The 72,089-nt window shown below is 37.8% G+C and overlaps 1 pseudogene; it reads right to left on the bottom strand.

Annotated features, from left to right (window-relative positions):
- Window positions 1-32,220: 32,220 nt before the first annotated feature.
- Window positions 32,221-48,335, bottom strand: LOC112302390 (Golgi apparatus membrane protein TVP23 homolog B pseudogene; annotated as a pseudogene).
- Window positions 48,336-72,089: the final 23,754 nt, after the last annotated feature.

The following is a 72,089-nucleotide window of genomic DNA, read 5'->3' as shown; positions in this document are numbered from 1 at the left end:
TATTTATGATTTCAGTGGATAAAAATGTTCTGAAGCTTATTCTTGTATGTGAAATACTAATTGAGGAAAATAAATCTAGGGGAGATAGTTTGCATGAGGTAAAATATTTCAAACTGTTCTCTCTATTGGTAAGCTCTTCATCATAAAAACTGTTGCATATTTGACATTTTGAAATGTCAATAGTCTTAAAGTTGATAAGAATCCCAATTAACTAATGGCTACAAAGTAAGGAAAATTTAATTCGCATCTGCTAAAAGGAAGTAAAGATGCCTCCTTCTTATGGTTTCATATAACCCTTTTGTAGATATACTTTCCTAGAAATTACACTTGCAAGTTCTGTAATTACATTTTCAGATGACTCAAAATGAAAAGGGGTAACATGACAGGCTTAAATAGAAAACAATTCAATATATTGTTATGACTCCCATGTGAAAATTACCCAGAATTCCACTGTTATTGACTAGAGAAACTCCATGCCATTGTCAAGGAAACAGTCATTTAAAATTGATTTTCACAGTTTCTTACTATTTTTAATAAAAAGCTCGCCTTATTCTTTGCTTTGTTCAGTATAATATAAATACTTAAAAAATATTAAGCCATTCATTACAATATATTGAAAACTGAGAACTAACAACTTCATTAATGTATTGAATATTTTATTAAAATAAAATACAAAAAATGATTATAATACAGGTGTTACCATTACATATAAATTCCTATATTATAAAATATGTTTACATGCTATTTTCACTAATTTTAATATTTTTAATTTTAAAAATTAATTAAATTTATGGAGATGACATGGGTTAAAAAAATTAGATAGGTTTGACGTGTACAATTCTATGATACATTATCTGTATAATGCATTATATGCCCACCACCCAAAGTCAAATCTTCCATCACCAAACTATTATTCAAAGAGCATAAAAAAGCAATGGAGAAAAAATTTTAAGTTAAACAGATATTTTTTCCTAAAAAAAGATTAATGGACTATATAACATTATTTGGTTCATATGGAATTTCTCTACCTAGGCAATTATTTTTAGGGTTTTCCAAGAAAAAAGTTCTATACAAAAAGATCTAATACAAATCAGCAGTTTATTAGTATTTAAAATTATCTGATGGAACTTTCAGATTTAGGTAAACTTCATGTGACAGTACCATAATATGACATAACATGACATTGAGCTTTTATCGGAGTGTAATTATGATTCAGAGTCCACTTACACCAAGGTTATTTACTACATATTTCTTAAATATTTGTATTAATCTTATTAGTTATGTGTACCAGGATATTGCATTTTTATTTTAACCAACACCTATTACTTATCATTAAATGCAAAGGTAAAAGACCATAGCTAGACAAATATTTCCATAGTTTTTACTATCAATCGGTAATAAAATTAAATTACAGTTATTTAGTCAGTTTTCTGTTTTAGATGAATTCATACATCGAGTAAAGTCTGTCTGAAATATCAGCAATACACAAGGTCTGTCCGGAAAAGGTCCAGCCATTGATAATATAATGAGAACAGTTTGTGCACCATCTGTGTGACCTGGCAGCCAGGGAGAGTGGACTGGACTGTGCATGCGTGAACAATGACAACTGCACTGTACTAGTCAGTGGGGGCAGTAGACATCCGTTGAGTGAGCATGTGTCCTGTGTAGTTGTCACATTCAAAATGACTGAGTGAGTAGAGTGATGAATCTGCATCAAATTTTGTGTTAAGCTTGAACATTCTTCCACAGAAACTATTTGGATGATTCAGAAGGCCGCAGCTATGGGCAACTGTGGATTGGTAGCTTCATCATGACAACGTGCCCACTCATGATTTATGTCTCGTGTGGAGTTTTTTGGCAAAACATCGAATCACCCAGGTGAGTTAGATCCCCATACTCCCTGGATTTGGCACCATGCAACTTATGGTTTTTCCCCAAAACTCAAGTCATCTCTGAAAGGGAAGAGATTTCAGACCATCAATGAGATTCAAGAAAATAGGATGGGGCTGCTGATGGTGATTAGGAGAACTATGTGAGGTGTCTTTTAAGGGGACTGAGTTGTCATTGTCCTATGCACAATGTTTCTTGTATCTTCTATCTTCTTCAATAAATGTCTCTAGTTTTTCATATTATATGGCTGGATACCTTCTGGACATACCTCGTATATCAATTACAAAGAAATATAGTTTTCTTTCATGTTACTGAAATTCTGAAATAGTTGAATATACAATACTGCCTGTTTTTAAAATTAAGATAATAACAAAGAGGGCTATCATGTCAAACATATACGATCACTTTTGCTTCAAGCCCAAACAGTTGGTGGAGAGAAAAAAGTCACAGAACAACTCTCATGTTTAACATAATTCATGGTTCTTCATCTAAAGAGCTTTCCCTCTGGCACAAAGTGGGGTTTTGTGCTATATCCCTGGTGCTCCTGAAATGCCAATAGGCCCCTGTCATTTCTTTTCCAGTTAGTGCATTTTTCCCAAGATGTCACTTTTGGGTCTGACACTAATGATGACTGCTGATCTGGTACACAGCTGACAACACCGATTCCATCAACTCTAATCATTTACAGAGAGCTGGGCCACAGAGTAATCTGAGACAATTGTTCCTTTGCTCTAATCCTGGCCATTGTCTAAATAACTTGATTCTTCCTGTGCACTAATGAATGTCTTCCTCATCAATTACAAACAGTGATTTAAGAGCAGCCCGTGGGTCTTAGAAGTTTTACTTATCATTGCTCCTTTGAGGGTCCTCAGTCCTTTGTTTGAATAGTTCCCAGGTTATCTTGACTGCTATGGACTGAATTGAGTACTGATGTGGACACTGGCCCGCAGTGTCCACAGCGCTGTGGCTGAGATGAGACAAATTCATATGGACTACCAAGTCCGGGGGAGGAAAAGGAACAGCGCGGCCACTCTCTCAAGGGGAGAGTGCCCGACCCTTGCCTTGACAGGCTCTTATTGCTTTTCTGGGCACATTACACTGAGGATGGTCCTCACTTACTATGCACAGGTTCGCTTTAGGTGGTTACATTTTACAGAAAACAAAGGAGAGGATGTTGCTAATTACATCAAAAAGGAAGGATATTTGCAAATGTAAAGGGAAAAGTGTTTGAACTGGTTACACTCCTCCTTGGAAGGTGTAGCAGAGATTTCAGGAAGTTACTTTAAAGATATGCAGTAAATGTTTGCTGCCTCAATTCAGGGTGGGGGAGTTTTAGCAAAAAGCAAGTCTCAAAGAGGCCTAGGTACAATGCAGGCCTGATTCCACACGGGAGAACCTATCTGTGGGCATGGGTCCTGTATGCTGGACCTTGCTTTCCACTGGCCTTTCCGAGTGGGAGTTGGGCCCATACCACGCAGAACCGTCTCCTATAGAGTACAGACCCCCAAATTCATATATTGAAGCCCTAACTCCCAATGTGACTATATGAGGAGACAGAATATACGGAGATACTATAATTAATGTTAAGTGACATCATAAGGGTAAGGCCTTAATCTATTAGGGCTGTTGCTCTTATGAAAAGAGGAAGAGACAAGAGAGTTCTCTCTCTCTTCGCCTGTGAGGACACAGTGAGAAGGTAGTCAAGAAGACAGCCCTTGGTCCCTCACCAAGGACCAGAACAACCAGAACCTTGATCTTGGATTTTCCAGGCTCAAAAATTATGAAAAGATACATTTCTGTTGTTTAAGCCATTGACAGTCTATGGTATTTTGTTATAGCAGACCAAGGAGACTAAAACTTTGACCAATACCTCAGTGGGAAAGTATTATGTGTTTTATTTATCTTTGCTTATGTGGCCCAAGCTCTAATATATATATATATTCCTAAGCTTTAATATATGTATTAGATATATATTTATATATATAAATTTATATATAAATATATATCTAATATATATTAGGTACATATATAAATATATATCTAATACATATAGATATATCTAATATATTAGATATATATTTATATGTGCATATAAATATATATATATATGTATATAAATTGGTTAGGTAGGAAATAAGTCAGGTCATGTAAAATACCTTTAACTTTGCCAATTATTTTCTCATCAATCCAATGCCATGGGTAAAATCAGGCTTATTTAACTGAAAAGATTTCTACCTTTTATATCTCCCTTCAGCAGCTCTTCACTCCTGAGTATCCTATGAACTACTGCTTGATTAAGTGTTCCTAAAATATGATTTTAATTAAGCCTTCATTACATTACCAATTGTGAATTGTTCAGCCTAGACTGGATCACATCCAGGTTTTTCATTCTGGCACCCAAACCTGGCCTCCAAATGGCCCTCCATAAATAGCTAGCCTTCTTATGTTTCTTTCCTACACATATCTTTGATAAGGCTGACATCCTCATCTAAAAATAATATTTATTCTCATAATATTATTTTGAAAATCAAATAAGATATTATATGTTGAACATTCATTATTGGTGTCTGGGATATATTAAGTATTCAGCTAACAGTTACTATAACTATCCATACTGACTTCTATACATGTATTATTGTTTTCTAATTATAACAGACACTTCTTAAAAATTCAATATGTACTAAAATTTAGTGTCAACTTTAATCCTGTCAAAAGGTATGTATTAGTTATGTTTTTCTTACCATTTTATACATTAGCAAAACTGTGCTAAAGAAAGGCTATGTCATCAGATGGGTACTAGATTCACCAGGGTGATCAGTGAATAAGTTATATAATAAGTATATAAGTGGTGTTATATATGTACATTTTATTTATTTTACTCTGTTTTTTTAGTTTTATTTTTATTGTTTATGCTGTTACAGTTGTTCCCGTTTTTTCTCCTATTCCCCACCTCTACCCAAACCTACTGTCTCCCACCCAGGCCAATACCCATATGTTTGTCCATGTCCATGGGTTGCACATGAGTGTTTCATGGTTAATCCCTTCATCACCTATCATTTTACCCACCCCCTCCTTTCTAGCAGCTGTCAGTCTGTTTTATGTATCTAAGCATCTGTTACTATTTAGTTCATTGGTTTATTGTGTTCGTTAGATTCCACATATGAATCAGATCATGTGATATTTTTCTTTCACTGACTGGCTTAATTCACTTAGTATAATTTTCTCCAGGTACATCCAGGCTTTTGCAAAACATACGATTTCCATTTTATTTTATCGCTGCATAGTATTCTACTGTGTAAATGTACCACAGCTATTTTATTCACTCATCTCCTGATGGGCATGTAGGCTATTTCTAAATATTAGTTATTGTAAATAGTGCTGCTATGAACATAGGGGTGTATGTATTTTTTTGTATTGGTATTTTGGTATCCTTGGGGTATATTCCCAGAAGTGGAGTTCCATTTTTAATTTTTTAAGGAGACTCCAAATTGTCTTCCCCAGTGGCTGCACCAGTCTGCATTCCCACCAACAGTGCACTAGGGTCCCCTTTCCTCCACAACCTCGCCAGCACCTCTTGTTTGTTGACTATTGATGATAGCCATTCTGACAGGTGTAAAGTAATATCTCACTGAGGGTTTAATTTGCATTTCTTTGACGATTAGTACTGTTGAACACTTTTGCACATGTCTATAGGTACTTTGTATATCCTCTTTAGAGAAGTTTCTATTTAGGTCTTTCACCCATTTCTTAATCAGATTGTTTGTCTTTCTGGTGTTGAGCTGTATTAGTTATTTGTATATATTGTACATTAAACCCTTATCAGATGTATCATTGGTGAAAATGTTCCCCCATAGAGTGGGTTCCCTATTTGTCTTGCTGATGGCTTCTTTAGCTATACAGAAGCTTTTTAATTTGATGTATTCCCATTTATTTCTGCTTTATTTCCAGTACCATAGGAGATATACATCAGCAAAAATATTTCTACACTGAATATCTGAGATTTTGCTCCCTATGTATATTTTACTTAAAATAGTTCAAAATTAGTATAAAATAAAATTCAGCTAAAGAAGATATAAAATAAATCCTATAACTCCAGAATAGCATATGATACAAAAGAAACTGAGTTAGTAAAGAAGAAAGCAAACTTCCCTAGCTGGTGTGGCTCAGTGGATTGAACACCAGCCTGCAAAACAAAGGGTCACTGATTTGATTCCTTTTCAGGGCATATGCCTGGGTTGTAGAACAGGTCCCTAAGTTTGGGGTGTGCGAGAGGCAACCTCACATTGATGTTTGTCTCCTTATCTTTATCCTTCCCTTCTCCTTGCTCTAAAAATAAATAAATAAAATCTAAAAGAAAAGAAGAAAGTAAACTGTAAATAATTCTTATAAATATATATTTACCTGTAAGAAGAAATATATTGACTCTTATCAAAATAGAACATTTTGAGGTTAAAAATAAAACTTTAGGCTTCTGGCCTAGATGGAGACAGGTAGATACACTTTGCTTCCTTGCATAACCAAGAAAAGGACAACAACAAATTTAAAAACAAAAAACAACCAGAACTGCCAGAATATTGAACTGTATGGATGCCCAACAACCAAGGAGTTAAAGAGGAAACATTCATTCAGACTGGTAGTAGGGGCAGATACAGAAAGCCAAGGTGGAGAGGATGTGAAGCAAGGTGACAGACCAGGCAGGCAAGGTGGTAGCTGTAAGACAAGGCGGTCCTGTATTTGCATGTAGATAAATCGAGACAAACAACTGGGGAGAAAGACAGACTGTGCAACCCAGGGTTCTGGTGCAGGGAAATAAGTCCTCAAAACCTTTTCTGTAAAACTCTGTGGGGGTTGTGGCAGTGGGAGAAACTCTTAGACTCACAGGAGAGTCCATTGAAGAGACCCACGGGATCCTAGAATGTACACAAATCCTCCCACCCTGGTATTAGCACCAGAAGGGCCAATTTGCTTGTGAGTATTGGGGAAAGTGACTGAAAAGGGGGTGAGAGCCAAGCAAGCAGCATTGTTCTCTCTCTTAACCTGCCCCACATACAATGTCACAATGTAGCCAAGAGGGTTGCGCCACCCTGGTGAACACCTAAGTCTCCACCCCTTACAACATAGCGAGTACACCAAGACAAAGATATATGGTCCAAATGAAAGAAGAGAGCAAAACTCCAGAAAAAGAGCTAAGTGGCAAAGAGATAGACAACCTATCAGATGCAGAGTTCAAAACACTGGTAATCAGGGTGCTCACAGAAATGATTGAGTATGGTCGCAAAATAGAAGAAGTGAAAGCTATGAAAAGTGAAATAAAGAAAAATATGCATGGAACCAACAGTGAAAGGAAGGAAACTGGGACTCAAATGACTGGTTTGGGGCAGAAGGAACTAAAAAACATTCAACCAGAACAGAATGAAGAAACAAGAATTCAAAAAAAAAAAAATGAGGAGAGGCTTAGAAACTTCTTGGGCAACTTTAAATGTTCCAACATCTGAATCATAGGGGTGCCAGAAGGAGAAGAGGAAGAGCAAGAAATCAAAAATTTATTTGAACAAATAATGAAGGAGAATTTCCCTAATCTGCCAAAGGAAATATACCTCCAGGAAGTCCAGGGCATCCCAAAGAAACTGGACCCAAGGAGGAACCCACCAAGATACATCATAATTACATTACCCAAAATTAAAAATAAGGAGAAAATCTTAAAAGCAGCAAGAGAAAAGGAGAGAGTTACCTACAAAGGAGTTCCCATAAACTATCAGCTGATTTCTCAAAAGAAACCTTACAGGAAAGAAGTATTCGAAGTCATGAAAGGCAAGGACCTGCATCCAAGATTACTCTATCCAGAAAGCTATCATTTAAAATGGAAGGGCAGATAAAGTGCTTCTCACATAAGGTGAAGGTAAAGGAGTTCATCATCACCGAGCCCTTATTACATGAAATGTTAAAGGGACTTATCTAAGGAAAAAAAGCTCAAAACTATGAACAGTCAAATGACAACAAACTCAGCAGTATCAACAACTGAACCTAAAGAACAAAAACAAAAATAAACTAAGCAAACAACTAGAACAGGAACAGAATCAAAGAAATGGAGATCACATGGAGGGTTATCAGTGTAGAGGGGGAGTGGGGAGAGAGAGGGGAAAGGTGCAGGGAATAAGAAGTATAATTGGTAGGTACAAAATAGACAGAGAGAGGCTAAGAATAGTATAGGAAGTGGAAAAGCCAAAGAACTTGTATATACGACCCATGGACATGAACTAAGGGGGGAGGGAAATGCTGGTGGGAGGGGGGCTGAGGGTGGAAGTGGATTAAGGGGAGAAAAAAATGGGGCAACTCTAATCAATAATTCATATATACATATATATATAAATTTAATTATAATTTGGGACTCAAGTACTGAAGTGTATTAACCAAGACTTGAAAATTAGTTTGTTATAAGGGAGACATTAAAAATATTCTACTTGCAAAATTCATCACCCTGCATATTACATGAGTGTGTGTGAGAGATGCTGTGTAAATGGCTACTTACTTGTTTAACTGATTTGTATTGTACATTTGTATTGTATTGTATTTGTATATATTGTATTTGTATTATATATTGTATATGTATACATATTATAACAAACTATAGAAATGATCTCTGAAAGTACAGACTTTGTTTAACTGATTATTATAAATGAAAGGATGGTTCTGAGAAACATGAGGAATATTACAGCAAAAATGACAAATTTGCATATCCATAATGATTATTAGGGATAATAAACAATAACTCCAAACACTGCTCATATTAAAATAGAAAATTAAAAAGATTTTTTAAAAAGTACCTTGAGAGGGAAAAAATAGTGTGGGACAGTGGGTAGAGGAGAGAGTAGGAGAACTTAAAAAAAAAAAAGCCATCATTACCTATAACAGAAAGCAACCCAAAGCAAAATATAAAAGAACATCGGGCAGACAACGGCAAGTATGTCTGTTAAGGGAGTGAGTGCTGTATCTGAGGGTGAACTACATAAAAGAAAGATACTCAGATATAATTAAAAATAAAACTACCTAATGTAATACTCTACTGACCAGACCCACAGAAACAGTGTAACAGAATGGTAAATCTTTCACCTAAATAAATGAAAACAAAGTTGGGATGGTTAGATCATTTCATACAAATTACACTGAGAAGAAATCTAAAAGGAACTTACGTGAGAGAATACAACAGTTACACAGACATGCCAGAAGAAGGTGGAGCAGTTGTGAACTTTGAGCACAAAGCGATACACTATCAGTAAGTTTATGGGGAAATAACTGGGAGAAATCAGCTCAAGAAAAGGAGTCAGTGAAGGAGTATTAACATTTCTGTTAGCCCTTTGATAACAAATGAGCAAGTAAATATTATTTGAATAGTATCATTAAAAAAGTTAAATGAATAGACATGCAGCAAGGGATATTCAAAAGCATAGGATTATCAAGCATCTAAAGATATCAAAGTGCAACCAAACTTTTCCTCTTCTGCCAAAAGGCAAAGTGCCTAGAGACCTTAGAGGTAAGTTTCTACAAACCTGTAGGGCGCCCAATCTTATTCAAAATTCCCTTATTATTTAGAAGAAAAACACAAAAAATATAAACAAATCTTATACATGTTTGAATATTAAATAATATAATTGAAAAACAGTTCATCATTAACTGTTTTATCAGTTTTACTGTAGAAGTCTCCTAAAGTAATACATCAACAGAAATAAAATCCAATATTCTTTTGTCATAAAAGTTACTAAGTTGGGAAAAGTTAACTGGATAAAATCTACTTATAACCAACATAAGCAATCATCATCCTCAATGGTAAAAGTTTAGTCACATTTTTAGTGAAACTAAAGAATAAGAAAAATGTGTCAAAATCACTTCTATTCAACATTTTATTATGTCCTGTAGCTAGTGAAATAAAACAAAACTGAGGTATAAATCTCCAATATTTGTAGATAATATAGCTCTCCACATAAAAAATAATGCAAATGAATTTAGTCATTTAAATAACTGTAAAGATCATCATGAATACCACTACATACAAAAATGTTATAAAGTATCTGTAGCTTTCTTCACACCAGTTAGAACTATTTAAAAATGTAAGAGTCCACAAAGATGATGTAGATGTACTTTCTCTGCTAAGGACAACTGTTCCTCCCACTCGATGTAGACAAAGCCCTGAAAAATTAGACATCCATTCATGATAAAACCTCCCAGAATAATAGGAATAATGGGCAATCTCTTCAAATTGTAAAGAAACATAGACAATTCTTCCCGGGTGTACTTAGTCATGTACCCCACCACCGAGTGAATTTAAAAAATATAATTCCCTTGCTGAGGGAGGCGGGAGGTTAGGGGGTGGAGGGATGGAGCAAAAAGGAAAAAGGACTCACGCACGTGGACAATAGTGTGGTGATGGCTGAGGGGAGAAGGGAGTATAAGGGGGCTAAATGGTAATGGGGAAAAGATACAATAAGGATTAAATTAAAAAAAAAAAACCTCTCTTAAGAATTTCTCTTTGACCTAAGGTTTATTTAAAAGTCTATTGTGTAATTTCCAAGTGCTTTGAGATTTTTATGTTATCTTTCTATTACTGATGACTAATTTGATTCCTTTATGGTTACAGAACATATCATGTGCGCACAATCCCTCACTAACATACGCAGTTATACGAATACAGTACTTGTACACGCTGTATCAGTTGCACAGATATAGTTGTCTGGACTGTGCTGTTACCAGAGACTGGCATACGGTGAACGGGACAAAATAGAGAACCCAGGAAGGTACCACCACCCCAGATATGCCAAATTGACTTTTACAAAAGTGAAGAGGTAATTCTTTGTAAGAAATACCTTTCCAGTAAGTAGTCCGGGAACAATTAGACATCCATAAGAAAAACCACTGAACCTCTATTAACTTAGAACTTCTATAAAAACTAATTCAAAGTAGACCATGTATGCACATGTAAAATAGAAACGATTAAACGTTTATAAAAGAAAAACACAGGAGAAAAATCATAATTTTGAGAGATACCTTGTGCTATTACACTATATAAAGTTCAAAAGCATGCAAACTATTTTTCAAAAATTACTATATTTAGTTTACATAAATATACATATAGACAGCATTTATAGAAGTGTACATGGGTCTAATACATTTCAAACAAGGTAGTGGTCACGTTTACAGAAAAAAAGGAGGGAGGTGAGTGGAACTAGGGAGGTATACACAGTGGACTTCAAATATTTAATACTTTAAAAACAACTAAAATATGTAAAACAAATTTGAAAAGAATTTAATAAGCATAAAATTAGTTGGTATGTACATGTACATTTATTACATTATTTTTTACACCTTTCCATGCTTTGCCATTACCAGAATAAAAAAGTTAAAATGCTTAATAACCAATGTGATAAAACACTGAAAATATTAAAAAGAAATACTATAAATTGTATTTTTAAAAAGGCAATTCTTAAAAATACCTAATGTTTTATGCTTCTCCAAAACCATTATTAAACTGAAAAAATTGAAAACAAGATTGACTGTGGAATCATTTACATGTGTTCTCTACACATGGCAAAGCAAAATCATAAGACAATTCAACATAATATAATCACACATTTTAATTTAAAATGTTTATATATATAAAGAAGACCGTCCACTCTGTGGTGGGGTGGACGACTGAGTACAGCCTGGCAAAACTGCCTATACTTTGTCTGCATGGAACAGGAGGCATTGACAAAAGAAATAATCACAACCAAACACTTTAGAATAGCTCAATTATGTTAGATTTTCCTGATTTAATTTAATGTTTGCTTTCCATTTCTTTCTGACTAGAAAAATAATGTTTACAACATATTTTCAGATAGTGGTTGCTTTAAAAACAAGATAATTTAATTATGCTAAATGTTTATCTTTTTAAAAGTAATACTCAATATATATACAGAATGGTTTCAGATAAAAGCTTATTTTTATAACCATTTAATATCTTAACATGATGCCTGCCGATAAATATTGATTTTAATAAATATGAACAATAGAAGCTTAATAAATACTTCATAAAAATCGAAGTAGATTCTTTTTTTATACTTTAGTTTTTCTAGTGCAGTGACATATCATTGTGGCGTGATTTGCAGTTTCTGGAGAGCGAATGGTACCAAAGTCTTTTTGTGCGCTTACCTCCTCATCTACCATCCACGTCTTCTTTTTGGTAAAATGGGTTTTGCTTTATCTTAAAATTAGGCTTTTTTATTTTACCGTTGAATTTTGAAAGTTCTTTATAATATTCTACTACAAGACCATTGATTCCCAAAGTGGCTCCTGTACATGGAGGGTGAAGAGAGACCAAAAAAGAAGCGGATGACTCCAGATCGGCAGGTGGCAGGTTTAATGAGGGAGGGAACTTACATACAAATCCTGTTTGGGGCAACCACAAGATGAGTAGATCTTCGAACATGCCTACCAGGATGTTAAAATTTCATATGGAGCCTTAACTTGGCTCAGTCATGAATGCCATACAGATGGTCTCAGCGACACATGGCTCTCTCAAGGCTGCATGTTTGAAGCGGCTCCCCAGTCAAAACACTGGGCAGAGCGTACATTCTAAGGACAGGGCTGGGGGTGAGGAGCCTCCAATCGCCCCGTGCAGCTTGCAGGTCAACTAGTGGCCGTGTCCTCTTCATGACCTCCTCCTACAAAGACCTTTTGGAGCAAACATTTCCTCCCAGTGTGTAGCTTGTCTTTTCATCTTGTTAATAGGGTCTTTCAAATATTAAGTTTTTAATGTCAGTGAGGTCTAATTTTATTCTTTATGGCTTATGCTTTTAGTGTTATATCTAAGAACTCTTTGCTTCTATAGATCCTCAGAATTTTCTTCTGTTTTTCCCTAGAATTTTATATTTTACACTTAAGTTTGTGATCCATTTTGAGTGAAGTTTTCAGAAGATGTGAGGTTTAGATCAATTAAAATTTTTTTTGGCTATGCATATCCAATTATTCCATCACCATCCATTGAAAATGCTGTACTTTCTTCCATTAGATTGCTACCAAATCACCAAAATAATGATCTCCACATTGATCACTTCAATGGAAATGTTTTGGTTACCATCTTACTTTTCAAATGCATTTAACAAAATTGATCTTATCCTTTTTGAAATACTCTGTTCCTCTTTCTTTCATTACTGCTATCATCCTCTGTAGATTTTACTCCAACTTTTCTGGTTATTATTTCAACCTCTGTTTTCAGTTTATTTTCCTTTATTTGTCCTTTAAATGACTGAGTCTCTCCTCTGCATGATGAAACTAGTGACTTCAGTTTATATATACACAGGGTCTAGCACAAATAATGCCCCTTTTTATTACAAAATCATAAACATGTGATTCTGTAACATAACAAGATCAAACTCAAGCACAGCATATGGCATTTTAGGTGAAATGTTCAAATTAAAACTAGAAATGATTACACCCACATTATTACCCTACCAACCACACGCAAGCAGGCCATACTTCTGCCAGACTCTGTATATACACACACAATTTTCCTTCTGGAAAATTCTACTTCTTACAATCCTGCCTGGCTACTTATTGTCTGTTCACACTGTCTTCTTGCAAGCTCATTCTTGCCTCTCTGCCTTTGCCCTTGTTGTTCTACCTGCCTTACTTCTTTCAGATATTCTCTAAAACATTACCTTCTCACAGAGGCCTTGCTGGTCCAGCAACTTTATAATAGCACCCCCAAAAGCAACCTTAACCTTGTTGTTCTGTTTCTTTTTTATTTCTTTACAGTAGTTTACAACTCACATTTTATAGATACTTGCTTATTTGTCTGTCTAGAATGGAAAGCCCATAATGGGAGGAGGACTAGTGCTCCCATTGCCTGACACAGAAGAGGTGCTCAGTGAGTACATGGTGAATAAATGCTGTGGCGTGGTGGAAAATATGTACATTGGCATCTGTAGACAGGTCCTGAATCTGTTTCTTCATGCCTCTGTTGACTTGGATCCCACTATGGTATCTGTTTTCACACTTCACATTTGCAACAGTTACTACGAGTAATAAATGAAATGACTCTTGAAAAAGTGCCAAGCTGAGTGCCTAGTACCCAGCAGGCACCTAATAATCTTTATTCTTTCCTTTTCCTTGAGTAAATATTCTTTCCTCCCTTCTATTAATAGCAGTTCCAAGAAAGATGAGAAGGTTATGGCTTGCTTTCTCACTGGAAACATCTTAGCTTTAATAATCTAGTATGGCTCTGTCAACTACACATTTTTACTTAATATTCTTCATCAGCCTATTAATGCTGTCGGTCTGTGCGACCATAAGGGTATATATAGAGGTTTCCCTGTCTTAACCCAATTTCCTAATTGTCCTACTCCTTCCTTTTAAAGGCTTTTGTACAGTACCCTAGGTATTGATTCTGATATTATCTATGTCTTTAAAAGTTTATAAGATTAAATAGTTTTTACCCTTCATTTTCTAAGACTAAAGCTCTCTGATCCATTTGGCCTCTTTCACTCATATATTTGTCCTTTTCTAGAAATCACCTTTGTTCCACTTTGATATATCTTTCTGGTGTTGTGTCCAGAGCCGCACAAAACTTTTCCGGCATAGAGGTATTTTCTTTTATGTCATTCTTGAATGAAGGTGAGAGAAAATAAGAGTATAGCAGAAATAGCAGCAAAAAGTTAAAAATTTTAAAAATTTCTATAAATATGATCTTCTACATACCCACCCTGACTCCATTTTCTTTAAGAATACTTGTTTTTGGAAAAAAGAATGCCTTTTAAAAAAATATTGCTGCTGGGTTATTTCCACGTCCCTATCTGACAAAGATTTGCGGGTAGCCTGTGGGCCCAAGCAGCAATGGGGACTTTCAAGTCACTTCCCCCAGATGGCAATGGGGACCTCAGGACTTTTATCAGACACATATGGTTTGGATTATGTTCCTCGTTGTAAATTTATCTGCTATTTTTCACTTCCTTTGACATTTTCACGTAGAAACACAGCTCTCCACACTTTGTCACTAGTATTTCATCAAGTAACTTTTAATATAGCCTATTAAAAATAATTTATAGACTAGGTCATATCATGAGTATTTCCAATCCTCCCTGTTAGGATAAAATCAACAAAAATATTAACATCCTAATTTTTCATTCTGGAGGCCTCTCATTTTTGTAGTATGAAAGTTTTTCATAGAAATTGAAAGCTATTTTAAGAAAAGTAGAGAGGAAGACTCTCTACTCTTTAAACTCTTTAAAACAGGGGTCCCCAACCTCCAGGCTAGGGACCGGTACCAGTCCAGGCCTGTTGGGAACTGGGCCGCACAGCAGGAGGTGAGCTTGAATGTAAAGCACTTGAATCGTCACAAAAGCACCCCCACCCCCAACCTCGGTCCGCAGAAAAATTGTCTTCGCGGAATGGTCCCTGGTGTCAAAAAGGTTGGGGATCACAGCTTTAAAATGTTCAGAGAGAATATTAAGAGAAAAATAACCCAACAGAAATGTTTTTGCTATTGTTAATAAAAAGTAAAACATTTAATGAGAAGGTAGAATTTCCTAATGACAGAGGCACTCTAGTATAAAAACTTACCTTAAATTTAGAGCACAATATAGTGTCTAAAGCACTTTTACAACTATTATGTCATTTAATTCTCTACCCTAGAAAGCAGGTAGGAAAATCACTGTTCTCATTTTGCAGCTGAAGCACTTGGGATTATGAAATGCTTAATTACTTTTTAAATGTCACATAGTCACTTAGTGCTAAGTCACACTTTGGTAGAAAGACATATTTATAGATACCTACCAAACATTAAAAACATTACCTGAAATCCTCCCAGCTGACTGAGACTTCTTCACCCTCTTTCCTTTGGTGTAACATTGAGTAACTCTCTTGCTCTGGCTGGCTACCCAATGAGTCCTGTGTTAGAGGGAACCTCCAAGGATTTGTAGACTCTCCCAACCCCAGGAATTGTTAGGGTAGTCATTCCCAGGTGAATGAGGATGGTCACTCTCTGGTAACATCATTCAAAGAGCAGCTATAGATTCTTGCAACCCAAGCCCTAGGTCTACAGACTTGTCATTCAGACAGGGTCATTCCTTCAGGAGACAGCCATGGGATTCTGTTCTCTTTCCTGCTGATAATATACAGTAATATACTCAGTGAATTATTTGTTGAACGAAAAATCTAAGAGCTTTTAATCACCTCAAAGTTTAGGTTAGGAAATTATATACACATATATATATATATGTATGTATGTATGTATATGTATATGTATAGGTGTGTGTATATATACATATATACATACATATATGTGTGTATATATATTCATCTCATATCAATTTCTTTAGGAGTCTCAGAAATTAGTCCCAGCCCTGCCACCAACAGTTCTGAGCTTCATTTTTTCCTGTCTAAAACAAGGAATTTGACCCTTCCAATAATTATGGAACGTTGCTGTTTCAAAATGGTTTTAAAACATTATATCATGGGTTATCCATAATAATTATATGAGGTAGATGAATTGTATTATAAATTGCACTTGCCAGAAGAGCAAAATTAAACTTAGAGAGGTTTTGCTACAAGACAAGTTCATATAACTGATAAATTGAGACCCAAAGCCAAATCTGAGATCTCTAATGTACAGGATGAGGCAAAAGTAGGTGTACAGTTGTTCATAAGGATAGTAATGCAATGATTAATGAACTATAATACAAAAATAAACTCTGTGTTTCATACACTCACGACTGTGAATGTATGTTTTAGAGTTTCTAACTCTAAAATCTCAGATCTACCCAGGTCTGCAATTTTCATCAATGCAATTATATAAAATACGGCCCTTTCTTCTATCTCTTTAAAAATGTTAGCTAATAAAAAGGCAGCAAACTACAGTACAGTTTCTTACATGAACAACTTAAAGTATTGAACCAAAGATTTTTTCAGTTTTTCTCACATGGTGTCTTTGGAACATGGTTTTAATTACATATGCAATTGTCCTGACTGGTACGCTCCCCAAGAATTGGTCAAAACACTCCAATGTTAAAAATAATAATTGTGTGCAATTCTGAGCCTTGATGAATTTGAGATAAAAACTCAAAACATGTTTTTGCAGCTCTCCCCAATAATGCTCATCTCAAAAAGTAATTACTTGCCTTCCAAGGAATGAGCCTACATAGAAAAAAAAAAAAACCCTCTGGGTCAAGAACCTCTCTTGTAAAACTTGTTTAAACAATTCCACAAATAAGTATTATTTGTTCAGTGTCACATAATTCTCTCCTGACGTTAGTCTTCATGATGAGTAGGAGGCCAGGACTGGTTAATGGGCTGCTTGTAAGATGGCTGGCAAACCTTACAGCTGAGGTCGGGTGTCAAAATATGTTCTGACTTAAGTCAGTGGGATTCTGAATATATAACAGAGCAGAGCTTTTCTCCTGCTACACATTCTGGCAAAATGCTGCAGCTAATTTTTTTGTGTGTTTGAAGGACAGTGTCCATACCTGATAAGTATACCTTTCTGGCAATCAGGAATAAAAGTCTAAAGATTATATGAATGTAGAAACTCAGAAATCACTAAAAGAGGTCCCCTATGAATTCAGGTAGAGACACCTCAGTAGGGGGAATTATTGGAGGCTTAGCCACAGCTATGCATGCTGGGTTTGTGTTATGAAAAAAAGAACTTCAACCTTCAATACATCGATTTAATGTCAGCCACAATCACCCTACTCAGCTTGTGAAAAGCAGGATTTTGATTCAAGAGACATGAAAAGCTTTTTAAGAAGTTTAATGTAGTTGTGGTTCCCTATTAGGGTGCCAAGTTCAATTTTAAACTGAGAGGAAAGGAGAGAAAGCAAAGTTGTATTGCGGATTGATAATCTCCTTCATTTAATTTACTCATAAAAGAAGTAATGACAGGACCCTTTGTCACCCACATATAAAATGTACTCACTCCCAGAATCAGAGGTGCAGAGAATGCTGTGATGAACATGTCTGACCATTTTAAATTCAATGCAAAGCTATGCATACATAGAAGATAAAGACATTCAACAATGTTTTTTTCTTGAAAATTGCTTAGAATAAATGTCTGCATGACCTAAAAATGGTGTCCTTTAAAAATGCCAAATTTTAAATTTCCATAACACATCAGAAGAAATGTTTAGTTTTTCTGAATTTATGAGGCTACTGACATGAATATGAAGGCACGGTCTAAGAGGATGATCTCTTTAAAAAGGGCAGACATTTGTAATGTGTTGCTTTGCAAGAATCCTTGGGCTAAAGCTCAATGAAATTTGCCCCTCTTCTTCCTTCCTTTAGAAGCAGGCAGGAAAGCCAGGCTTCAATGCTACACCTCTCGCCAGCTTGGTTTCCAACTCCAGAAATAATCATTAAAACCACACCCAGATTACTTGTTTGGTCACGTAAAGAAGAACTTGAAAAGAGAAGAGGAAATACTGGCTCCTATACTATGCTTAAATGACCCAGAGAGTGAATTTGCAAATTCCCACTTGAGTAGTATATCATGTTCCTATCAATTCAACTGTCCCAGGTCAGGTGAGGCAAACTTCCTCAAAACTGGATTTGCTGTTCTGACCCTTCCTTCCCAACAACAAAACAGGTAAAATGGGTTTTTGTTTGTTTCTTTGTTTTGTTTTGTTTTTCTGCAGTAATGCCAAGAAAATTCAGGTAGAGTAAGGGTGGCAATTTAGATCATGACTCCTCTGAGGAATTCAGCCAGCTACCTAGATGCTTTCTAATCATATCACTGTTCTGCACACCTTCATGCTTAAGGAACATGGTATTGAATTTTTGGAAAGGAATTTAAATCCTTAACCATACAGTGGCTTTAACTGAACCTTTCTCATCCTTATAAAATTCAAGTTCTGATATTCTGGATTCACCTTTGGGAGAGCTGGGGAAACAAAAGGCACTTTCTCCCTTCACACCTTATCTCATCTGAGGGATGGATATCATAGTAAATTTTCGTCTGCTGGTGTCTCAGATCAGGTAGATGTTTGAATAAGTAATAAAAGAAAAAAGGCATCGTATTGGAGGGCAGCAAAGCTGACAATGTGATGGTAAAAAAAAAAGCCAAACGGAGGAGTGCATGTTGTTAAAACGTGTCAGTGAAGCTTATTATTAGCTCTGCGGCTTTCAGTTACTAAACTCTTAAGCCTCAATTTCTTCATCTAAAGGATGGAATTAATGCATTTGCCTCGCCATGTGATTGTGAGAACTAGGCATTATATGTGCCGATTACCTAATATAGTGCCAGATCCAGAACAGACACTCAGTAAATTGTAATTGCTTTCTACTTTAGTCTCAGATTACTCATAAAAATATACTCACAGATTATTTATAACAATAGCTAACCTTTAGTGACATCTTCATATAGGAAGGTCAATGTATACAGTATAGGTTTGGTGTCACTTAATTCGTACCACACTGCCTGAATATTTGATATTGTCATTCTACTTTTCCATATGCAATAATTAGAACTTGCTGGAGGCAAGCAATTTGCCCAAGGTCAAATAGCTGAGAATGCATGAATGGGAATTTAAACTCAAGTTTAACTTCAAATCCCATGCTATGTATCAGTAATAATTTTATATGGGTGTTGTAGTTAAGTGCAACCCAAGAGATTTGCTAAACTAACTAACCGCATGAACAAGTAGAGTAGAACAAAGCATCCAGAGTGTATGCGTTGATGGTGATTGTTGATAATGTTAAAATGAGGATTTACTGTGGCAAAACACATGGAGGTGAGAAATGACAGAGTGAGTAAGTGTTATCAGAGCCCTTATGCTACCTTGGAGAACTTTGTTCTGCCTGATGTCCTTCTCCGGACCCCGCTTCCCCAGAGACGCCAGGTTTTCTATTACATTTCCCTTTGATATAATCTAGTGTTTTCTCTCAATTTCATTTTATGCCTGGGAAGCCATCCTTATTGATTCTCATAAGACTTGGTTTCAGTATAGTCTAGTCCCATATAATCACCAATGTCCATCACCTAGCCCAGTGATTTTCAACCCTTTTTATCTCGTAGCACACATAAACTAATTACTGAAATTCTGCAGGACACCAAAAAATATATTTTTGCCCATCTGATAAAAGAAATAGGTATAATTTTGATTCATTCACAGCAGATGGCTACTGTTGTGTTGGCTGTTGTCATTTTTTTTTATCTGACACTGTGAGGGAAAAGAGGTCAGTGACCTTGACTACATCGTCAGGTATTGCATGTTTTAAAAATTCTTGTGGCACACCAGTTGAGAATTGCTGACCCAGCAAGGTAGTCCAAGTTTCTGAGCCAGCTCCACCTGCATGGCACGCAGCGAGCATGGCAGGCAGGTATTGGCCTTAGAGGCATCACTCTGTAGGATCAGGATGGCCACTCAAGCGTTGGCATCCCACCTGCCTCGTACGCCTTGAGGAAAGAAGATTCAACTAAAATTTAGTCTTTTCAAAAACGTACAGAATCTTCCAAGTCCTTGTCATGTGTCCGCTCTCATCATTTTTCTGTCTCCATTTAGGCACTGCCCTGAATACTAAAGCAACATTTCTCAAGGTGTGATTATGCCCTTGTTACAATGTAATGAAGAACCTCCACATAATCAGAACTTATGGGGAGGACACTTAGGAATCTAAACTTAAGCAGACTCACCCAGGTAATTCATATATACATACATATATTCTGGTTTGAAATAACTACCTTTGCCCCACAATTCTATCATCTGCCTCCACTGAACTTTGTCTTTTCCTGGAGTCTCCCTCTGCGGGGGTCCACCAGCAGTGATCCATTGGATTCTGGATCTGGACACTCAGCAGAATCAATCCCAAAGCAGCTGCACAGCTCTGAGTAACCTTTCACTCCCCTTCCACTCACTGGCCTTCCTGGGCCAGCCCCACCTGCCTCCTTCTCCCCATCTGTTCGAGCTCTTAGAGCCTCTGCAGGCCCAAATTGGAACTCCCACCTAACTCTTGATGCTCTTTTCCTTAACCCAGCCTTTTTTTTTCCCTCTTTTTTTAATTTTCCTCCTCTCTTGCCATTCCTAAGCCTGCAGTCCCTCTGTCCTTTGAATCTGTGCTTTAGCTACCAGCGCTCCGGCTCCCCAGGTTTTGCTCTGCCATTCCCAAAGGGGCACATGGCAGCACTTTCACCTTTCCACAGGGAAATTCACGACCAAGTCAGAGGTGCAACCAAGAAGATCATGATGGAGAATTTTCTTCATTCTCTATCATTCATTAATCACATGTAGGAGAAGATATCAGATTGAGTGTGGTGAAGTGTAAGGTAACCTGGATCTTTATGTTATTTATCCTATTTTTTGGACTATGAGACACACAGGTTTTAGAGGAGGAAAATAGGAAAAAAATTTTGAAGGAAAAATTTGGTAAAATATTTAATAACATAAATACCTCCCCCCACAGCGAGCCAGGTAAGCTACATTTGGACTATAAGATGCACCCCCATTTTCCTTCCAAATTTGGTGGGTGGGGGGAAGTACATCTTATAGTCTGAAAAATATGGTAACTTTTCACAGTACAAACCAGTTAATTTTTCAAAATGCAGGTTGCAGAAACAATTTATGTTTCTCTTTCAGAACTTAAAAAGAGAATAGACAAGAACAGTGTGGGAAATGGAGAAGCCAAAGAACTTATATGTATGACCAGTGAACATGAACTAAGGTGGGGCAATGCTGGTGGGAGGGCGGGTGCAGGGCAGAGGACAATAGAGGGGAGGAAACAATGGGACAACTGTAATAGTATAATCAATAAAATACATGAAAAAAATAAATAAAAAAGATATTGAAAAGGAAAAAATAGAATAGACAAGAAATATCAGATTTATTACATGTAGTAAATAAGTATTATAGAATGAGAATATTTTCATGAATATCTGTGTATACTTGTGAATATTTGGGCATGATGGAAAGTATATTAATTTTTAGTTGTGATCCATGGTTATTTTTAAAATATCAAAGCTGTTTCTCTCAATTTCAGAGGATTAGAATGGTCTTATGCATACTGGGAGCTCAGTGGCTGTTTATGTGAAAGTTGTCTATCCAGGGAACCAGCCTTCTCTATTTTCTTCCCCAAATTAAACATGTATTGTCTTTAGTCTCCACAAGTCAATCAGAGTTCAAACTTTCCATTCTGATGGTATGTCATCTACCTTAATAGAAATATAAAATGTTGACGTATACCACACTTAATATACTACTTACTTAACTGTCTTAGTCTCAATTTTGTCACAATTAGCTCTGTAAAAACAGCTGATAAAAACTGGGTTTTTATAAAGATTCAGTAAGATAATGCACATAAAATATGAAGAATAAATGTTTAGCACATAGGAAGCCACGAATAAATGCCGGCCATCGTTATTATTGTTGTACTCAATGAGGTAAACCAGATATAATTTTTAGCTCAGATCAGTGCAGATAGTATAAGAGAAAGCATTCAGTACCCAGATCTTGGAGTCTGAAATTGCTATAATTTGTTCAAAGATTTTTTGGGAAAGCCTGGGTGTTATGAAGCCACAGAGGGAATTTCAAGGAAAGAAGATCTCTGTTTATGCCCTTAGCAAATTATTTAAGACTAATTAGCTCTTGCATGCCAGCCAAAACAAATCTGGATTACCTCAAGATGTCAAAACATACTACCCTATAAGTTGAATATTTGAGGTTATCTTTCTTCTCACAAACATGGAACAGAAAGACAGAGAGAGGGACGGAGGGAAGGAGGAAGGGAGGGAGAGAGAGAGAGAGAATGAATCAGAAGGCAGCAACCTTTTAAAACTTATTTTACTTCATTAATCCATTGTTATTTATCTGTACACATTTCTTCTCCTTCCAGCCTGTGCGGTCTCCATGTACAAGCACAAGCCAATGTGTCTTCAGCTACCACTGTCCATGCCTGTTTGCAGTAAATGCACCTTTGTATTCAATGTGCTACGAATCACCATCAGTTCCATTGAGTGTATAGTAGTGGGTACAAACTTAAAGAGCCATCCCTCCTCTACTACCCTTGTGTTTTTTGCTGTGTTTCCTGGGTGTGTTGAAGCCTAGGAAAGTCTGATATTACTCACACAGCCTGGCCTTTGGGAGACAGCATTATTCTTCTAAAAAGGTAATTCAAATCAGGTAATGTTCAGAAAATTTAAGAGAAGTAGAAGAATACAAAAACCAAGCTGACGGACAGCTTTTGATTGCCCGTTGGTAAGGCTTGTTAAACAATTTATCCCATTGCGTTCTCAATAAGGCCATCAAACTGCCCAGGCTCGCCCTAGTCAGTTGGGGATCTCCCTCAAAGTCGTCTGCTGACTGGACCATCCAAGTATATAAAAAGGAAAGTGATGATTGTTTTACAATCACTTGGGCTCAGTTTAATTAAATATTGGATGTGGTGCTATGGTAAGGGGAGAAGGCAGAGTTGTAAGAAAGAAGGAGCTGAGAAAAATGCATTTACTCATGAAGTGGCAGAAAATAGCTCAATTATATTAACTTAAACCAGTTCTAATGGTGCTGTTAATAAGTTTATGTGGAACTCTGGGAAGCATAGCAGAGAGACACAGACAGACGCAGACGTATAAACAAAGGGAAATATCGAAGATGTGAGTAGATAATGTAAGTCGTAAAAGAGCACATGGGGACAAGATCATTGGTTCTAATAGAATAATTAGGGCAAAAGTATAAATATGGTTGTTTTAGAAATAGTACTTTAAATGAATAGGTAACTTTTGATGGATACTTGATACCAGAAAGCCAATTACAAAATTGTGTTTTTATATATATTTTTTAAATGGCACAGTAGGCTTATTTCACTTAGCATAATGCTCTCCAGTTTCATCCATGCTGTTGCAAAGGGTATAAACTCCTTCTTTCTCTCTGCTGTGTAGAATTCCATTGTGTAAATATACCATAGTTTTTGGATCCACTCGTTTGCTGATGGGCACTTCGGTTGCTTCCAGTACTTGGCTATTGTAAATTGTGCTGCTATGGGAGGGATGGGGAGAAAAGGCATACAACTGTAATTGAATAACAATAAAAAAAAATGGCACAGTAGGCTAAGAGTTGTGTTTCTGAATTTCTAAAAAGTACCTGAGTGACCCAAGACTGACCAGCTATAAATTACTAATAGTGCCACCTGGTGTTTGGATGTTCACACTGCAGCTAAGTGTGGCTGAGATTCTTAGATGTTAGTCAATGTGTATTCTATAACTGTTCTAAGAACTATAAACTCTATCTGAAATTGCCTTAACAAAGACATATGTTTTTGGGCTGTACCTAAAACAAAAAGTGGAAAACATGACTGTGGGTCATAAGGCAATTTAATCTCAATGCAAAATAATCAAAACAGTCAAAGGCTTAAAAATATCTCAGCTGGTGAAAAGATTGTTATCTTGAGTAAGTAAGCATCTGGTATGAACAACTTAGGACTAGTGAGTTACTCATTACAAAATATGAGCACTGTAGAAATGAAGAACAGGGAAACACAGGCCATTTGAGTACAAGATTCAAGAGTAATTTCACCCTTTTCCTGGTCACATTACTTTTTCCTGTAAAATAGTTACTAAATTTATGAGATGTACAGAGCTGGAAATTTCCAATTTTTCTACTCATGAAGAGGACTAGACTACAACATACACTGCCCCTCACAGACAGACCATGTGTTGCTGTTTAAATTCATTCCTCTTATGCACTGTATTCACCTTCCCATCCTCGGTCATGGGCACAGCTTGCTTTTATGTCTGAAGGTACCAGCTTGCTTTATCTTTTCTGGGAGGATGAAAGAAGAGGGAATAGTAGGAATGATGACTGTGCAGCCGGAGGGACGTATGAACAGTGTCTCCTCTGTTGTGGAGAATGAAGACGAGAACCTCAGGACGAGTGCACACAGCTAGAGGGCAGTGGCAAAGAGTGATCTCAGCGATGGGCAGGGGCAGGCAGAGCAGCAGACGTACATGTAAAGACTGAGAAGGGTAGGCAGGCTGAGAATAGAAAGCCTCTTGCCTGCAGGAGCATCCATGGAGAGAGCAGCAAGCCAGGAAGAAGCCAGAAGAGCTCGAGAATGAAGGAGTGTGGAGGGAGGTGCCTAGGAGAACAGACTCAGGAAGGTCTCAAAGAAGGAAAGTTATAACGATTTGCAGAGGGAGTAACAAAGCCTTAATAGAAATTATAATTATTTGACACTGAGGCATGGGAAGAGTCTACTGTTCCTTGCTGAATCCTTAAAAAGGATGATACTGAGGAATGATAGTAAATGATTGAAAGGTAGAGACATCTAATTATCCACAGGTAGAAACTTAGTGAGCTCAGGGATTTCTGGTTTAAACTGAGTTCATGTGAATTTGGTGTGTTTTAAATGTATTGTAACTTTTAATATAATGTTTATTATAATAATTATAAACATACATCAGATATTTTTAATTATTGAGATTTTTTTACTTAAAAGATCTTACCATATGCACCTAAAAGATAGTTACTTTCAAGCAAATATGTTCTCTCATAAACTTCTGGGGAAGACTTCAGGGATTGAAAACTCAAATGCCTCAGAGACTCAGTGGGCTATACCAATGCAAAGAGTGGATGACGGTAAAATGTTGGGAATGGAGAAAAGGTGGAAAATGGAGAAGCCAAAGAACTTATGTGTATGATCCATGGACATGAACTAAGGTGAGGGAATGCGGGGGGCTGGAGGGGATGCAGGGCAGAAGGAAATAAAGGGGAGAAAAAAAATGGGACAACCGTAATAGCATAATCAAAAGAGTGTATTTTTAAAAAAAGAGAAAAAAGAATATTAAACTGAGGAGTCCATTTCCTTCTTAAGGTACTCATAGTAACTGAAAACACTAGGTTTCTACAACTGAATCAGCAGCAACAATACAAACTCACTGTGCTGGCCAAACACAAAGCAACAGCCTGCTTGGCCCAGTGAACCCCTAGTTCTGTGGGCCCAGCTCTGATCTTACTACCGGGTGTTGAAGCCTAATTTTATCTGTTTGCTGAATACTGACCTAGTTGATCAGTAACCCGAACCACCTTGTCGAGCAGGGTTCAGATAAATAGGTGACTTGAGCAGGAAGAAATAAAGTCAGAGCGTGTGTCATGTTTCCAGGCAGTCCCATTGAAACAGCAGCTGAAATTAGGAGCACATTTAGGAGAATTTGTGTTTAACACGTTCAAATGCAGAGTCGAGACATCTCTTCTTCAGTAGCCCATCAAGAAATTCAAAAAACGTGAACATGGTGTCTCCAATTCCATTAAGCATACCCTAGCTGTAACCTTTTCTTTCTCATTTTATCCCACTACCATTTCGCAGTTCAATTGTAGCAGAAATAGCCATAAAACCTAAATGACCTCTCATTGTAATAGAGCACAATTTTTTCCATGTAACATATTACTTGGGAAAAAGAAAGATATAAATAAAATCTAAGTTACGAAATATGACTTGAAAATTAACCTCTGATCAAATGGAGTGCACATTATGCATCAAAGAGCAAAAGAAGGTCAAGTCTAAAGAAGAAAGTTCCAGAAAGCATGGCAAGAGAAGCAGCAGCAGCATCGATGATATCCTTTAATTTGATTTATGCCCTTTGACTCCCTAAATAAGGGCCTGTGACAGCTAATATCTCATGATTCTATTCAGGCCTCATGTGGCTGTTTAAGATTAGTTTAGAGCAATGTCCCTAACACTTTAAGATGAACCATTTTTAATGAAATTCTACAAAGATGATTGCACTTTTTTTTTTAACCCACATTGCAATACACAGCAGGGATTGCTTTTGGGTTTCACCATAATTTTCATGGGAAAACTTGTATGGCATACCGCATACTCTTGAATTCTAGTGGGTATATACATCTTCGGAGTGCACACATGTAGCAGTATTTTCTTGACTACGGTATTGGCACTGAAGCCTTAATTAATAAACATTATACAATTTCAATGTAGCAAACAGTACCTCTCTCCTCAACTGTTTCAAATCAGAAACATTGCCTCATTTGCCATAGTTTTACAGACATCATTAATCACTGAGCTTCACTAGACCAATGCCAACAGAATTTTCTGTTATCATAGAAATGTTTTAAATCTGCACTAACGCAGTAGCCCTTAGCCTCGTGACACTACCAGCACTCAAATCTGGCTAGCCAGACTGAGCAATGGAATTTTTTATTTTATTTAATTTTAACTCAACGTAAAGAGCCACAGGGGGTGGACCAGTGGCTTTTCCCATTTGGGAAAGCACAGCACTAGACTAAAAGCAATGTGAGGGATAATCCCTTGTTTATCCTGTTTATTTGTTGCACAAGTGCCTGATTATATTATAGTAATAAATTATGAAAAAACTGTCATTCATCCTCATTGTTCTCAAAATTATTGATCTCTCCATTGTATCACTCAACATCTGGAATGAATATTATACCAATTTTCTGGTACCAAAGTTGTATCAAACAGAATTGATTTCACAGATCCTGATCACTTATGAAAATTTCACATTGGGAGAGTTACTGGAACTTCCACAATCTTGCTTGGCTCATCTGTAAATTGGAAAAAGTAGTTTGGCTATTGCGGTGCCATTGCAATTGCCTAAAGAGATCGCTTGTAGAGACTTTCCACCTTTCCGGTGCTCACCAAGTTTAGCTGTTGTTGCTCCTGAAACAGAGCACTCTATTCTGCACACAAATGAACCTACAACAGAAATGAATTCATTATGAATTAAAAGCCAAGTAAATGGAAATCACAGTAAAAGTTTCATGCAGATTTACAAAAACTAGAAAAATTGTAAGGAGCCTTCTGACGTTTGGGGATTTACTTAGGGCCAGTGAAGTCATTTAAATGTTCAAAGGTTTAGCACTCAGAGCAAAAAGAAAAAAAAATAAAAGCTATCTTTAAAATCACTTGCAATTTGTTTTGAGAGCTGTGTAAACAGTTCTTGAAACCACCACAGCATAATTCACTCCTAAGAGCCAGCCTACATTTTCTGACACATAAAGCATGTTCAAATGCTTGGGAGAAGTCAAAAGGGGAAACTAGAATTTTTGCAGATAACCTGTTTTCTGCACCTGAATGTCTGTGGACAGAAAGTGAAGTGATTGATATCCATCCATATTATAGGCATTTAGCCCCAGCTTTCCCGTCCTCTGCTACCTGCAGCCATACCACAACAGAGAGGAGCATTATAGAATGGACAATGATAACAAAGAGACCAGACCTCCAAAGAATTTCAGTGCATTAAAGTGCTGAGAGCTAGTCAGCTGAAAGGACTGTCTGTGACCACTGACCACCAACCTCCACCCTCCACGGAGAATCAGTTGTGCAGGGGCAGGGTGGTGGTGCTCTGACATGATCTGCAGCTGTCCACTGGGTGTGCAAGCTCTGGGGTTTCCCAGGTGGTGCAGGCCAAGGTCAGCCCCAACCTGTGTTTTACCTGAGGCCACCCTGCCTGAGCTATAAAGCAATCTGAGATGGCTTCTACGTGTACTGGGCTTGGAGATATCCAGGTGAAGCCAAACTGTGAATCTAAGCTAGATGCTGCTAATGCCAGGCATAGGGCAATTTAGCAAAAAGTAGAGGGGGTGGGGGCTCACTGAGGTCAATAAGTTGTGTGGGTCGGAGTCTCTGGGGATCTCCAGGGTGGGGCAGACAGTGTTAGCCAGGTTTCTGAAGTCTCAGTTATGGCACTCATCCGACAGCTTAGTGGCTCTGTGGAGGGAGGATTCAGAAAAGGGACAATGGCCTTTGCCCACCTTGTGTCTAGGAGAAGGCTGTCCCTCAGCTCTTGCCTTGATGCCAGACACTTCAGTTTCTCCCTGTATGCCACTGGTGCCTTTCAAGCTGCTACCCCAGTGCTGGAGCTCCAAGGAAGTGAGTCTGTTTAAGTCCATGTGTAGGTTCTTTAAGAGGAACTACTTGGAACTCCAGAAGTTCCTTCCACTGACTCAATCCCTGCTGGATTTGCAGTAAAAAGTTATGGGGACTTATCTTCTTGGCACTGGAACCCTGGTCTGGGGCACCTGGTGTGAGGCTGGGTCTCCTCAATCCCAAGATATCCTCCCGAATTTTTATCCATCCCACATGAACATGGGACCAGCTCATGCTGCATCTCCTCCCCTCTTACCAGTCTGGATGGATATGGTTTCTTTAATTCTATAGCTGTCTGACTACCATTCAACTCTTTTTCTGATAGTGATGGTTGTTCTATATATTAATTATAATTTTGATGTTGTCTTGCAAGGAAACAAGTCGTGTTTACCTATGCCACTATCATCCAGAATTTTGACCTGCCAATAGCAATCAAGTCTCAACTACAAGTAGAGATTGTACTCAGCCCACACAAAGGGTGCACCTCAAGTACCCAGCTCAGGTGATAGGGGAGGCTGTGCCACTGGACCCTTCAGGACACCTACTATATTAAGCCACAGTACCAAGCCAGGGAATCATAGTAGCTCTACCTAATACATAGAAATTAACACAGGAAGACTACAAAAATGAGTAGATAAAGAAACATGGCTCAAATGAAAGAATAGATCAAAGCACCAGAAAAAGAACTAAACAAAATGGAGATGAGCAATCTGTCAGATGCAGAGTTCAAAACACTGGTTATCAGGATGCTCAAGGAACTTAGTGAGGACCTCAACAGTGCAAAAAAGATCTAGTCAGAAACAAAAGATACATTAATTAAAATTAAGAAAAACTTACAGGGAAACAACAGTAGAGTGAGTGAAGCCAAGAATCAAATCAATGATTTGGAACAAAAGGAAGCAAAAAAGAACCATGAAGAACAACAAGGAGAAAAAAGAATCCAAAAAATGAAAATAATGTAAGGAGACTGTGGGACAACTTCAAGAGGTCCAACAGTCTCGTCATAGGGGTGCCAGAAAGAGAAGAGCAAGAAATTGAAAACTTAATTGAAAAAATAATGAAAGAAAACTTCCCTAATTTGGTGAAAGAAATAGACATGCAAGTCCAGGAAGCACAGAGAGTCCCAAACAAGATGGATGCAAAGAGGCACACTCCAAAACACATCATAATTAAAATGCTAAAGGTTAAAGATAAAGAGAGATTCTTAAAAGCAGCAAGAGAAAATCAGTTAATTACCTACAGGAGCGTTCCCACAAGACTGTCAGCTGATTTCTCAAAAGAAACTTTGCAGGCTAGAAGGGAGTGGCAAGAAATATTCAAAGTGATGAAAAGCAGAGCCCTACAACCAAGATTGTTCTACCCAGCAAAGCTATCATTTAGAATCAAAGGGTAGATAAAGAGCTGCCCAGACAAGAGAAGACTAAAGGAGTTCATCATCACCAAACCATTATTATATGAAATGTTAAAGTGACTTATTTAAGAAAAAGATCAAAACAATGAACAATAAAATGGCGATCAATACATACCTATCAACAATGTAATCTAAAAAACAAACCAATCAAACAAGAACAGAGACAGAATCATGGATACAGAGAGTGTTTTGATGGTTGCCAGGGGGGAGGGGCATGTGGGAGAAAGGGTGAAGAGGTGAGGGATTAAGAAGTACTAATAGGTAGTTACAGAATAGCCACAGGAATGTAAAATACAGTATAGGAAAAGGAGTAGCCAAAGAACCTATGCATGACCCAAGAACGTGAACAATGGTGAGGGGATTGCCTAAGGGAGTGTGGGGTGCTGGATGGAGGAGGGGCAAGAGGGAAAATTGGTACAACTGTAATAGCATAATCAAAATATAATTTTAATAAAAGAATGCTGGGAGCATATAGTGTACTGAAAAGAAGTGGCAGTATAACATCTATACTCCTCAAGTCTCATTTATGTATGTACTACTTATGAATGTGCTTTTATCATTTTTTATAGATGTAAGACAAAATTAATTTCAAACCAGGGCTGGTAGGAATCTTCCCTAATCAAGGCAACATGGTAGTGTGGTTTCTAAGCTTCTGAGCAGAAAAAAATATATTATCTAGAACCTCACTTATAAAACTGATAAAATTTCCTTGGGCCATTAAGACCCTCATTTCAGGGGCATGACACATGTCCTTGTTTATGGGTGCCCGTGCGTCTGGATGATAGGAGAGAGAGGCTCATTGTCTGAAAGCACTTATCTCCGAGGAATAATTCCAGAATTGCAATACCTCTGTCCTACCTTAATTCGTCATCACCTAAATGTATGGCCCAAAGCACCATGCCTCTGATTATTTTTAGGTTTAGTATTAAAGTAGAATGTATGTATATATATATATACATATATATTCATATATATTAAATAACACTGTCAATAAAATGCAAGACGGTCCTCCCAACAAAAACATCGACTGTCACAGTCTTGTGGACAGAACTATGGGCCGCACTGTCCTGCATGGGAGTGCTTGGATTTTAGTTTTTCCCACTGGAAATTAGAAACGTTTTTCATCCTTGCTCTTGGAAAATAGTACTTTCTGGCCCCAAATTATAGCAGAAAAATGTTGAACCAATCACATCATCACTTGTTCCCAGTGTCTTGGTCCCCAGCTCTGCCCGAGTAGTAGAGTTGGAATCAGTGTTGCAGACTTGGGCACCAGAAAAACCATATTATGGGGGTTTGTTTTACTGCCTCCAGCATCTGATGACCCTGGCAGTGCCTGACTCATAGTAGAAGTTAATAAATACTTTTAATGAATGACCAAAATAAGTAATGAAGGAGCATTTCTGTATGTCAGTGGTTCTCATAGTTGAGAGTTCCTGGGAATCACCCAGAGGGCTTGTTAAACCACAGACTGCTGAGCCCTGAGCCCCACTTCCAGAGTTTTTCATTCAGTACATCTGGTGTGAGGCTCAAGAATTGGCATTTCTTTTTTTTTTAAGATTTTATTTATTTATTTTTAGAGAGGGGGGAGGGAGAGAGAGAGAGGGAGAGAAACACTGTGTGAGAGGTGTGGGAGGAACATCGACTGGTTGCCTCTTGCAGGCCCCCAGCTGGGGACCTGGCCAGCAACCCAAGCATGTGCCCTGACCAGGAATAGAGCCAGTGACCTTTCAGTTCACAGGCTGATGCTCAATCCACTGAACCACACCAGCCAGGGCAAGAATTTGCTTTTCTAACAAACTCAAACGCTACAGTTTACGCTGCTAGTCCAAGAGCACAGTTTGAGAGCCCCCACTCTATGCAATGCTAACTGGCTCACGGAAGGGTTCTTTCTTTATCTTTTTATCACACTAAAGTCAGCTGAGCTAAAGGCTCATCGTAATAGTAGGCAGTCTTCTCCCAGGTGTGACATTCGGTTGAGCAACAGAAATTGAATTAAGTGCAGAAGCGGAACAAATACAGGTTGGCATGAACGGAAGGACAGAGTGAGACACAATTTCTTGTAATGAGGCTCAGCGACGATCTGCTGAGTAAAGAGCCGGGAAGAAAGTCAAGCGTTGACCGAGTGCCAGGATGTTCCACCAGTCTCCATAAACGGGCCCAACCTGTCCTGCTACAAACGTCACACACCTGTGTACTCTCCACACGTGCCCAGCACTGGTGCCCACTGCTACTTCTTCAGACGTGAGCAAGAATAGTATGTGATCGGATACAGACTGACATGACCAAGAAATCCTATTGGATAACAAGTTTGCAAAAGGAAGTTTGGGAACACCTGTGGAAATTCATCAGCACACTTGGCCCAAGCCCCATACAGTCACACTACAGACAGGTGGAGATGGCAAAATTAGGTCCTGGCTACTTCCTGTGAGGAACGTTTTATGAGGTAGTGAGGCTAATTGTCAGTAATTGTACGGCCTGATATTACTTCCCGAATAACAGCTAATAATCCAAGTGAAGTTTGGCAGTAAGTTTTAAGGCATTTCTTCTTCTTTTTATATGGAAGAAAACTCTATTTTTATTCTCGATACCCCTTAGATACCACAATCGTGTAATAATTATCTTCAAAACTGGTAGAAACATGTTTAACTCACGTCAGACCAGGCCACCTTTTGATTTTTTGAATAATCAAGATTTCATTCCTCGCCAGAGCAAAGACCAGCCCACACGTGTATTGAGAAGTTGTTGGACTGTGCTGCTATAATTTTTGTCAGCTTTGCATTTGTGTCTAACTTTTCTTTTTCTTCTTTTGTTTACAAAATATCATATTTTATATTTGGCCACTCAAAGTTTAACTAACAGGCGGAGGTAGAAAGCCTTCTTAATAATCATTAGACTTTGGAATCTGCCCCAGAACAACATTCTTGTCTACAAAATTGGATATTTCAATATATACTCAGCATGGCTATGCTTTAGAATCAACTGGGAAATATATATATTTTTAAATTTAAATTCCGGTTCTCATTCCCACCCCTTCTGAATTAACATCTGCAGCAGGAGCAAGTCTCAAGAATCTGGAGTTTCTTTAAAGGGCCAAGGGGTAACTCACTGCCCTGGACCAGCCCTACTGACCAATTCCTCCTCCCACGTGACGAACCATTTACTATGTCCGTAAGATTGTGCTGGACCTGTAAAACTCACAGTTGTTGAATGTGAGTTGCTTTCCTTTTGGTCTTTTCTCTCTAGCACGTGTAAAGTGAATGACAAAAATCTTAGAGCTAGTAGTAGGCATTTCAGAACTTCATTCTGGAAGTGATAATTGAGTTGTGTTATAAGAGATGGATAGTTTTTATAAAGAAGAGGTTAAGAAAAAGAGGATACTTTTTTAAAAAGCCAAAGAGCAAGTGATCAAAAACTGAACTAAGAAATCTATATAGTTCCCCAAAAAGCTTCCTCTGCCCTGGCTGAGTGGTTCAGTCGGTAAGAGAGTCGTCCCAGGCACCGAAAGGTTGCAAGGTCGATGTCAGGTCAAGGCAAATACCTGGCTTGTGGGTTTGATCCAAGGTCAGAGCATGTATGGAAGGCAACTGGTCAATGTTTCTCTCTATCCCCCTCCCCTCTCTCTAAATCAATTTAAAAAACAACGTATTCTCAGGTGAAGATTAAAACAAGGCTCCCCTGTTAATACCAGAATGAAATCAAGGAGTATAAATTTGAGAGAAACCCTTTGAATTTGGTAAGACAATGGGAAAGAACATAATTATAAGGTGAGCCACATTACTTCCTAGGAGATTTTTCTCATCAAACTATTATCAGAATTCAGAAAAGGGTAGGAAGCATATAATTAGCGGGATTTGGGATCCACGGTTACTCCATCAGCGGTCAGAGAGATAGACGGGTGCCTCTGTTGACTGTGTTTATTGAGGGATAAACGCAGAGGATCATGCCCAAGCGTTCAAGCTGTTGTCACATTCCACTGAACAGAACAGCAGATGGATTAATTTGTTCAATAAATATTTATTTAGCACATTGCTATATGCCAGGAACCAGAGATAAAGCAATGAAAAGGAAATAGAAGCACAACGGTTCCAGTGTGGAAAGGACTGTTGAGATAATACAGTCCAGGACAGGGCTTATCAGTCCTTAGCGTGCACCTACAAAACACCTGGTAACCTTGTCAAAAGGCAGATCCTGTTTCAGTACTTCTGGAGCAGGGTCGGGAATTCTGCATTTCTAGCGTGCTCCCAAGTAGCGCCTCTGCAGCTGGGAGACAGATCATATTTTGAGCAGCATGGACAAAGAGATCCAACAAATGATGTCTGGATTTGCATCGCCCAAATCACTTTTACATAGGCAGATTTGGGGACTCCCCATGGCTACTGATTTGGGTTCAGAAACTGTCTTCTCAACTCCATGGGTAATTCTAAGGCTTACTCAGGTCTGGGAATTACTGCTTTTATCCGACCATCCCACTTTCCAGAGGAGAAAATTAGGTTTCAGCAAATAAAGAGGTTGAATCATTTGTGAACACCCTAACCAAGGTTCAGGTCTGTTGATTACTGCTGGGATTACCGAGGGTGCCTAAAAATGCTGTCACCTTCCCCACGTCCATTTCTGAAGAAAATGTAAAACAAGACATGGAATAATCACGTCAACTACAGATAAAGGCAAAGTTAGATAACATAGCATACTTAGAGCACCAGCTGGACCTCTTAATTTAACCCAGACTCAGGCAAGCTCACGCAGCCAGTTGTTAGAAGAGAGAAACAGGACCATAACCAAACTCCAGGAGGGATGGGCGAGTCCCCTGGAGGACAGTGTAGAATGCATGCTCTCTGGGGGCAGTTAGTTCCCAAAAGTAAAAAGGCAGAAAATACACTAAGTGTTCCTAAATTTTCTTTCGAAATTAACCAAACGAGATTTTGCCACTCCTGGAGAGGCATAAGTGAAGGGGAAGAGAAGCCTGAAGAATCCTATCTGAACCTGGAAGGAAGAATCAGAAACAGGGAAGAACCATTCTCAGCAGCATCAGCGAGTCTTGTTCTCTTTCTACTACCACGTGGCACAGCTACCTGCAACAGGCCAGGCACTGAAATCAAGAATGATGACAAGGTGAGGCGAGACTTGTGAATTCTACATACTAGCTATGATTTAGGGCAGTGTATTTTCCAACATTATTCTGCACATAAATTACCTGGGGATCTTCAGAGAATGCAGGTTCTGATTCAGTAGGTCTGGGATGGGCTCGAGATTCCAGATTGCTAAAAAGCTTCCAGGGGAGACTTGGCCAGGTAGCTCAGTTGGTTGGAGCACCATCTGGTATACCAAAAGTTTGTGTTTGGTTCTCGGTCAGGGCACATACCTAGGTTGTGGGTTCGATTCCCAGTCAGGGAGCATAGAGGAGGCAACCAATGGCTGTCTCTCTCTCATATCTATGTCTGTCTGCCTGTCTCTCTCTACTCTCTCTCTCCCTGCTTCCTCTGTCTAAAATCAATAAAAAAATATATCCTGGAGTGTGGATTTAAAAATTTCTTTAAAAAAGACTTCCAGGGGATGCCAATAAATATACTCATTTTTTTAGTAGCAATGGAAGGAAATCCTCACTCAATTCTGTCTCTGCTTCAGATTTGAAAAGCAAGAATATTGGTAGATTGTTCTCATTTTTTGTTTTACCATGGGCTGGCTATTTAAAGTGCATTGTGACCAGTATATGATATTTAGAGGCAAAAAAAACTTGTGGATGATAAGTAGTTCATTAGTCAAGTCCTTGACCCTTTCTGTGTTACCAATAAAGACATCGAGGGTCATAAGGGAAAATTTCCTAGCCCAAACTCACACTAGTAGTTGATGTGAAAATCTGGAATAAAATCACTTCTTTTTGACCCTGAGACTAGTGTGTTTTTCATTTAGCTGTGTCATTTGCAGACATACTGTGACCTTTGTTTCTGCATATACTCTATGTTGTTGTACTGATTAGATTCTCTCTCTTTACTGCACTGGGATGTCTGGGGAATGATGGTGTCATTCTAATAGCCTCTCACATATTACTGTCACTCAATTTAGCACAATGTCTCCTTATCACTCTATATATCAAGTTTCCAGTTTCTTTCTTAGCATAATACCCTTTAGGTCCAGCCAAACTGTCTCAGATGGTAAAATTTCCCTTGTTTTTATGGCCAAGTAACAGTCAACCATATACATGTACCACTAGTTTTTTATCCACTCATCTATTGATGGGTACTTGGGTTGCTTCCATATATCTTGGCTATTGTAAATAATGTTGCAGAACATAGGGTTGCATATATTCTTTCAAATTAGTGTTTTGGGTATATTTATACACACACATACACACGCACACACAAGTGGAATCACTGGGTTGCAAGGCAGTTCCATTTGGACCCTCCATCGTGTTTTCCACAGTGGCGGCACCAGTCTTCATTCCCACCAACAGAGCACAAGGGTTCCCTTTTTTCTACATCCTCACCAGCCCTCATTGTTTGTTGATTTATTGATGATAGCCATTCTGACATGTGTGAGGTGATATCTCATTGCGATTTTAATTTGTATTTCTCTGATGATCAGTGACGTGGAGTATCCTATACCTACCGGCCATCCGTAGATCCTCTTTGGAGAAAGGACTATTCGGATCCTCTGTCCATTTTTCAATTGTACTTTTTTGTTGTTGTTGTTGAGTGACTGATAACTCTTAAGAATGTACTTTTTACTATAAGAATGTGTAACTTTCTTCTTTGGAATACCTCTTGGAGTTTGCTTAGCGGTGTTGCCAGTTTGCAAACTCCAAGACCCTTGGATAAACCTTTATTATTTATTTCTAGCCCAAACCTCCAGACCCTTTGACTTCATTTGAGAAAACTAATTTCTGATAAATTACTAGCAGAAATCAATGCCAACTAGCCAAAGACCACCAGGGACTCCCACCCCTGGAAGTCCCCGAGTTGCTTTCATCACTGTGCACTGCTTTAAGGGAGAATGCACAGTGTGGTGATCTTTGGCTGGTGGGCTTCAGCACTGACATCTGGAATAGTTCTTAGACCCCAGTTAACTACATGCCAATAAGCCTGTAAAGGCCATCCTTTATTAATAATTGGAACATTTGGGGTGGTAGCAGTTTTGCCCAGAGGCCTTTAAAACCAAATAAGTAGGCACTTACCTAATCTGTTTATATACAGATAACCATACATTAAAATTTGTCTCTCTGAAGAAAAGGACAGGAAACTTAAGGGAAATATACATGAAGTGTTCACTTGATTTCTGTTATAATCAGATTTTCGAACACCCTGTACACACGTAGAGAACAGCTTGGTTAAATGTGTGTACCATGGAACTACTGATTGCATTTAAATATTCCATATCTCCTATTGTGAAGTGTTAACTCTATACTAAATACCCGTAGACTAAAGGAATTTCCTGTATTATTTTTCAGAAGTTAATGAACAGGAAACCCAATTGCGATATTAAGAAATTCAATCAAGAATAATTCAATGGAAGGAGTATCTATTTATATAATATTTATATAAAGATTTAATTTGCTCCTATGTCTTGAAACCAGCTTTATAGAATTTTAACGAAAGGTTAAGCTTTTGGAGTAACAGGCTTCAAAATAGCTTTCACTGAGCTCATGTGTCAAAGTTTAGGTTACATTTCACATTTATTATTTATAACATGTAAGGTGTTGGTTAAAGATAAGTAATTGTTAACTGTATCTTATCTATGTAAAGGGCACTTCCCTATTACTATTTCATGTCTCTATATTCAATTTTTGTAAAAAATGAACATTTTCAGGACATGTTATCAAAGGCAAATGGCCGCAGGTCTATTTCTGGCTGATGCCGTCAGCTGGTTCGCAGCTTGTTAAAGGTCAGGTTTTCAAATATGCACCTTTCTAAATTGAAATGAGTAACTGATATTTTTTGCATAGACTTAGTAAGTGGTCTTGTTTTCAGAGTCTAAATTCCTTAAATTTTACTATTCTCATAAACATCTTTATATTCCTAAATGCCCCAGCATCCTTTTGAAAAAATCACAAATATTATGTTAGGTAATAGAGGGCATCAGGTGGAAAAAAGAGATATCACCTCGAGGTAAGCCTCCAAGCCATCAAATATCAACCGATATTTACAGAGTCATTGACCTTACAGCCCACTGCCACATAACCCCATGTCACCAGTCTGGTAACCTAGAACTTCTTTCCCAAAAGACCCTACTCTTCTGGGAAACTTGACTTCATATAGTACTTTAGTCATGCCTTCGTTGCCAATTCACATATTTCTCCAGATCATATCTTTCCAGCTGTGAATTTATCTTTTCTTCTCCATCACACATTCATTACTGGAATATCTTTCATTTCAGCAAAGATATTATTATTTGTAATATCAAAACAAAAACAAATATCAATAATGAAAATTGATTGTATTAAGATATGTTCATCTGATGAAACATTATGGTGCCATAAAATCATATTTTTTCTTTAAATTTTCATGCTTTATCCACTTTTTTCTTTTACTTTTTGCTTTGAAATAATATTAGACTTATTTTTAAAAGCTGCAAGAAAATTGCATGAGTTTCTCTGTTTTAAAAAAGATTATTTATTTATTTTTAGAGAGGGGAAGGGAGGAAGAAAGAGAGGGAGAGATACATCAATGTGTGGTTGCCTCTCCCATGCCCCCCACAGGAGACCTGGTCCGAAACCCAGGCATGTGCCCTAGATGGGAAAATGAGCCAGCGACCCTTTGGTTCACAGGCCGGTAACACTCAATCCACTGAGCCACACCAGCCAGGGCAGTTTCTGTATGTATTTACTCCTCACTCGTCTTCTCCAGTGTTAACATTTTACATAACTGTAATACCGCTATCTAAATGAGGAAGTGAACATTCATATGATACTACTCGCAAATCTATAGACAATGCTTGAACTTCACCAGCTGTCCTGGCAACGCCCTTTTTCTGGTCTAGGATCTAATTTGGGGTCCTACATTGCAGGTAGTTGTCATGGCTCCTTAGTCTCCTCCAATTTAGGCCAGTACCTCAGGATTTCTTTGTTTTTCATCAACTCGACATTTTGAAAAATATTAGCCAGTTGTATTGTAGAATGTCCCTTAATTTGGGTCTCTCTGATGCTTTCTCACAATTAGATTGGGGAGTATACATTTGGAAATAGAGAATAAAACTATTTCCTATTACTAGAGATTAACAAATAATATTTTATAGGAATTTAATGACAAAGAAAAATGCTCAGACTACAATTTTAAATAAATTAGGAACATTTAAAACTCTATTTTGTATGTTTATAAATTTGGAAAAACATGGATGTATATATGGGAAAGTACAAGTTGTAGAAAGTCAACAATAGTTATCTCTGTATTAAAAGATAATTCTGTTTAGTTACTTTATAAAATATTTGTATGCATTTCCCAAATTCTATCTAATAAACACATTGTTTTCCTAATAAGAATTGGAAAAACATACTTGACTTGAGTGCTGTCTTTTCTGTAATATTTCCTAACCCTTATGGCTAGAACTTCTCTCTTCTACTTCTTGTGTCTTGTGTATGGTCCATACTACATATTTCCTGTACTACAGTTATTTGGGTCTCTGTTTCCTAGAATATTATCTCTTTGAGGGCAGGCAACATGGCTCATTCAATGTTAGATTGCCTAGAGCATGTCACCAAGTACCTATACATAGAATGCATCAAGAAGTATTCATTGACTAAATCATTTACTTATGCAATTTCCATTTGGAATATCTCTTCTGGCATCCCACCACTTTAAGAAACACAACCGTGTGTTGGCATTGGTGGTGTAGTGGTGAGCATAGCTGCCTTAAAGAAAAACAACTGTAAAAGTTCCCCTTTCTTCATTACACATGTACATCTAATGTGCTCCCTTTTCTATAAGCCAGTGAAAGTCTTAAAGGGATACAAACACAAACACAAACACCCATCCGTTAACTGTTTTCTCCCGCTATATGAGAACACAGGCTAAACTGAAGAAATGCGTGACTGTCAGCTTGAGTAGGAAAGATTAAGTCAGCATCAACTTCTCTGATTCTTCACGGCATCCACTCTCCCAACTAACTTTATTCTATTTCAATACAGTCTAGACTGCAGAGCTTGGATCTGGACCAGATTTAAAACATGTGATTCTATCATGAAATACACTTTTGGATTAGATTTCAATGTAATAGCAACCCAAATCACCTGGAATTTTACCTGTCAAAGAAATTTAAACCTGTTTTAAAAACTACCAAAAACTTACAGAAAAACACCATTCAGTTATATTGAAAACCTTAGCCCTTCATGTTAGGTTTTTGTTTATTTTTTTAATAAACCCACTGACTAAACTTTAGGCATTTGTGTCATTGGAACAGAAAGTAATGGAAACCAGACTTAAGACATTTCCTACTGAGTAGCTACTACTTCTGCATATTAATAACTTCACATATAGAATCTTATTTAATTCATATAAAATTCGTGCAAAGTTGGGCTTATTGTACCCATTTACAGAAAAGGAAACTAAGGCTCATGCAAGGTAACTGTAAGTAAAATCATAAAATGTGAAACTGTGTATTCACTATATTCATAATTAGACATAAAGATAGACAAATGATAGATGATAGATCATAGATAGATAAATGATAGATAGATAGATAGACAAATGTATAAGGAAAAAGACTAGACAAAAAGTCCTCAGAATGGAGGTTAAGTGTTGGTTAGTGAGGATGTGGAGAAAAGGATCCCTTATGCACTGTTGGTGGGACTGAAAATCACAGCAGCCACTATGGAAAACAGTATGAAGATTCCTCAAAAAACTAAAAATAGATTGCCAATATGACTCAGCAATCTCACTTTGGGATATCTATACAAACAAATAAAAACCACTAATTTGGAAAGACATATCAGGATGGTAATTTTGTGAGCTGATGGAGATGTTAGCTAATGCTAGGGTGGTAATCATTTTGTAGTATACAAATGTATCAAATCAACACATTGTACACTTTAACCTTACATGTTATAAGTTAATTATATCTAAGTAAATCTAGAAAACAAATCTGCCTGCCTCTGAAGCCAAAGGTCATATTTTTCTATATTGTTTCTAAATAATGTCGTATATCTTTCTAAGTATGGTGTTATATGCAAAATGCTAACATTAAAGTTCATTTGCCTCTTTAGCAATTACGATGGATGATAGGGCTGTGGTTGCCAATTCCAATGCCAGATGGCCAGGCAGGCAAGGGAGTGAAGTGGGCCTCAGTGCAAGGCTACAGGCAGGGGCGGCGATGGTTGACAATTGGAAAGCACGGCCTGGTCCTGAGGGGGAATCCTCTGTGCAGTCTCCGCCTGTTATTGCAGCGTTTGGAATTCCATAATTCCAATCAAATCGCCACAGCTTCTGACTTTTCAAGGGAAGCCAGAATTGAGATTCTTATGGTAAAAATGTTATTTGTCAATTTTGAAAGCTAATTCATAATATTTTAAAAGACTACATAAATCAAAATTGTGTTTGTTGGTCATATCTGTAAATAATATGTAAAAATGCCTTGATCTCAATTGCTATAAAATTCAATTCTTTTACATGAAAACATTACTAAGCTTAGCTGTCAAGCCCCTATTAACTTAGCATATTATATTTTATTTTGATCATAAAGAAGCCTAAATGACTCAAATTTCTTGTTCTGAAATGTTTGATACAATTGGCTTTATCTCCTTGTCAGTGGATTGTGTAATACCAAGATCACTCATAAAATCCAACCAGTCATGGTTGCCCTTGGCTTTGGAGTTCTTTTTCTCAGATTATGAACATTAAAAGTTATTTAATTGTACTACTCACATTGGCTCTGTTCTATACTATTTCCACTACACAAAGGATTAGTTTTTTTCCTACTTCCCACCCAAACTTCCCAACTCCTTACTCTTGTACACAAACATGAACTCCAAATACTAAATACAAACTATTAACTTGAAGGTTAAAGAGACAAGTGAGAGATTTATAGAGTAACAATACAAACTATTTGAGGCATTTGATATTCTTGATTTTAAAAGGCTTTGGCCATTTCCTGTGGCTCAGCATTTTTCCCTGATGGTTTCATCCTGAGTAATTCTGCTGGCACAGCTGTATCATTAGATCTTGCCATCTTTTCTTCCCTTCTCTGTTATCTCTCTGGTTTTTCCCCTTTGTCTAAAAACCAGAAAGTGATTTAATGCCATGCATTAAATAATGTTCCCTAACTTCCTTTTTATTTGAGCAAGGGGGTTGACCATGCTCTCAGGCTCTGTCTTATAAGGCTTAGCAAGGTATATTCCTAAATAAAGGGAGGGCTCTCTCTAATCAGGAATTCTGGTGCCAAGGATGAAATCACCTCCCTCCTTCCACCTGTGAAGGTTTAAGAAATGCATTTCATTGGATCTTTTTGATTGGTTTGTTTTTAGATTTTTTTAAATGTATTTTATTTTTACATATTATCTATTGAAAAGCAGAAAACAAGATTCCCAAGATCATTTAAAAGAAACTAATACTTTTTCCTCCTATTGGATTTATTGTTAAAAATTATCTTTTATTTTGGAATAACTTTAATTAAGGGAAAATTTGCATTGATATTTGAGTTTGTGTATACCCTTTGACTTGCTTCCCCTAATGTTAACATGTTACTTATCAAAACTAAGAAAGTAACATTGTTCCAATACTATTAACTAAAATACAAACTTTAACTTTGATTTTTTTCACTAATATCTTTTATATGTTCTAGGATCCAGTTCAAGATACCGCACAGCTTTTAGAGAGTTACTTTTGAGAAAGCAGCTGGTTTGTATCTATATCAGCAGAACCTTCATAAAATGAAGTTCACCATTATTTCTGCTTTATGGCTGAAATGACCGCTACCACCATTCATAGGTAGCATTTGCAATAATAGTGTGTATACCTACCTTAAAATAATGACCCTTCCTTCTTCCAGGTGCAATGATTCTGGACAGGCAACTTTGCCCTCCCTCTGAGCAAAGCATTTCTCTGAGCCACACACCAACTCAGAAAGATAGGAGCTTTGCAGTAAAGGATTTTGAATTATGTAGCATAGTTTAGAAGATAAATGATATTTGGGGATGTCATTCTAGAAGGAAGCCATAATAACTTGACTAAAAAAACCCCACACATTTTCTGTTAGTGAAGTAAGCCAGTCAGAGACAGACATGTATCACATGATTTCACTTATATGTGGAATCTAATAAGCAAAATAACCTAACAAAATAGAAACAGACTCATAGAGACAGAGAACAGACTACAATATTTTCTAATTTAATAAAATCCTATTTCTCATCTTAATCCATATTGAACCAACTCATTCCTTTTAATAGATGCATAATGTTCTATAAAATAACCATCCCAGAATTTGATCCACCATTGATAGCATTTAGGTTGTTTCTAGAATTTTGTTATTATATAATAGATTAAATTTTGACAGAAAGAGATGGAAACAGAGTCAAAGGAGACTTCTAGCCAACATGGAGGCATAGGTAGAAATGTTTGCTTCCTCACACCACCAACAGAAGGATAACAACCAATTTAAAAAACAACAACCAGAACTGCCAGAAAATCAAACTGCATGGAAGTCCAACAACCAAGGAGTTAAAGAAGAAACACTTATCCAGGCCAGTAGGAGGGGCAGAGATGGGCAGCCGAGGGGAGAGGACACCAGTCAAGGCAGCAGACCAGGCTGGTGAGGCAGCAGCTGGCTGACCGGGTGGTCCCACATTCACATGCGGAAGGGAGCGAGACAGACCTCACAAACCCAGGGTTCCAGTGCAGGAAACTAAAGCCTTGAAACCTCTGGCTGTACAAACCTGCAAGGGTTGCCACGATGGGAAAAACTCCCAGTTTCACATGAGAGTTCGTTGGAAAGTGAGGCTAGGACTGAGAGAGCGAGCACATTGTTCCCTCTCTGACACCTCCCCAACAGACAATGCCACAATGAAGCAAAGAGGGCTGCCCCGCCCTGGCAAATACATAAGGCTCTGCCCCTTACAATGTAACAGATGTGCTGAGACAAGGAAATATGGTCCAAATGAAAGAGCAGATCAATACTCCAGAAAAGAAATAAGGGAGGAGGAAATAGACAACCTAACAGATGGAGAGTTCAAAACACTGTAATCAGGGTGCTCACAGAAACAGTTGAGTTCAGTCACAAAATGAAGGAATAAATGAAGTCTATACAAAGCAAAATAAAGGGAAATACACAGGGAACCAAAAGTGATGGGAAGGAAGCTGGACTCAAATCAACATTTTGGAACAAACAGAAGAAATACACATTCAACTGGAACAGAATGAAAAAAACAAGGATTCAAAAAAATGAGGAGAGGCTGAGGAACCTCCAGGACAACTTTAAACATTCCAACATCCAAATCATAGGGGGACCAGAAGGAGAAGAGGAACAGCAAGGGAATGAAAACCTATTTGAAAAAAATAATGAAGGAAACTTTCCCTAGTGTGATGAAGGAACTAGATATGCAAATCCAGGACACTCAGAGAGTCCCTACGAAGTTGGATCCAAGAAGAAACACACCAAGACACATCATCACTGAGTTACCCAAAATTAAAGATAAGGAGAGAATCTTAGAAGCAGCAAGGGAAAAGGAGACAGTTACCTACAAAGGAGTTCCCATAACACTATCAGCTGACTTCTCACAAGAAACCTTACAGGCAAGAAGGGACTGGAAAGAAGTATTCAAAGTCATAAAAGGTAAGGACCTACATCCAAGATTAATCTATCAAGCAAAACTATCATTTAGAATGGAAGGGTAGATAAAATGCTTCTCAGATAAGGTAAAATTAAAGGAGTTCATCATTACCCAGCCATTATTACATGAAATGTTAAAGGGACTTATCTAAGAAAAAGAAGAAGATCAAAAGCTATGAACAATAGCCCTGCCTGGTGTGGCTCAGTGGATTGAGAGCCAGCCTGGGAACCAAAGGATCACTAGTTCAATTCCCAGTCAGGGCGCATGCCTGGGTTGTAGGCCAAGTCCCCAGTAGGGGGCACTTGAGAGGCAACCACACATTGATGTTTCTCTCCCTCTCTTTCTCCCTCCCTTCCCCTCTCTAAAAATAAAAATAAATAAAATATTTTAAAAAAACACATTTTAAACTTGAGGTGGTGAACACATAATATAATATACAAATGATATATTATAGACTTGCATGACTGAAACTTATGTAATTTTATTAACCAATGTTGCCCCTATAAATTCAATAAAAAACACATTTTAAGATTTTGTCTTATGTTTTCTGACTACTGGTATTTATCATATTGCTTAGAAAATATATATTATTAGAGCAATATATCATCCTAAACCATTTATATTAGGTTTGGTGTCCTTACCAGGTTAACCAGAATTTTGCAGAAAACCAAGCAAAACCAAACAAAAGCTTCCTTCCAAAGCCTTGAAAACCAACCAAAGACAAAAGCCAGTTTTATGACTGGAAACATTTGCAAAGCATTTGGTTAAAACAAAGGCCTAGTTTGAGATTTAATATACTAGTGTGCACCATGTATCTGAAAAAGAAATATGACTTGTAGTGTCTCCCAAGCTTAAATGTACTAGAGAATCATTTTTTTAAAGCATATTAGCTTCTCAAAGAGAATAAAACTTTAGAAGTGTTGGACAGCATATGTTCTGATTGACTCCAACGTGGATAGGAATTTAGGCATCTTTTATTGATTGATTGATTGATTGATAATTTTATTTTTACTGTTTATGCTGTTCCGTGTTCCCACTTTTTCTCCCTTTCTCCCTCTTCACCCAGACTCCCCACCGCCCTGCCCAAGCCACTTCTCATAGAAGTCTTTTCACTCACACTTTCACTCCCGCGGTCATCCTCACAGAGGATTCATCAGTTCCTACTTCCAAAGACTTGTATAGTATGCCTTCCACTTCTAGAGAGCACTTGTTAGAAGACAGAAAGAACCCTTTTATTCTACGCCTGCATTTGCCTACTACTCATGTTCCTGAATCATTCCTAAGTTACTTCTCCAAGGTAACACAGGACATTCTGTGGGATAGTACTTCAGGTGGCAAGCTGACGCTTGATTTGAGGTCAGCATTTCTGAATCACCAGTTTATGTCAAGGACATTGTTTATAATAATCTCTTCCTGGGCTTCTAGCAAAATCTCTAGTGGTACTGAATATGGCCTTAGTCACACTCTTGCTTTTCAGATGACTTTTTAAAGAGGGTGGGGCAATGAGGTAAGGCCCACGCCCCACGCTTGAGAATATGGGCAGGTAGAGCTGGTTTGACAGCTGTCTTACTCAGTCTGAGTTGTGGAAAGGAAATTCCTGCCCTGCCCAGGACTGAGGACTCACAGAGTTAGGAAGATGGTTTAGAAAAGCTACATTGTCTTTGAAAAAAGTCCCCTGTTATTCATTAACAGTAAACCCTAGCAAATGCTGAGGCTCTGTGTTGTGAAAACAATCAGCTCTGTCAGAGGATCCTATCAGGGGTCTAAGAACTGTGGGGACCAGCATTTTGAGAACTTCTTTAAACAAAAAGAAAGATAATTCCCTTACTTGCCACAGGCTTTGAATGCCCTCTGAGGTTGAAATATATGCATAACACATACATATATATGTTTGTGTGTCTACATATACATATTTTGCTTTGAAAAGAGTAGAGTTTTATACAAATATAAGGTTATGGACCTTCAAAGCCATCACTCAAATACAGACACTTATTCAATCAAACAAAACATCTTCTAAAAATTTTAACAACATATACATTCACAAAACAGTCTGTTAATTAAGATCCCAGCAAGGATTACAGCATGCCTACTATAGAATTTATAGATATCTATAATAGTTTATAATTGTTACATATGTTGCTTTTTCAAGAAATGCAATTAATGCAAATGCATGATAGAAAAATCCCCATTATAGCAAGAAAAATATATTGATTATGCCAAGTATGTAAATGACTATTCTCACTGACATAAGAATAATAATCTTTTCATGGTAAAAGATAGATTTTATAAGGCCAAGGGTCCCTGAAGCTCTTCCAGGAAGTTTCAAAGTAAAACGTGGCTACCCTTTCCAAAAATTAAATGCAACAGCAGAAATCTCTAGTTATCCTTTCAAAACATACTATGAAAATCCATTTTTATTAATTGTGCCTTAAGTACATAACTTGTTACAAATAAAAAGAAAGATTTTAGAAACTAGTTTATGCCACTGACCCAAACTTGGTTTTTACCTGCCTGTGAGTGCCTAGGGTAAGAAGTTTCATCATGAAGTACATACGACATCACAAAATTAACAATTATTTCTAACTTGTACATAGGCAGAGTGTTCTTTCTGATCAGGGGAGCAAAACTTTTTTCTGAAAGTCTTCTACAGAAGTAATACATAAGCACATAGAGCTTAGAGATAGATGAACATTTTTCTACATGTTATGGATCAAAATGTAAAGGCCATTACACACGAACATAAATGCAGGCCCGTTCATTAATTTGGGGTACATGGATACTACATGACTGTACACACACATATTTGTATACCATGAGCCAAAGTTTGATAATGTTTCTAGCAACACCATACTTGCAAGTCCCAAATGCCAGAAAGAAAATAAAACTTAACATGAAAACCACTTTTCCCTTTTTTAAAGCAAATTTTGAAATGGAAAAACAAACCCAACGGTGCTCTCTGCAACACACACTGACTTCTTTCCCAGAGTCAAGAACCTCTTTAGTTGTCTGCCGACATAACAGAACACAGAGGCCTTCTGTCTCTCTCTGCAGGAAGTCTGGTCATCTCCAGTGTTTTGTCTTAAGGACTGCTTTCCAAGATAAGATAGGGCCATGCTGGTGAGGTTTATTCTGCTGCCCGCTCTGCGCCTGCTGTGGCCCCAGAGCGCCCGCATGGAGACCGCTGCCCGCCACGGGCTCTGAAGGAGAAGAGAGCGCTGAGTACAGACCTCGCCCACTGCGCTGCGCAGGCCACCAGTCCCAACCAAAAGACCCTGGATTTGGCCTCTAGAGCAGCTTTATTTGCATGAAGGGATGCCTTCCAGGACTCAAACACCCAATGGATTTTTCCATTTTCTTCCATATGATTTCACCAGTGCGGGCCAACCATTAATTTACCAGCGACACTCTGGACTGCCCACAGTCACGTGACAATAACAAGATAATTATCACCCTAGGGGCAATACAGCTGCCTTCGAGCAATTCACGGAGCCGACAGACTACAACGACACTGCCTTTTCCATACAAATGATTTTAATTATGCAGTAAGATACTTGTGTGTGTGTGTTTTGCTGTATTTTTGCCTTTTTAATTTAATTTTTCTCTTGATCAGAGTAAAGTTTCAAGGACCAGTGTTGGAAAGATCAAATATAATTCTATACAAATATAAAAAAGAGAGAGAATGAATGAAGAAATGAATGATGTTGCTGGGTGTCTGATTTTGGAACTTTTGGGTCTATTAACCTTCCCTGTCTGTAGCAAACCGGGCAGGCAGCCACTTCTGTGTCATCGTCACTCACTCGCTGCAACATGGTGGCCCTGTGCCACCTCCGAAGTGCCGGGTGCGGCAAACGTGGGCTTACAGTGGTTGGTGTGGAATACAATGCAGTAATTAACAAAGAATAGTATAAAAACAAACTGTCTTGCAGACTCGCACCTGTAAACCTATTTTTGCCAAACCATGGTATATATGTACATATTTTTAATGGCATGCTTTGATAATATTTCAAAAATATACTAATAATATTTTCATATAATTAAATATGCAATTTTCTTTGAAAGTTGAAGTAGTCTTATTCAATGTTAATATTACTTTGTGCAATAACATAAAATTATAAATTAGAAATAAGTACATGTGTATAGGTATATGTCATATATTATAAGCAGATGTGGCTTATAGTACTATTTATTGATAACCTTAACATTTTAAAAACATTTACAAATGTGTAAGAAAGAGAAAATCTGGAACTACACCATCCTCATTGCTTTGAAATCTTAGCCCGTTTGCTCCTTAGTCTATAGCAATGGGATCTGCACCCTCAGCACTTCACTAAATCCGTTTCTCCAAAACATCGATGGAATATGTTCCTGCAGTGTTCCGAAGTTACTATTGGACTGTATGATGCTGGCTGGGGGGAGCATAAGAACAGTAAGAGACAGAGCAAGAAAGAGAGGGCGGCCCTCCCCATCCTTCCCATCAATTCTCTTGACAGCAAGGCAGGCAGGAAAGCCTTCCTCGACCTCCCATATTCTCACCCCCCTCACTCTAACCTACTTAGGCTCTCTGTTGTTCTCCTGTAACATTTTTCACCTCTTCCAGATGTCCTTTGATACTATTGTAACTGCTTCATTTTATACAAATGTAAGTTGGATACAGAGAAAGAGAAACCATGTCACTGACCTGCTCCAAGCCCACACCTGTGTAGAAATGGGTGAGCATCAGTCTCTGGAGTCTCGGCACAACTGGAGAACCAATGTCTGGCTGTCTTACCTGGCTGCTCAGCTCACCTTTGCCACCCTTTATTTGGCCCTCCAGGATTCCTTGTTCAATGTCTTTCCTTTAGTTTGTTGTTTCAAACCGATTCCTAAAATCCTACACCATATATCTAGCCACTTTTACAAAGAAGCTGATTAAATCTTCTAACAAAATAGAGAACAGAGAATATTAACAGTGCTTTCTCTCGGTATCTCTTCCATTTTTACACCCGTCCTTTCTTCTCCAAAAGACGGATACCAAAAGGTGGATGGACACCACTCCTTTGGCGGGGAGGTAACCCTCTTGTCCCTCTACACGAACTCCAACCACCATTTATCTTCCATTCCCTCTGTGAGCTCTTACTGCTGTTCTCTCCATTGAACATTTTTTTTAAAGTCTGTCATATCCTAAAGCTAAAGCAAACTCCCTCAACACTGCTTCTCTCTCAAAACCACCCTTCTACCTCTGTCTGCCCTCTTAAGGGAGGCACATTTGTCATCCTTCTCGTTGCTTTTACATCTTTGCCCATTTGTTCCTTAGTCTATAGCGATGTGATCTGCATCCCCAGCATTTCACTAAGTCTGTTCTCTCCAAAATAGCAATGGCCCCTAATGGTCAAGTCCAATAACCTCTTTTCACTTTTACCTAAATTTCAGAGCAGCTGACATTCATTCTATGGGAAACCATTTCTTATTCTGTTGCCCACAAAACCATTTGCACCAAGTACTCTGTTCAATCTGCCTGTGGAATTCTTGGACACTACTGCCTACTCTAGCCTTGCAGCCTTTTAACTTGGGGATCCTCTAGGGATTTCCCCACCTCTGTTCATAATATATACTTTCAAAATGACTTCATTTCTGCCTATTAGTTATAAGTATTCAACTGCAAGAGAAAAAAGCCCACAAGACTCTACAGGGCTTTGATTAAATAGTTTACTTCTTCCCATGCAACAAGAGTAATTCAGATTGGTAGGGCTGATGTTTAGAGATTTGAGGTGTCAAGAAAAATTCCTCTGCCTTTTCTAATGTCAGACATCATGACTCTTTCAGCTCAGCCATCGTTTCCAGAGTCCAGACCAGAAGATAAAGTGGAAAAGAGGGCAGAGCCTTAATTATGAGAGCAAAGGCTTTCCTATAAATCCCCATTAGACTTCACCTTATGTCTCCTTGTTTGTAATTGTGTTACTGGTCACGTGAATTTGCAGAGGACTCTGGGAAAGTGTCATTGGAAAAAGGTGTAGAAATGGGTATTGAGTGAATCAGCTTACAATATATTTAATAACTTCATCATCCTTAAGGCCCCAATGGAAATGATACCTGCTATGTAAAATATTACCTGAGTCTTTATGTGTACAAATGTAGCACTTTGGATATAGGTCTTTTAGAACATCTGCCACATTACCCTGAAGTTTTTGTTTAGGGGTCTAATACCATGGTCCTTATCCTCAACTCTCCAATTAGATTATGAACTTCTTGATTATAATCAGTGGATTTGTAACCTGTCAGTGCCTAGCACATATGTATACATATACACATGTATTTTATATATAAAATATCTATATGTACATATGTTAAATATTTAAAGTAAAATTGACCACCATACTGTATCTGAATTCCTGTCCTAGCTATTGATCTTCATTACTACATTGATTACTCAGATCTAGACAATATTTCAACTGAAACTGAAGCAATGTGCAAAATACTTGATACTGGAGTCTATTACTGGCCCTTCTGAACTCTCAGGCTAGTGCCAGTGTGATACCTCAGCAAGTTGGAGTACATGTATTTTTTCCTGTTCATTTCCTACTGTACTTCTCTTTTTCTGTTCTCCTCTCAGTTGCTTTTGCCCGTTGATCCACCTACTCTTTCTAGCCTATAGCAATCATGCAACAAACATGGCCCTCACTGTCTACGATATTGTTCTACCTCTTGCTTCTCTGCTGCCTTTGTTTGATGGGACTACGTGTTTCTGAATGTTTTTCTCGCAGGCAAATGTTTGGATTCTTATCCCTGGGAGAAACAGAAATGAGTGAGTGTTTCTAGGAAGGGGAAGAGAACATAGGAAAAAGAATAATATTTTTTAACCAGAAATCTGCAAAGCTGATAGTCTTTTCGATCCTATTTTCCATTCCACTTTTATTTTTGTAGTCAGCCTAGCATCCATCTCTTCAGTGTTGCCAAGAAATGGAAAACCGTCACTTAAAGACTATGTTTCACATCTTTTAATATCAACAAGACTGGAAGGTAAAGTGCCAGGTACTTGTCTCCCTGGCTTAAGTTTATGCCAGTTTAATACCTTATCCAGGAATAGTCATTGCACTTCCATTTTTTCATTAACTGGAATGTTGTTGATATGGGTAATATTTACATTATTTATTTAAAAATATTGTGAGAGCTTGAAATGGTCTTATTTCTAGAGAAATAAAAGAAGTTATAAAGTATATTATCAAAAAGTATGACAGAAGACCATTACAAGAAACTATTTTATATTAATAACATATCCTCCTGGTTTAGTTTCTTTGGAAAACACTGGCTGACAGAGACACTAAGCATAAAATGATACAAGATTCTCTTTGTGAACAAGAAGTTTTAACTTGCTGTTGGCTTGAAATTTCATCCACGGGTAAGACAGGACCCCTTTTCCCAACGTCTCTCCATGGTTATCTCCTTGGTATCACTTCCGACCCTTTTCAAATGCCTTCTCCTTCGAAATGCCCTTTGCAGGTCACCCTGAGCTCTGAGGTCACTGTTTGGTGGCCTGGGCATACCCGATGCTGCTTGTCTCTGGATATTTTTGTTCTGTGGACATTCATCCTCCCCACAGATTAAGCCACTATTGTTTGGGTATTCTGTTATTGGTGGCCAAAAGCAACTCTCCAAAAAACACAAAAAATAAATAATCTTACTTATTCACTTATTTACTTGATTTTTGTTGATACTCCACTTTTTAATCTATAAGCAGGTGAAGTACCAGACCTTATTTGACTATTCCAGTGTGGTATCCTCTGCCTCTGTAGCAGTGCCTGGTACATAGAAAACATTCAGTGAATGTGCCTCAATGGACGGATTATAAATGAATGTAAATGAATGAACTTAATTCTGCTTCATATATTCCCAGGGCACATGGTGGGGTGTGGGTGATAATGGGATGATGAAGCCAGGATATCTTAAGAACCCACATACCGAGCAAGCTGAAAACTCTTAAAAGGAAAGGGTTAGCCTACTTTTTCCATTAAATGATTTTAATATAATTTTGCCAGGAAGCAGGTCATTTTTCCAGACCTATTATTCTAAAAAAATGTGATGAAAGCCCATGTTCTGACCCAGGAACCACTATCTATAGAATTACATATATTAGAGAACATCTTAGACTTTTCCAGATCTTACGCATATTGATTTTAGTGATTTAATATTTGGACACTTTGTTGGAGATTCTGTCATTCAGACTACTTTTGTTCAATAGAAATATGTGAGCCACAGATGTAATTTTATAATTTACAGTATGTATATTTCAAAAGTAAAATAATAGGAATTTTAACACTCATTTAACCCAACATCTTCAAAATATCACTTATTATGTTATATGGGTGAACATGTGGTCAGTATAGTGACTAATGGGGTATTTAAAAATTTTTGAACTCAGGAAGTTAGTGAGTGTTTGACAGGGTACCTCTCAATCCGGGCTAGTCGCTTAAATATTGAACAGCATGTGTTTAGACTAAATCATTCTGCAAAACAGTCTCATTCTCTTGAGCTCTCCTGACATTTGTGGTTTAACTAAATAATTACTAAAACATTTTAATATGGTAGGCCCTGTGTTACTGCAAATGCACAGGTCACAGGTAAGTATCGTTGCTTTCCTTTATCTATTACACCAAGGAGCACATAATATTAATAAATTCATTTACAAAAAATAGGTCATAATAAAAATTGTGTGAAATATTGTAAAGGAAAGATGCACAGGACAGTGAGTTTTAACTATTTTCATTTCTTGGCACACATTCACTAATTACTGAAATTCTGCAGCACACCCAAAAATATATTTTTTGCTCATCTAACAAAAAAAAATAGGTATAATTTTGACTCATTCACACCTGACGGCTATTGTTGTGTTAGATGTTGTAATTTTTTATTTGACAATCTAGGGCAGGGGTGTCGAACTCATTTTCACCGGGGGCCACATCAGCCTCACGGTTGCCTTCAAAGGGCGGAATGTAATTTTAGGACAGTATAAATGTAACTACTCCTTAACCATTAAGCAAGAGCTCGGCGCTACTGCCGGGTAGAAGCAAAGTGCTGGGTGGGATAAAAAGAGGTGGAGGGCTGGATTCGGCCTGTGGGCCTTGTGTTTGCCACCTGTGATCTAGGGGAAAAGAGATCATTACCCCTGACTAAATAATCAGGCATTACGTGTTTCAAAAACCCTTGTGGCACACCACTGTGCCGCAGCACACTGGCTGAAAATCTCTGGCACAGAGTATTACAGGAGCACTTGGGGGAACTCTGGTTAGGAGGGCAGGCCTCCTAGAGGATAAAATGCCACAGCTTTGCCTTACTTAGCTTAATAAAAGGCAGGGATAAGGGGTTTCCAGGCAGGGGATCATCACTGAGATTAAAGTGAGAAAAAGCAAACAGAGAGAGTCTCCCTGTATAGTAACCGTAGGGAGTTGAATGTTGACAGGGAGGGAGAAACTGGAGAGAAATAAGAGACCTTAATAAGGGGGACTTTGGACACTGTACATTCATTTTATAAAATGTTTCCTTTCCTTTCTCATCTTCTATGATATTATGCAGAATTGGCTCTACTACTCTTTCAAAAAACTAGGTTTCTAGTCCCACTGTTCACTTCTTCCAACCCTGCAACTCTAGTACTATGTAAAATGTAGCCTCTGGTCCCAACTGTTCTCATTTTATCTTTTCTTAGTCTCATTTTACCTGTTCTTCTTGTCATCATTTTTCATTGTCTCTATGACGATAATTTTGAAATGACCCATGGTCTACAAAGTCATGGATCGGGAAAGTATAATTTAAAAAATACCTCCCAACACAGAAAAGTCTCTCCACAAAGGTAGAAGACAAAAACAATTTTCTAACTGAATAAACACTAAAGCAGAATGTGAAACGTATTACAGGCAGTCTTCTAAGAGGCTGCAAAGACAAGAAGAATATATCTCACCCTTTTATATAGCCAATAGCCAAGTAGATATAATCCATTTTATACATTTTTTAAAATCCATAATAACTAGTCCTCAAGTAAGAGGATTTGAAATATCACTTGTCACAATATTCATCCCTACTTTACCTGGTGACCACCTGTGTTAGCTAACTGACTTTATCTGGAAGAGAAACAAGGCTCTCATCCCTTTAGGACAGGAGGTAGTTTTACAACTGGGAGCAAGGCAGCAGGCACTTAGCTCCAAGTTGGTCTCCTCCCTCTCGATGGAACTGGAAGACAGGGGTGTTAGCTCCCTTGATGTTTGCATTTCAAAGGCTTACAGCTTCAAGAGAAGGGCATTCTTGGTTCAGAAAGCTGACAAAAAGCATATCTTGTCTTCAAAAATATTTATAAACACATGAATAGATGATAAGATGCCTACATTACAAGTTTTCTGAGCTAAATGCTGTGAGAAAAAGGAGGGGAGGAAAATCCCTCCCTTTATTTTCTTTTTCTTTTTTAAAGAACATTTTTAAAAGATTTTTTATTCATTTATTTTTAGAGAGAGGGGAAGGGAGGGAGAAAAAGGAGAGAAATATCAACGTGTGGTTGCCTCTTGTGCCTCCCATACTGAGGACCTGGCCTGCAATCCAGGCACGTGCCCTGACTGGGAAACGAACAGGTGACCCCTTGGTTCGCAGGCTGGCACTGGATCCACTGAGCCACACCAGCCAAGGTGATTTTCAAAGAGAGAATTAAGTCTCTTGTTTTTAATTTGCATTAGTCTTTACACATGCTTTCTCCATGGTTTCACTACTTGGATAGTTCACCATCACCTCCACTGAAATACATTTAAATATCAAGTTTATTATGTTCTCTCTACATTTATTTCTTCACTCTGTCAATAATTTTACTTATTTTCTAATACCAAAGCTTGAAATCTCAGAGCAATTTTTGAAATGGCACTGTTTTTAGTCTGCACTTAATTCTCAATTGTTCCTATTCACTTTTCCTTCTTCTTCCAGCTTTTTCATTACTACCACCACCACTTTGCCTCATGCCTAGATTACGCAATGGTGTACTAACTTAGTGTTTTGCTTGTACCTTGTACACCTCTGGTCTCCTAACTGATCTTCACAATCATCTAGTCATCCTTGTTCAGAATCTACCCTTGATTTTTAAAAGCTATAAAAAAGAGAACTATAAGAAAAAGGTAGCTATCATGTGAACTTGGTCTTTCTGCATATTTCATATTAACCTAATTCCTCAGCTCAAGTCCAGGTCCTCCTTACTGATCATCAAACACACCATGCTCACTTGTGAACTTCAGGTTTATTCACAAACTGCCTTTTTCCTAATTTTCTTTCCTCTTCTCTTCCCATGATAGCATTATATACATAATATAAGCATTATATATAATATAAGAAATCGCTATCATTTTAGCATTTATCATAATTTATTCTATATAACCTGTTTAGATTTCATCTTCTAATCATGTGTCCCACAATGTGATGTCTGAGACATCATTCCCATTGTTTCCAATCCCTCTGGGCTCTACAAAGCTTTCTACAAAGTTTATCGCTACTCATTTTATAACCTCTAGAATAAGACTAGAAAATAAGTAATCTGCATTTCAGACATGCCACCTCCCAAGCTCTGTATTTATAAATAATACATCTCTTAAACAGCTGAAGTTTATAAAATTAAATGGTCATTTTTATAGAATTACCTGACTTTCCAATAAATTATTTATAATCCTGATATGCCTATTAAAATGTTATTCTTGCCCCGGCTAGTGTGGCTCAGTGGATTGAGCATCAGCCTGTGAACCAAAGGGTTGCCAGTTTGATTCCCAGTCAGGGAACATGCCTAGGTTGCAGGCCAGGTCCCCAGTAGGCAGGCACATGAGGTAACATATTGATGTTTCTCTCCCTCTCTTTCTTCCTCCCTACCCCTATCTTTAAAAATAAATAAATAAAATCTCTTAAAAAATGTTATTCTCAGTATTAGTAGTTATATCAGGCAAAATGCTCATTAACTCTGAAAATGTTTCCTTAGTCCTGGTCAATAGAAAAACCAAATTTCCTTCCTGGAAGCCTGGGCAATTTAATCTAAAATATTAAACTTTATGAACAATTCTTTGGAAACCCACATAAAATAAAGCATTTCTTCTTTCTATAATGCATTGGCAATGGAAAATACACTTCAGTTTATAAAGAGGGACAATATCTTAATATGCAGCTTAAATAAAATAATGAATAAATGAATATTGTGGCTTAAAATACATTAAAGCATCATATAAAGGCAAGGGCATGCTTTACTAGTGGGCAACTGTCTACTGGCAAGAAAAGTATGTGGCAAAAGTAAGTATTCAATTATTTCATTTTTGAATAGATGTTATTGATTATTAAGATTCAGTTCCTCAACAAAGCTTTCCCTCTGCCAACCACCCAAACTGATAGTAGGGTTTTTTTTATTCTTAATACCACAATATTTATATCTGGCATTTTATATCACTTTATGTTATAGATGTGTTAAATAAATAAATGCTAAAATGAATGGAGGAATTCCTCATTTAAAAAATTCAACTCAATCCATGCCATTTTAACTCCGATCATGGCCACTGAAAGCTTTAAAGCCAAAGCCAGCATTCAGTGCCAAAAGGGATAAAATGACATGGAATGATAGAATGTGATAAAATATTATCCTATTCTAAACTGTCTATGCACCCAGTTGCTCCTAACAGCTGTTAAGAGCAGCTTCAAAAAGGCTCATTTCTGACAGATTTATGTGAATTTCTTCCTTGGGAATTGAAAATGTACAAATAAAGATTCAGATTTAAAAGGGCTTTGAATAAATGTCAAAGATCAGTCTTGGAAATACAAGAAAGCTAGAGAATTCAGAAGTCAGCTTGTCAGTCGACACTGCATTTCATTTGATGATCATTTGTGGCTGCTCATCTCCCCTTTTACGTGGAGACATACCACACAAGCCATAAATTATTAGAAGGGCAAGGTGAATTTAGACAGTGGGTAAAATCCCGTGTCATCAGTCCCTAGAGAGAGGGACGTAAGATCATGTTCAGTTTATTTCTTGTTGGGCCTGTGAGCTATTCTTTGGATTGATTTCAAATTAATTAAATATCAGAAATAATATTTCTCAGTGCAAGCAAATACCTTATAAAAGATATAAAACAAGCCATATACCATATATAGCATGCACTTGAAATATATACATTGGAACTTGAAATAAGTATTTCTGGAAGGGAGATAACCCACGAGGATATAAAACTGAAGAGTAAATTTTCAATAGCTTTGAATGGACCGAGTGTCAGCAATAAACTGAAGCTAAGCACTTCTCCACGAGCACATGGAAATGCCCATCTAATCTGTGTCACTCAAAACCACCCGTCTGGGCTGCCATGGTGAGAGTTATTTGCATGATAATGCCCAGAAAAGCTGTGAAAGTTAATTGAGAAGGATATTTTGGAAAACTAGAATGAATTTACAATCTCTTCCCAGTTTTTTTTAATATATTTATTGATTATGCTATTACAGTTGTCCCATTTCCCCCCCCAACTCCACTCCATCCTGCCCACCCCCTCCCTCCCACCCAGTTTTTTTTTTAAAGCAACAACTTTAAGTAGTTGGGCAAAGTGGCATTAGCCATAAAAGTACTTTAAGAGCTATTTAAAACTCATACTTTGTGCCAGAGTTCAGTTCAATAACATAAAAATATATTTATTGAGCTTCTATTATATATCAAGCACTTGCCAGGCTCTGGGGTAAAAAAAAGGCAAGTAACACGTCATCATAAAGCAGGAAAAGAGATAGAAAGATTTAAAGTACCATGTGATAATCAATGTGATAAAGGAACAGATTAAGTGGCCAATGAATGCATAGGGAGAGGCCACTTCCTTGGAAAACAATAGCAGAACACATAACATTTGAGCTACTTAAGCCTTATGGAGTAACTAAGATTTTTATAGAGGTAAATACTTATTCCAGGGAGAGGTAAAATAGGAATAAAAGCACAGAGCACTGAAAGTGTATGCATAAGAAAAATAATTCAGAGTGGTTTTGGTGAATAGCAGGAACAGGGAGAAATCACTGCTGGGAGGTAAGACTGAAAGGTACTTTGGGGCAGATTGATCATTTAAATTGACTAAAGCAGTTATCAGATGAGGTATGAGGTATGATGTGTAAACATCATCTGAATGTCCTCGGGGTCCTCCAACTTGCAGGTACAAATGTTACCGTATTAGCATCAAAACTCAAATGTAGGCCCTGGCCAGTGCCGCTCAGTTGGATGTAGCATCGTCCTGTAACCGATGGTTGCAATTCAGGCAGGGCACATATCTGGTGGTCGTTTGATCCCCGTCCAGGAGAAGGTGCCTGCAGAATCCTGACTCCGGCTGTGTTTGGGTAAGCTCTCCACTCAGGGTATGTATGGGAGGCAACCAAATGATGCTTCTCTCTTACATGGATGTTTCTCTCTCTCTCCTTTCCTCTCTCTCTAAAAAAAAATGTCCTTGGGTGAGGATTAAAAAAAAAAGAAACCCTAAATTTAGGTCTCTGTAACTTCAGGTTCATGACCCCTGCCTTCATCTTTACAAACTGTGGAGCCCAGAGGATAGTCCGACACTGTTTATAAATTGTTTCTGTTGGCTGCTAGCGCGGTCACATGAACTCTGCCTGAGATGAAGAACCTTCTGTTTCTGAGAGTGCTTTGTTGCCTGCTGTTCCTCCACGGGGGAGCTATGAGTTGCAACTCATAGCAATGGGTCACATCAGCAGAGTGATGTGACCTGTTAGTGTGATGGAAACTGGGAATAGGGAAGCCTAACCAAGCTTGGAGGAGTGTTAGATAGAAGTTAGATAGAAGTTACTAAAATGTAGTGGGAGGGGTCCACAGTGCTCAAAGAAAAAGCACGTAAGTAACTTTGGGTAGCTGCCTTAACTTTGATTAACTGCCTCTGATCACATATCTGTTTTACAAAAGATGACAAGATGTGGTTTGGATCAAGATAGGGACCTGGATTAACAGCCCTCCACATATACTTACATGTTGGGAGTCACATCCCCCAGAGGAAGCTGGTACCACCTTTACCCACCAATCAATATGTAACGCCCTCACCCCATCCCACTAACTATAGAAGTCCTCAGGACAAAGGGCCTGATGCCTTGTCATCCTTTGCCTATGTCTTTCTCCCCTAGCCCCCACACCCAGAAAGGCCCATTCTCTTACCTGAGGACACACTACTAATAAACCTTCTTTGCATACTAACGGACTTCCTGATCTGTAATTCTTTACTGTGTCAGCAAGAAGAACCAAGTTTTTCCCACAACAGCTAGGAAAAATTCCTTGGAAAACTAATGACTGACATATGTCTTTAAAGACTACGAAAGATTAATAAGCTGAAGAGGAAGGAAAGAACATTTCAGACAGAGATCCAATTATTTAAGTCCTGAAATGTCAAACTAAAGAGCATGGACTTTATTCTCTAACCAATGAGGAAGCATCGAAATTTCTACATAGACAATGAAATGATTAGATCTCAGCTTTGGAGAGAAAATTTTGGCAGCTTAGGAGAAGGTAATTTAGCATGGGCCTAGCCTGGAATAGAGCCACTATTTAAGTTGAGATATTGCAATAGCTAGAGCAAAGAGAGTGAAAGAGCGAAGGAAATTGATTTGAGGGAAACCAACAGAGACAATTAAAGGGGAATTATATTGTGAAGTGCGAGAAGATGAGGGTAGAGGACAGTGAACAAGAGTGAAGCTAAGGTTTCTCTCTTGCCTGAGACAACAGTGATGCATTTATGGTAGAAAATATAGGAGGATTGAAACTTGTTTAGAAGGTTGAAGAATAAGGATAATACATTTGATTATCTAATAGACTGTCCTGGTAGACTGAGTGGAGGAAAAGAAATATGGAGTAAAAAGAAATATTAGACACAAGTAGTCAAATAATACTTTAAAATACGATGCTATCACACCTGTTCTTCAAGGTGGGATTTGACTAAACCTTTCATATTTTAAATGATACACTGTTTTCTATGGAAATGATTTGAGTGCATTTTATTTACAAGTTGGAATTAAAATAGAAAAAGTTAGCATTTTTTTTACTAGTAGTTAAACATAATGTCGGCAATAATTTTAATAGCCTTGGAAGAGATAAGGTCCCCTGGGATTCTGTATCTACTCCTGGATGTAACACTGAGTCCTCAGACCCATGTCACAAAACAAAAGCAAGGTTCCGGGCCTAGGGAGTCAGTGACTTTTTTCTGAACAGGGCCCAGAGTAAATGTGTTAGCTGTTGTGGGATCACAGTATCTATTGCAACCACCCAATGCTGGCTTAGAACACAAAAACCACTACAGACAATACATGGTTGTGTTTCAGTGAAACTTTATTTATCAAAATATGCCACAGACTGTATTTGACCTACAGGCTATGATTTGCTGGCCCCTTCTCTTAGCTAACAAGCTACCTTTCTTTGTTCAATTTATTACTAGAAACATACTCAGGATAGAAAAACATTAATGTAAGATTTGTAGATATACAGGATTTAATTCATACGTCTACTTTTTTTTTTTTCTTTTTGCTTAGGGTCTTTCAAGTGGATACAAAAATTTAAAGGAAATCTAATACTCTTATTTTCCTTTTTTATCTCCTCAAAATTGTCAGTTGTTACATTTTTCACCACCTCCCTCAAGCTCTGAGACAGACATTATACTGGATCATAATGGAAAATAAAATCTTGAATTGAAATCACAAGTGTGCCAAGAATTCGGGGAGTGACTGTACTTCTGGAAACCCACCAGCTTGTTGTTACCCTTAAGGCCACCTTGGATATGACATCAACATCTTTCTAAAGCCCATCAATACAGGAAATTCAGAGTCACTGAAGATGAATCAAAAGGCCACAGCGCACTAAAATCACAGAGGTAAGAGTGAGCTCTTGTCACACGAAGTTAGTCACCTCTTTATGGCAGCACCCTGGACTTGTCTGACATGGAAGAATAAGGTTTCTGTAAATCAAGGTCTAACAATGAACGAACACTCTACAGGAAATGTGAAACTCCCAGGAAAACTGGGATGGCAGGTATTGTACATGTGCTTGCAGTCTGAGGCCCCTTTATGAGAGAAATTTCTAGTATGTCCTCCATTCTCACTAAAAATATCTCTGAAAATGTAATTTACCTCTCAAAGCACAGGTAGAGTTGGGACACATTACATATCACCCAATCCAACCAACTCATTGTGCATACAAGTAAAACTGACTCTTAAACCTGCTAAATGACTTGAACAATTTCCTGGGCAATTCAGTTAAGTGAAAAAGCCCTCCCTAATACTCTTAGTTAAATGATTATCATTTTGAGTTGTTGACCCAAAAGTATCATTCCTGTAAATAAAACAACACAAGGAAAGCATGAGTTTCTCTGGGTCCAATTCATGCAGTTCAGTATGAAGTACTGTTCTAGATGAAAAAACACTTACACGGCTCTGGGCCCTCTGTATGTCCTCCTTAGAGAGGTGTCTGCTCAGGTACTTTGCCCATTTTATAATTGGGTATGAAATGGTGCTCAGCATCAAAGATGTGCAAATGAAAATCACAATGAGATACCACTTCATATGGGTCAGAATGGCCACCATAAACAAATCAATTAACAGCAAGTGGTGCAGAGGTTGTGGAGAAAAGGGAACCCTAGTGCAGTGTTGGTGGGAATGCAGACTGGTACAGCCACTGTGGAAAACAGTATGGAATTTCCTCAGAAAACTAAAAATGGAACTGCCCTTTGACCCAGCAATTCCATTGGTGGGATCATACCCTAAGAATCCTGAAACACCAATTCAAAGGAACCTGTGCACCCCAATGTTCACAGCATCATAATTTATAATAGCCAAGTGCTGGAAACAACCTAAGTGCCCATCAGTAAATGAGGGATCAAAAAACTGTGGTACATTTACACAATGGAGTACTATGTAGCAGAAAGAAAAAAGGAGCTCCTACCCTTCACGACAGCATGGATGGAACTGGAGAGCATTATGCTAAGTGAAATAAGCCAGGTGGTGAAAGACAAATACCATATGATCTCACCTATAAGTGGAACCTAATCAACAAAACAAACAAGCAAGCAAAATACAATCAGAGACATTGAAATAAAGAACAAACTGACAGTAACGAGAGGGGGTGGGAGAGGGATAATGAGGGTAAATAGGGGGGAAGGGCCATCAAGGAACATGTATAAAGGACCCGTGGACAAAGCCAAAGAGGGTAGGTTTGAGGGTAGGAGGTGGGATGGGTGGGTTGGAGGGGCCTGGTGAGGTGAAAATGGAGACAAATGTACTTTAACAACAATAAATAAAAAAGAAAAAGAAAAAAAGTAAAAGAAAAAAGTTATATGTAAAATAAAGTTCTATCCCTGAATAATATTATACAGATAATAAATACTAATACAATACTAATTATGGGCCAGGCACTACTCTAAATAATGTAATGGTCATTACATTAGTCATTACTAAGTATAGTAATGATTAATGTAATCATTACTAAATATAGTAATGACTAATATAATCATTACTATTAGTAAATAATCATTACTACTGTAATGATTGTATTGTAATTCACTTCATTCTCAGTAAAAAACAGTTATGTATGGAGACTTTTCCAGTTCAAAAGAAATTAAGCCAAACAAATGAAAAAAGTAATTCTAAAATATATATATATACATATATATATGTGCATATATATATTTTTCCTCCAAGGGAATTCTTCCAAATAATAAGATTTTCAAGGACTTTAGAGCCCTGTGATTTTATAACTCAATACTACAGACTTGGTTGGGAAATGGAAATTTTTATTTTGCCATTCTGTAACTGAGCAGACAGGGGCCTGTCCATATGGCTCCTCCGTGAATGACCCAACAATTAACACTGGAAGGAACAGGTATTTATTTACAACAGGGGTGTCAAACTCATTTTCACCGGGGGCCACATCAGCGCCGTGGTTGCCTTCAAAGGACCGAATGTAACTTTAGGACTGTATAAATGTAACTACTCCTTAACAGTTAAGCGAGAGCTCAGCACTACCGCCGGGTGGAAACAAGGTGCAGGGCGGGATAAAACAAGGTGGAGAGTGGGATTCAGCCTGTGGGCCTGTGTTTGCCACCTGTGATTTACAACCTTGGGGCGACTCAGAGCACTTATGCTTTGGAGCCCTCCTTTCCCACAAGACCCAGCCAGCACTTCCCTTGTTTCCCCAAAAGGCTATAGGCCAAAAGCAAACCCAATAGTTCCCCATATTCTTTAGTTGGCTGCTCAAACAGTTCTCCAGTCTCTCTGGAATGTACCAAAGATGCCATTCTCATGTAATTTTCTTTTATTTTTTTTTAAGATTTTATTTATTTATTTTTAGAGAGAGGAGAAGGGAGGGAGAAAGAGAGGGAAACATCAATGTGTAGCTGCCTCTTGCACAACCCCTACTGGGGACCTGGCCCGCAACCCTGGCATGTGCCCTGAATGGGAATGGAACCAGTCACCCTTTGGTTCGCAGGCCAGCACTCAATCCACTGAGCCACACCAGCCAGGGCTCATGCAGCAGCTTTCTTCTTCAGGATTGGGGTACATGGTCATCAGCCTCTGTGTAATAGTCCAACAATACCTGTGCCATGGTGCACTGGATGAAGTCCAAGAGAGGCATAAATGCCGCATTCAGATAGAGTCCAGGTTTGCAAGGCAGCTGGTCATCGTCTTGCAAGGGAGAGTCTTTAGAGTCAGCTGGAGCAGGCGTGTTCAGTGAAGCATGCTTGCTTTCTTCCTAGCCCATGGGGGACCAGCTCCTACAACCTGCATGGCTCCTATCTCAGTTCTGGCAGCATGGTTCTTCCATACTCTTCCAAGCTGTATGGCAAATCCCCTTATGGCTGCCCCTCCTTAGGTTAAATCCTGACCCGGAGCCTCCTACAGTGACCTCGTCTCCAGTTCCTCCCACACGGACCTGCATTTGCCAGTTTTCTGTAGAGTTCACATTTCTCAGTTGCCATCCCCAGCCAGGGCCAATGTGACTCAGTGATCCAGCAGCCTCTGCCTCCTCTGGCTACATCATGAGTCAGGATACAGCCTGAAAGTCATGCCCATCTGGCCCCGAGGCGGTAGTACAGCTATTATCTCGCCTTTGTTATGAAAAGTATCTTAAGCAGCATCATCCACTCCCCCACCCTCCCAAACCATAGGCCATGGGGGTTTTCTCCTTTTTTCCCAGGCACCCCTTGCCCTATACCCCATTACAGTTCCTTCCTCCTCCAATAATACTCAGCATTTCCAAATACACTCTTTCCTTAGCAAACTCACCACTATTCTCTAATAAAGTTTATGGTGTTTTTAACAACAAAAATTACTCATTTGTCAAAAGTACATGGGTTACTCATCATGTTAAGTTTACACATGATGCATTTTAAGGAATCTAGAAGGGTGAATATAGAGAAAACTTTTTATTTCATTGTAGTGGGCTGTTCTCTACCTAGAAATGATGAGATCGCTGGGACTATTCCATTCATTTTTCCCCCAATACTAAATGATGTACACCAATACCCCTACATTCGTACATGGATTTTCTCTCTTAAAAGCATGATTAGCAATTATAATAAAGATGTGACTAAAATTGTGAATAGTCCTCTAAAGTTTCAGAAACAACTGAAATGTAAGCTCCTTTTTTCATCTTTAAAAGTAGGTTTGGTTTCTTCAACAAAAAAATAGATTTACTCAATAGATAGTCATGGTGTTCTTAAGGTCTGGAGTCATCTTCAAAGTCAGTAAGAAAAAAACTGCTACAGGTGAAAGGTATATGTAGAACCTGGATTCGGTAATAAGAAACTTTACATTTATGTAGGTTTTATATACTTTTTATACAGCATTCAATTACAAATTTTAAAAGTTAAAGGACAAATACAGCAATGTTGGTGGAAACAGTAGAATTTCCACAACACTAAGGTAGTGAATAAAATATTTTTGAAAAGATTTGAGCACTGCATGAATTCTAAATGCAGTTATAGATGGCCTTTGTCAATGTAGTATTTAAAGTAATTAGAGATTTTAACAGTAGACTCCCTCCCCTACTCTGAATTCAGCTTTTAGACTAACAATCAGAGCAAATTGTTATGCCAATATCCTTGATTTGAAGAGTCATTATTTTTATGGGGTAAAACAATCTAAAGCACAGCCAAATAAAGTTCACACAGTCCTGGAAATGAGCTTCATCCATTTACTTATGGGACAGCAGCACTCTATATAAACCCTTTCCTCTATCTTTCCTTATTGCTAATTTTTATAACTATTGATAACTTGTCTCACCCAATTTTGTAAGACAAGGGTAATTCTGAAAACTTAGAGATATAAAAACAGCTGACACACTTTAAGTATATTTTATGTATCCCAACACTTTCAGAAATGGGAACATATTAAAAGTGGAAAAAGTAAGAAATACTGACGGGTCAGTCAGCATTTTTATCCAAGGTGACCTACAGGTATGGCTGGTGACACCTTTCTCCTTCTGTCTGGCCATCCTGTGTTTGCTGCTTGCAAACAGCTTTTCAGACTCTTGGTTTTTTGTTACTGTCTTTTTTTTTCTTACTACAATTCTTCCCTTTGTTGGTAACTGATTGGAATTTTTTTTCTTTCACTTCCACTTTTTTCAGCCATTTTTTTTTACAAACTTAAATTTTGACTCTTTGTTATCTCCCCTCTTTTTGGAAGATTCATGCAATTTTATAGCTACAAGTATTTTTTTAAATAAAAAAGACTGATTTGTAACAGATTTGGAATTCAAATGTAACACAGATATGTTAATTACTAATACTTCTCCAACCAACCGCATGTCTTCCTGTTCATGCAGGGTTTTAAGGGAGAGTTTACTTATTCAGAACAGGTACCTCTGGCCACAGAATAATGGGAAGGTTCTAAAAAGAGTTCTGACTTTCTAACTCTTTTGGGCAATACTGACCTTCAGGCAGGCTTCTCCAGAGCATAACGAGGCTCAACGGGATTACTCTCACCCACAGTGAACATGGTTTTAGCTTTAAAATCTGGTGGCAAAATGGTATTGCCCTTTTGGTTTTTGGATTCTTCTTCAGCTGCAATGATTTGACTAAATTAGTATATTTCTACTCTATTCCTCTTGCAATGGGCCCTTTTACCCCAGCTTTCACTCAATTATTTAGCTTATTAATATACTGGCAAAATTACCATTGCTACATAATTATTGGACTATTTACAATAGCCACTATAATGTACCAGTGCAATAGCTATTGTTACAATATCTTTTGTAACTATTTCAACTGTCCCCATTACAGACCAATTTGTGGCAATTTATATAAATGTCCCCATGTGGATGCCTTAAAAAAATTTGTACATATCTAACTACTTTATTTCCTGGTTTATGTCCTTATTTTCATCAGTCTCCTAGATCTGTTTTTATATTTTTCCTTCTTGACAATTCGAGTTTCTTCTTGTGAATTGCCTGTTCATGTTCTTCCCCCTTTGCTCATTTTCCCATCTTACGAATACATATTATTACCTGCAAGATGTTTTCTATTATATGTTTTAAGACCATCATTGTAAACTTCATCTCACTATGATGCCTAAACATGACTTTGTTTTCCCACAAACCAGCTGGTCCAATCCTCCATTCCTCTTACAGGTACCATCATTTGCATCCTTTCCTGTAGCTCAGAGCACTATTTCCCAATATCGCTTATTTGGCAATAAATTATCTTCTGAATCATGGCATTTATTTAGTGACATTTAATATCTGTCCACTGATAATTACTGCTCACAATGGTCAAATAATTATATTCACAGAAGTAAATATATCCTTGAAAAATATCTGGCTTTGAAACATCTAGCACTGTGCAAAGGTATTACATTATTACGGATATACTTAACTTTCATAGATATTTTCATCTATGTCATGCCCCTCCAACTAGTAGATTAGTAAAGTGAAGGCAGAAGGGTACTCTCCAAAATGTCTAATGTCGTACCAAACACAGGCACTTATAAATATCTATTGATTGCATAAATAAATTATTTAATCTGAAGAGTTAGAAATAGAGATTTTATTTATGAAAACATTTTCTATTTAAATGGCAAAAGTACCCTTTCGGTTTTAAATTGCAATTTACTTTTGTCTACTAGATATCTCTAAACAATTACTGCCAAACAATGCTGTGATTGATTAATATAAATATATATGCATATATATATTTTTAAGATCTTATTTTTTTACTTTTAGAGAGAGGAAGGAAGGGAGAGTGAGAGAGAGAGAAACAGCAATGTGCCAGATATCTCGATTAGTTTCCTCTTGCACACCTCCGCCTGGAGACCTGGCCCGCAACCAGGCATGTGCCCGGACTGGGAGTCTGACCTTTGGGTTCACAGGCTGGCACTCTGTCCATCGACCCACACCAGCCAGGGCTAGATATGCATGTTCTATGTTACCTCCTCCTCTCAGAATTAACTCCTGGGTCATCTTATTGGTAGGAATCCATCATTTATTTCTAGTAATCTAATTGACTAAATTGCCTTTAGTAGAATTCAGTATAGGAACACATTATATGGAATAATTCACATAGTAATTTGCATGAGTGGATGGCTACTATAATTCTTAGAATAGTAAAAAGAGTCGCTTAATGAAAAACTTCTATATGCTAGAATATTACAGAATGCACTTGTCATTGACCACAAGAATAAGTAAATTCTTATTGTTTGTAAAGAACATGGAGAAATATTAAGTTAAGCTGATGGTAGAATTTAGAACACTACAAGACTTATCTGGCCATTTCAAAATTCATGCTTAGAAAAATATAAACCACAAAAATATGCTTTTTGAAGTCTATCTATCATTTGTTTACTCTTGGCATCTAAATGTGTTCAGCCCAAACTGTAGGATTAGTGTCAAGGCATAAACAAAGAACACTCCAAAGAGAGCTGGTTCCCTCCCTGCTAGGTTCATCCCTGCACGGAGGCATAATAATTACATGCACCGAGTTAACTGACCTACAGATTTTGTCTCCACATTGTGGGGGAATCAGTTACTTAAACGTTCTATTATACTTACACAGAAGTCTGGCAGTGATCGAATTATTGAAGAGTAATTTTAAATTCTCAGAGTCCCTCCCGGGCCTAAGGAGGGCGGAAGAGCTGACCTGCACACTGCGTAGTGGCTAAGGACTGAGGTTGGGGTTGCAGTCCTGTGTGGCAGGGCTGCAGTGGTTACTGCCTTGGCCCCTCCTTTACTGTACCTTTAACACTCCCCCTGGGTTGGGTAAAGGTAATATTTGAAACAATCAGATAAAACACTTTCAAGGAAATAGCTACGAGCCATTATTTGACTCTCATCTTAAAGACTACAACTGCTTTGACGTATGTGGCCACATTTGAACAACACTTTGAAGAGCCAGAATCACCATGTCCAATATAAAATTGAGAAAGGTGTGCCTGTTGGAGAGGGAGACAGTTTTTCCAAGATCACACAGATAGTAGGTGGGAATGTCAAGAGTTGTAATCAGTGACTGTGAATTCCACTTTCATTCTGATAACAAGCTGCTTCCCATGGTAAGTGAGTGCATAAGCAGCAGGGATCATTCATATTTTCTTGATCCGGCTATCCAAACTGTTTCTATAATTCATTGCTTGCTGTGACTTCTTGTGATTTGCATATTTTAGCTAATCAGGTTTTTAAAATAGACTAGGCAATGATTTGTACTCACGGTTCTTCACCATTCTTCTCCCTTCAGCACCCCAGTCATTTCGTATCTGTGATCGCCTTCTTTCGATCTTGTTTCCTTCCAATTAGGATGATATTAACAATTGAAGCAATTAACTGGAATACAGTGTCAACCTTTTTCTTTCCATCGCTAGCAGCATTGACTGATGATACAAATGTTTTTGGTATCCAAAGCTGGTATCGTAATTTGGCATTACCATCCAATTTTAATTACACAGGTTTTGACACTACTTATTAATTTATGATAGAATAACAATGTTGCAGTCATGGATGATTTGGGCAATAGGAGATGCAGAGGCATTTTTAAATGATTGTCCTTGTCTGATTTCATACTTTTAGTCTGTAGCTTCTGAGGAGATGTTAAGTCATTTATTTGATCAACTGCAGTGCTATTAGTCTATTGATTTTGCTCTTGCATTGTGTTTCTTTATACCAGAGCCCTTTACATTGAGCAGTGTTACACTTTAATTAGACTTACTCACCGGGCACTCGTTTTCATATCGAATGAATTCATCTTGTGTTTTAACTCATTCTTTGATCTCTGGGGGTCAGATATTCTGAAACTACCAGACTCTATTGGAAAACTCTGTGTATTTAAATGATGCATTCTAATTCTTGTAAACAGAATTGCAAAATAAAACATTTAGACTTGACTTGCTAAGTGGTTAAATGCATATATTAATACCAATTGGATTTTTAAAACTAATTTAAATGAAAAACACCTTGAAGTTTGTTTGTTTTTTATAAGCTGGGAATTCTTTATTCTCACTCTACTCTTGATTATTGCATTATGGCTTGGCCTAAATACAGTTCCGACATAATCCCTCTCAGAGCCATTAGCCTACCCCAGAGACATATGACACTGATACAAGAATATGCCATCCAGCCTTTTCCGTTTGCATCTATAAAAACTCAGTCATGCAATAATGGATGAATTGGCCAAGATGCCACCGTCAGCTGGTGAAAAAAATCAAATCTAAAACCTAAATTTTCTCCCTCTCCTCATATACTTGTCTTTTTGCTTTTTGCTTAGTCCTTCTTTTGCCAAAAACTAAGCATCCCTATATCTACTTCTGTTAGGAGGTGTTCTGTGTGTTTAATCTTTATATATATATATATAATGATTACATATCTTTATATAGAGATGTATATATATGTAGATATATTTAGATATATATACATATACATGTATATATACATGCACATATATATTTAAAAGACATGTGTGTATATATATATCTTTGGAAGATATATATATCTGTTTTGCACCTATATATCTATTTAGTCATATGTATCTATTTAAATATGTATCTGAAGTCACTACAAACTATACATACATGTGCACACACATGTACATAGAGGAGGATCTTATCATCACATATCTGACATTTTTGGATACTAAAGGAAATCAAATGATTTAGATGAGACTCTGATAAAATAAAGAAGAACTAAACTAAACAGAATAAAACAACCACAAAGGCGAGGAGGCTCTAACACCCGCGTATTACCAGGAAAGTTTAAATAAGCACAGCAGATTAGCCTAAGGAAGGAAAGACTTGAGGCTTACATGATTTCTGTTTTCCAGCATTTTCAGGAAGAGTGGCTTATTCCACTTTCTTTCAAAACCAGAAAGAAAGGAAACATGTTATAGCAAACAACCTTTTAGTTTGCAGTAAGAAAGAACTTCCTGGCACTGAACACTGTCCCCCTAACCCCTACCAAAGAAAGTGTCCAAGTGTCCACCACTATGTTGAATAAATCTATTGATTCTGTACCACTATCAGATGGGAGGGGTGGTGGTGGAAGGAATTCCACATCAGTAAAACGGCTCAGTTAGAATTCCTTCCAATCCTATGCTTCTAACTAGCAACTCGGGAAGATTTACCTGCTATTTGTATCATTAATGTGGAAGAAGTTTTTTGGGTGGAATCATATTCCGGCCAGCTTTTATAACTGGACTTCTTGATGGCAAATAATTATGATGGTCCCAGAGAGGACACAGCCACACAAAGTGAAATGAGTGTGTCCTCGCCCCTCACCGCCCGCATGCCCTGACAGCCAGAGTTGGAAGAGGTGGTGCTTCCACTGTTTATCTCTGAGAAACTTAAATTTATTTTTTTACATCTGCATTATTTTTTATAATTAATGTGGTTTCTGTGAGTGATTGATTACATTTTGTTTCTTTGTTTCCCATAGGAAGAGTCATTACTATCTGGAAACAACAACCAAAAGCCAGGGAAGAAAGAGAACAACTCTGCTTCTCCAATCAAAATGTCACAACATGTAAATGCAACATGCCACTAGGGAAAAAATGTGAGTGTGTATTTTTTAACACTAGGGAGTTTTCATGGGGTCTGACATCTTTCCTCAGGGAGCAATCTGGAAGGAAAATTTTGATCCTCCTCAGGAGGGCAGAATTGATAGAATTGCTGACAAAATAATCATCTTCCTAATGGCATCAGGTTTTTTTCTTTGATTTTTAATTTATAAAGAATGTCTCT

Source organism: Desmodus rotundus, chromosome 11, assembly GCF_022682495.2.
Source record: "Desmodus rotundus isolate HL8 chromosome 11, HLdesRot8A.1, whole genome shotgun sequence".
NCBI lineage: Eukaryota > Metazoa > Chordata > Mammalia > Chiroptera > Phyllostomidae > Desmodus > Desmodus rotundus.
Note: the sequence above shows the minus strand (reverse complement) of the source record. Positions and strands in the feature narration are given on the sequence as shown.